Source organism: Rhipicephalus microplus, chromosome 6 (genome assembly GCF_043290135.1).
Source record: "Rhipicephalus microplus isolate Deutch F79 chromosome 6, USDA_Rmic, whole genome shotgun sequence".
Lineage (NCBI taxonomy): Eukaryota > Metazoa > Arthropoda > Arachnida > Ixodida > Ixodidae > Rhipicephalus > Rhipicephalus microplus.
In genome coordinates, this window is record NC_134705.1 from 42,255,142 (window position 1) to 42,327,230 (window position 72,089).

At 43.9% G+C, this 72,089-nt stretch overlaps 1 protein-coding gene across 1 annotated transcript; it reads right to left on the reverse strand.

Moving 5' to 3' along the window:
• Positions 1-8,408: 8,408 nt before the first annotated feature.
• Positions 8,409-57,687, reverse strand: LOC119167659 (uncharacterized). Its single transcript, XM_037419171.2, has 5 exons — positions 57,530-57,687; positions 41,230-41,381; positions 20,251-20,318; positions 19,663-19,749; positions 8,409-8,558 (listed from the first exon to the last, which is right to left on the reverse strand). The coding sequence occupies exons 1-5, from the start codon at positions 57,623-57,625 to the stop codon at positions 8,434-8,436; spliced, it is 528 nt and encodes a 175-aa protein (XP_037275068.2). The 5' UTR covers positions 57,626-57,687; the 3' UTR covers positions 8,409-8,433.
• Positions 57,688-72,089: the final 14,402 nt, after the last annotated feature.

Consider the following 72,089-nt stretch of genomic DNA (forward strand, 5'->3'; position numbering starts at 1 on the left):
AAGGTCGTTTGTCTACCCAAGCAATTCATATATTCAAGCGCTGAAGCACTGCTGTGCTGTTCACCTGCATGACATGGGTGCCTGGGTACGAAGGGCTGGAGGGAAACGAGGCGAGTCATGACGCGGCCTGCGATCACGGCTACAGGGCTACCCCTTCCCGCTTTTAGACGCCAGGGCTGTGTCCGCGGAGGCGAGTCTGTACCTGAGACTTACTCTGCAATACTGCGACACCATACGCTGACGCGTAGCGGGTATCCACCACCACACTCGAAGCTCAACTAAGACGACAGCACCATACTGAGAAGACTGCAGAGCAACACGTACACACACGGCATACTAATGCACTGATTGTACCCAACATTACACGAATATGTTTGCCCGATATGCGCCATACCTGACACGTTGGCTCACCTGATACTCAAGGATCCGCGCAATGCAAATTCAGACCTATTGCCTCCTCCGAATACCTGTGACGCTGTTCAAGAAAACGAACACCTTCTCGAAACGTGGGAGACTAAGATCGCCTTGGAAGGACCTGGACTAACAAAGACGTGTGGTCACCAGAGCCAAGGAGGCAGCGAAAGCCAGAGGGTTCCTGGAATGGAGAGGCCTCCTACCTAAGGTGAACGCGCAACCTACACCGCTACACCATTTCGAAAAATAAACGTTTATTTTTCCTTCCTTCTCATTAGACCAGACGGCCTATTTGAACTTCAAGTCATGCCATTTGGACTTCGTTCTGCACCCGCCACATTTCAACGGGATATGGACACAGTTTTGGCAGAACTCAAGTGACAAACCTTCCTCGTTTATTTCGACGACATCATTGTTTTTGTAGCAAACTTTGAAGAACACCTCCTAAGGCTACAGGCGGTACTAGAGGCAATCAAATCGTCGGGTCTAACGTTAAATCAGGGAAGTGCCGCTTCACCCATGAAAAACTTCTGTTTTCAGGCAATGTAGGTAATTGTGATGGCGTACAACCTGACCCCCAGAAAACAGCCGCCATCGGAAACTTTCCACCACCAGTTGACAAGAAAGCGGTGCAGAGGTTTCTGGGACTTGGCACCTATCACAGGCGTTTCCACCGGAACTTCTCACAAATCGCCGAGTCCCTTACTCGCCTCACGAAATCCAACGTGAAGTATGAGTGGCAGAAGCCACAAGAACACTACTTCCAGGAACTTCAGCCACGGCTACAGTCGCCGCCACTACTTGGTCATTTCGATGAGGACGCCGACACCGAGGTTCACTCAGACGCAAGTGGCTTAGGGCTTGGCACTGTATTGGTCCATACAAAGGACGGGTAGGAACAGGTCACCGCGTACGCCAGCAGGTCTCTTTCGAAGGCTGAATCCAACTACTCGACAACCGAAAAGGAGTGTCTAGCTATCATCTGGACAGTCACAAAGTTTTGACCATACTTTTACGGCAGGCATTTAAAGTAGTCAGTGACCACCATTCCTTGTGCTGGCTCGCTAACCTGAAGGACCCGTCCGGTCGCTTAGCTCAATGGAGCTTACGGTTGCAGGAGTTTCATGTAACAATGGTCTACAAGTCGGGAAGAAAACATTCAAACGCAGACTGCCTGTCAAGAGCACCCGTTGAACCAGCTCCACCTAACGGCGTTGACGACGACGGTTTTCTCGGGCTAGTAAGTGCTAGCGACTTCGCAGACAAACAACGCGCAGATCGCGACCTACGCAGCGTCATTGACTTCTTGGAGAGCCAGACCGATTCACCACCCAGGATGTACAGGCGTGTCATCTCGTCACTGTGCTTCCGAAATGGTGTACTCTGGAAGAAAAAGTTTGCACCAAATTGGTCGACATAGCTTTTTGTCATTCCACACAATCTGCGGCAAGAGGTTTGGAGGCGTCTCACGACGAGCGGACTGCCGCACATCTTCAATTCGCTCGTACGTTATCAAGATAGAGAGATAAAGATGCAAGGAAAGGCAGGGAGGTTAACCAGACCCACATCCGGTTTGTTACCCTGCACTGGGGAAGGGATAAAGGGGAGAAAAGAGGTTGCAGAAAGATGAGAAGGTTCACACAATCACGAGCACACTCGGGGAGCACACACAGTCTACAGGCGGTCGCTCAGGTTTGTTGACTTAAGGTAAAGTAGCAGTGCTTTAGTTGCTTTCTGCGCAACTGAGGCAGATGCCCAAGGTCCTAGTATTTTCTGCACACAAAATGGTCCGGGGTCAAGTCGATTCAAAACCATCCGGAGCTGGCATCGCTGTGTGTCGTAGCAAGCGCAGCTGCACAGGACGTGTTCGATGGTCTCTTCAGCTCCGCAGTAGTCGCATGTAGGAGTGTCTGCCATACCAATGCGAAAGGAGTACACCTTTGTAAAAGCAACACCCAACAAAAGGCGGCATAACAGTGTCGCATGGAAGCGGGAAAGTTGTGATGGTAGCTTTAGCTTGAGCGAAGGATCCAGTTCATAAAATTGACACCTTTGGAAGCTGGTAGACGACCAGAACGTGCGTGTGAGATCTCGAGCCAGCAGGTAAAGTCGTCTTGCTGCATCATTCCTTGTACGTTATCAAGAATTTGGGGTAAATACTATTGGCTGCGTCTATATGCCGACGTTGCACCAGCAAGACTGAAAGTTGGGCTAGTTGGTAATACATTATGGGCAGAAACAGCGCACAAACTCACAAACTCGCTTGTTTGTGTCTCTTCTCTTCGTCCCGTGAGTTTGTGCGCTGTTTCTGCCCATGACGTTGCTCAATAGGTAAGCGACTCGAGTGTCAAACTTCCGCGACTGTCAACGGCTCAAGACCCCACCTGTTAGGCCGGCTGGACTCCTGTCGCCAACTGACTCTCCAATGAAACTCTTTCAGCAAGTCGGTATGGACCTACTTGGCCCATTCCCGACGTCGTCCAACGCGAACAAATGGGTAGTGGTGGCTACGAACTACCTGACGCGGTACGTCGAAACGAAAGCGTTACCGTCAGGCAGTGCACTAGAGGTCGCAAGATTCTTTATGAGGAACATCGTTATCCGTCATGGCGCACCTGATGTCCTTATTAACCGACAGGGGAATGGCGTTCACTGCAGAGCTCACAGAACAGATATTGTGTTTCAACCACACATGTCTTCGCCGTGCGACAGCCTAACACCCCCAGACAAACGGCCTGACGGAACGTTTTAACAAGACGCTTTACAATACGCTCGCTGTGTATGCGGACGTCGAGCACAAGTCGTGGGACTAAGTTCTACCCCACGTTACGTTCGCGTATAATACGGCGCAGCAGGAGACAACGCATGTGACGCCTTTCTGTTGAGGCCCGACCACTACCGGGAACCTCTACAGGACAGCGTCTATACGACTGGGTGCCCATGGGGAGAAAGCCTTCTCACAGACAGGCTCACGCACAATTGCGTCTTCTGAGGCAACTGTTGGGCCAAACGTAACAACCTGTGATACCTCTGTACTTCCACTGTACTTGAAACAGAGTTACCGTGCGCAACCCAGTGCTTATATTTAGAAACTCTTTAAAGAGCCCAGACGTTGAAAATTATTTCAGATGGCATATCTTATGTATAATGTCGTATAGTTTTACTGAATCTTTCTGCTTTCTTACATTGTTTTCAGTGTTTGTGGGGCATTGTAAGTGACCGACGGAAAGCAGCGGTAATTTTTTGTCTGAAAAAAAAAATGCTTGTCCGATTAACCAGGCCTGAACTTGTACCATTGTCAGGCACGTAATCCATCGATGAAAGCTTTCTGCTGAACTCTTATACAAATTTTTATTGATGCAAGAGCATGTGCGTACATGGGGTAAACGCAATCTAGCGTAAAGCGCCATCGGCTCTTAAGCTTTCCTGACTAGACTTATCGACTGTCCCACATTTATTGGTTGACAGAATGGCAAAAAAAAAAGATTATATGCGTATAAGGTGCCAATGGTGGTACTGAAGGAATCGCACAGATGTGCGGAATTTCTAGAATCTTTCTTTCTCTCTTTTTTGTAGTATGTAGATGACAAAGATGTAAATGAATAGTTCAGTCACGCTACAGCAGTGCGTAACAGGCCAAACACAAGCTAACAACGTACACACAACAGAGCAAAGGCGTGATTTAGTGCGAAAGCGTGGAGAAAGTCTAAAAGGGCGAGCATCTCTATAAAATGGCGAAGGCGCTTTACTCGTGGGTAATGCTATTGTTGCATAGGCGCCGTGGATCGATTCAATATAAAAGAGCATAGATATTTACAGTAAACGGTAGTCAACACATTTTATCCGCCGACAATCAGCTCAGACCACACGCAACAAAGCGCCGCTGTGTGTATTTGTATGCGCGCCGACCGCCTATCCACACTTGTGGGGGACGGTGCTGCAACCTATAGGCCGATCTCACCGCGAATAGGTACCGTTACTTTCGTAAAACGCTGATGAACTAAGCTGTTTACGAATAACCTTACAGCATGCATTGTAACTGGAGGACTTCACGCCAGTCGCTTTATCATAGATTAGCAGGACATCGTTGCTGTGCCAAGTACACAGTTTCAAGCAATAATGGTTCGAGACGATGCCATCTCTCAAGTATGCAAATACACCCGCAGTGGTTGACCACTGGGTGTGAAAAAGATCAACTATCAGAATATTATTAAAAGTGGTATACGAGCTGGCGGTGGAAAATGACCTGCTTTACTGGGGTCATCCATTGCGTGGCGATGCCTTTATATGTATACTGCCGTCCGCAAGAAGTTTCTCATGCTACTGCATGATTCCGATCAGGGAGTGGCATAAATGAAGGCTTGAAAAAAATCAATATTTTGGCGGTCAGGGCTGGACTAAGACATCCAACACGTAGCCATCAGCTACAGGCTTCCAATCGTGTTATTAGCTGCAATCATGTCTCCGGTGGCGTCTCTGCTGTCAACGTAACATGCTCATTAGATACACGTGGTTGGCTCCGGCTTCTGGTTCAATTATTTTCCGTCTGCTGGATCACTCTTTGTGTATCGGTATCACTCTCGTTGTTCGTGGCAACCGAAAGCATGTAGTCGAATTCGTACCGCACGTTAGCATGGTCGCACGTACGACTGATCACGAACGAGAAGCTCGGACCATCATTGTCAAATAATATTTTCATTTGATGTGGCAAGCGACTGACATTACGGGCTGCGACTGTGATCACGGGCTATCACAATTGCGTTTCATTTATTTTTTGAAATAATAAGTGACCTGGCCTTCGGGTCACGTCTTTTAACAAATTTCACCCTTAGAGATTAACACAGCTAGGTCACTTACTAACGTGCGTATTTTTACGTGTTTCCTTCTTTGGAGACGCTACGCTGTTTTTGCATTCATAGTTGCACTGCTTTGTCGCCGTCTCAGATTGTTGGGTATGAAGTACCTTGTATCAACGTTTACAGTGTGCAAGGTTAATTTGTTACTAATACTATGTTATGTCTGTTATGTAAACTGTGTTACCAAAGCTATGCGTTCAGCGGCGATGGCATGACAAAATACAAAAACTGTTCGTTCGTGAATAACCTCGAAGAGAATGCACGGCTAAAAAAGCTTTGAAAGCGAAATCTGTCGCGGCAAATTTTTTTAGTGAAGTCGAGCTGGTTTGGCAGTTATGTACAGCGTCGCCTTGGTAAACAGGCTGGCCTTGACGACGCTCACCTCATGGTAGGGCACCGTGTTTGTGATGCGTAGTTACCTGTTCTTCTAGCTTGTGCACCAGACTACTTCGAAAGAAATGTTTAAGCAGCACTTGAAATTACCAGTAACACAGTGTACACCTGTTCTATAAGTACAATAGTACTGGGTCGCTTTTTTTTCTCTTCGTAGCGTTACTGACACGTCATTTTCTCCAACTGGTGTGAAGGCATCGCATCCAGAGCCATTGACTGAATGTGTAAGCTCACTGTAGTTAATTTCATTACCACATACTGTGTCTACATCGCGGAGTCAAAACTGGCCTGATGTCAGAAGGCTGTTGGCTGCTGCGTAACGCTATTTTCTGCACTATCATCAGAGCCGGCTGCCCGCTGCGCGGTGGCCGTGCGTTTCGGCGTAACCGCAATACGCTTGTGGTAGCTGCGTAGATAGTAATTGTGGTTGTGCTAATAAACAGCTACACATCCAAACGCCTTCGTGCTTCCGTCTTGATGCCTCAATTCTTCTTTCGTGTGGCCGAAATGTCGACGGCACATAGTCAACGTGCCGTTACATAATCATTGGCCAGTACGTAAATACTGAATGGGTCAGACAAACGAAACCATCCATGCAGCATTTCGGACAAATATCACCCAACACACCACACGGAAAGCATCCAAAGGCTATACCAATAACCCCGGATCTCCTTATTGCTACGCCTTTCAATTTTATATTTTCATTTTAAGTAAATCTTATTACCTTTTTCCATTTGGTGCCTGAACTCGAGAAACCGAGAGCTGCACAACCAGCCATGAATTTGCGAGCGATAAGACTGCAACACAATCGAAAGAAAAGATATGCCTACAGCTTCGATAATGTGGTCAGTGACATTGCGTGCCACGCATATCTTGAACCGAAAACCAATGCAGACGGCGCATAGCATGAGCATTTGTGCATTTACCCCTCACCTATAGAAGCTTGCTGACCAAGCTTCAATAGACATACTACGCTCATAGCGTGATCATGGCCGTTTCGATAGCTACACATATACCAAATTCGGTATTATGTGACGCGAATAGGTGACACAGGTTAGTGACACGTGTAAGCACGATAGTAATGACGGCAAAGTCATGCACATAATAATTTTTGTCTACACTGTAACCGTTGTGCTGATGTTAAAGTGACGCATCAATGTTCTTTATTCGTGCTTTGCGTATCATCAATCCTCACTGTACATGTTATGAGGCAATTTTTTTTCTGTCCTCTCCGCTTATCCATGCGTTTTTTTCATCATTTAAGCTTTGGTGTCTTTCCCTGTGTCCTCTGCTTCCAGCCCTTTTTTGATATTTCTATCTGTATTTTTATCATCTCTCGCTTTATTTCACTGACACTGTTTCTTGCTTGCTTCTTCCTTCTTTCTATCTTTTTGTCGCTGTTTTCTTCATTACGTTCCTTTTCTCTCTTTCTTTTATTATCTCTCTTACTCTTTTTGCACTTGTTTGTTATGTACTTCTCATTCCCCATATACAGAGCTTGACTCCCTTCTATCCTACTTGTCTCCTCAACATCATATCTTTCGTCCTTGAAATTATTCCTTTTGCCTACTTCTTCATTTCTCTTTACTGTATTATGCTAAGCGTAAGGATAACCGAGTGGTTATAACAGACGTCTTGGTATCAAAAATACGTTGGTTTAAACCCTGTCATATTAAGAATGTTTTTCGCCAAGAATGTATTTATTTCACCCATCCATAACGCTTATTATTGCAGGCCACACTGGCGAAATCAGTGGACGTGTTCTGAGAGCAGAGAATAGAAGGACGTTATATCAGGCAGATCCAGAGAGCGCGAGCCGGTTCTTAATGATCAGCATTTCGGTTTTCCAAGCACACGTTCCGGACAGTCTAAACAACCTCGTGGTTTACTAAACAAGGTCCTGAGGCCTGCATATTTTCGTACAAGATGACTTGTGTTACTCATACAGAACTGTAATCGCCACAATGCATTGCTGTTAAGTTGTCAAGTCGATTTCAAGAATATAGACGTAAGCAGGCTTTTTGGAGGCTGGCTTTTCAATATTTTGTGTTGCAGTGAAGTTTATAATCACAAATAAAGTCGTCGTTATTAGTGAAAGACAATGCAAAGATTGCCAGGCGCATTCGGCCGCCCAGACAAGACGAAGCATGCCGTGCAACGAGGAATGCAGAAAATTGCAGAACTGTCCGCAGTTAATATGAGAATGACGGCCACAGTAAATAAATCAACAAAATTTGCCAAAGAGATATAACTGGCGTGAAGTTCATGATGGTTTTCTCGTTATCCTTACTTTCCTCGGTAATCTCGAAGACAATCTAGCTATTCCAAGTTTGCTAAGCGGCGAGGCTCGAGCTGTTTAGTGTGAGCGCACAAAAAGCCAAGCAGTTCAAAAGTGTCAATTCTACGTCATCGACACAGTGAAGTGAGTCCTATTATTCAGCCAGTGGCTTCATGTCGTTACGGTTTGCATCTACAACATTTTCCAAGTTGTGGGTTCAAAACTAGGCCATAGCTTCAAAGAATAATGAGGATCACTGCTTGAAGCTTTTGTTTATGGGAGGGGTTGTTTTTAAAATATACTTCATTCGAGTGGGGGCAATTGCACGGAAAATATATGGATGGTCACCAGTGACCCCATTTTTTCGTTTCCACAAGCATATCATTCTTGAAGGCATTCTTAATTGAGTCCTTTAGGTGTATACACGTAAAATCTGAGCGTAATGCACTTGCAAGAGTACACATACGTTGCTTCGACAACATGCTGCTTTTATTAGTTTTCCTTACACAGTTCACTATCGTACGTAGGATATCTAACGCTGCACTTTCGCTTGTAGTTTTTACGGCAGTGCCGAGGAATATCATCGACGAAGGCGGGCTTCACCCACAGCATGCATTCTGAAAAAAAAAAAAACGGAAAAAAGATCACAAACTGGTCCCAAAGTATTTGGGAAAGAAAAAAAACAGAAGAGACAGGCCTATCAGTTATACATAAACATTATGATATCATGCATACGGGAAACAAATGGCAGAGATTGAAAGAAGAGAGGAAGAGTAAGAGAAAGAGAAGACACACACAACGTCACATTTAGGCAGTCTTGTGTGGTACGTGGCATCACTGTATCGGTCTATAGCCACTCGTGCAAGTCTGTAGTCCTTAGAAAGGTTAAATATACATTCGTTGCTTAAATTCTCGAAGGCTGGTAATAATGAATTAGCACGTCTAAAACGCGATTCTTCAGCTAGCGAAATAGTTGATTGATCACTTCAAAAAACAGTAAAGCATGAACGTTTTTATAACGTTAATCATACGGAACGTGCAGGATATCGTCACAAATAAAATGTCATTCTGAACAATCGTCTCTTTAAAACTCCTCGCTAGAAATGCCAAAATTTAATTTTGATTGTTTTTCTTGCTACATGGATAGCTCGTGAAGCTGCTGAATATTTTGAACAATGGTAGTTTGAAGTTAAATGAGTGTCTCGGTGGCTTGTTCGCTAATGGTCCTATTCTTGGGCACGAAATGCTTGACATTGTGTTTGCATAACGCCTGCGCTGTGCTTTTTTGAACTGTCACTGCTGGTCATGCGTATGCCTTGACGAATACACTCGAAAACTTCCGTGTGTGTGTATTATTCAAGATATGGCTAGCATGTTGCTCACGAACATTGCTTCTGCTGCTCTTGGGCCAAATATTTCATCAGGTGTTTCCGAATGTTTTTATATTGTTCCAATACACGAGCTGTCTTAACTTTGTCTCCCCTGTTTCGTGTACTCCCCCTCCAGTTTGATTTCGCACGTAAATGGTTCAAGGACATCACTGTATGCTGGAGAATTTTGTGTGAGGGCACCTTCATCGCACCTTCATCATCATCATAGCACCTTCAACCGAAAAACAAGCTAAATACCAGGGGAATATTGAGTACCGTGTAGAAATACATCCGCAGTCAGGCCAGATTTTGTGCTTTGAGGAGGCAACCAACGACACCGCTGAAGCTCGCTGAGATGCCAGAAATAAATGCCATAACAAATTTGGGCATATATATATATATATATATATATATATATATATATATATATATATATATATATATATATATAGGGGAAAGAAGTGTATACCTAAGGGCTCGTTTTTCCGTGTTTTAACACAATATTATTGAGATCTAACAGACAGTAATGCCAAGGAATGTACAGGGGAAGTTATTAGAACCAATGGAATGTAAATAAGAAGAAAGAAGAAAGAAAAGTGGATGAAAAAATAACCAGCCGTGAGCAGGAATCGAACCTACGACCTTCGAATAACGCGTTCAATGCTCTATCCACTGAGCTATCACACACACACACACACACACATATATATATATATATATATATATATATATATATATATATATATATATATATATATATGTGTGTGTGTGTGTGTGTGTGTGTGTGTGTGTGTGTGTGTGTGTGTGTGTGTGTGATAGCTCAGTGGATAGAGCATTGAACGCGTTATTCGAAGGTCGTAGGTTCGATTCCTGCTCACGGCTGGTTATTTTTTCATCCACTTTTCTTTCTTCTTTCTTCTTATTTACATTCCATTGGTTCTAATAACTTCCCCTGTACATTCCTTGGCATTACTGTCTGTTAGATCTCAATAATATTGTGTTAAAACACGGAAAAACAAGCCCTTAGGTATACACCTCTTTCCCTTTTTTCATTGAACGAGGGTCTCGTAATGGCAGACTTGGTGTGTTTAGGTTGTATAAGAGGGACAATTATTCAGCTGCCCGCTCATAATAAGTTCACGTGCTACGTGACGCCGAACATACGCATAAGAGTGTTTTCACACTCGTTGTTTGGCTTATAGATGGCGCTGCCTGTCGCTCCTACTTCTAAATTCACATATAAGCCCAAAAAAGTGGATGGAGGGAAGGCCGCTGTGGTAGCTCAGTGGATAGAGCATCGAACGCGTTATTCGAAGGTCGTAGGTTCGATTCCTGCCCACGGTTGGTTATTTTTTCATCCACTTTTCTTTCTTCTCATTTACATTACATTGGTTTTAATACCTTCCCCTGTACATTCCTTGGCATTACTGTCTGTTGGATCTCATTATATTGTGTTAAAACACGGAAAAAAGAGCCCTTAGGTATACACCTCTTTCCCTTATTTCATTGAATGAGGGTCTCGTAATGGCAGACTTGGTGTGTTTAGGTTGCATAAGAGGGACAATTAATCAGCTGCCCGCTCATATTAAGTTCACGTGCTACGTGACGCCGAACATACGCATAAGAGTGTTTTCACACTCGTTGTTTGGCTTATAGATGGCGCTGCCTGTCGCTCCTACTTCTAAATTCATATATAAGCACAAAAAAGTGGATGGAGGGAAGGCCGCTGTGGTAGCTCAGTGGATAGAGCATCGAACGCGTTATTCGAAGGTCGTAGGTTCGATTCCTGCCCACGGTTGGTTATTTCTTCATCCACTTTTCTTTCTTCTCGTTTACTTTACATTGGTTCTAATAACTTCCCCTGTACATTCCTTGGCATTACTGTCTGTTGGATCTCATTAATATTGTGTTAAAACACGGAAAAACGAGCCCTTAGGTATACACCTTTTTCCCTTATTTTATTGAACGAGGGTCTCGTAATGGCAGACTTGGTGTGTTTAGGTTGTAAAAGAGGGCCAATTAATCAGCTGCCCGCTCATAATAAGTTCACGTGCTACGTGACGCCGAACATACGCATAAGAGTGTTTTCACACTCGTTGTTTGGCTTATAGATGGCGCTGCCTGTCGCTCCTACTTCTAAATTCTTATATAAGCACAAAAAAGTGGATGGAGGGAAGGCCGCTGTGGTAGCTCAGTGGATAGAGCATCGAACGCGTTATTCGAAGGTCGTAGGTTCGATTCCTGCCCACGGTTGGTTATTTCTTCATCCACTTTTCTTTCTTCTCGTTTACTTTACATTGGTTCTAATAACTTCCCCTGTACATTCCTTGGCATTACTGTCTGTTGGATCTCAGTAATATTGTGTTAAAACACGGAAAAACGAGCCCTTAGGTATACACCTCTTTCCCATATATATATATATATATATATATATATATATATATATATATATATATATACACTAAAGAGTGGAGGACGGGCAAAAACAAAACGAAAACTTTTCATTTTTCCTACGTTTCAGCTGGGGACCGGCCTTCCGGCTGAAACGTAGGAAAAATGAGGCTTCGTTTTGCCCGTCTTCCACTTTTTGGTATTTTTCCACTGGATCCAATGATACCTTTTTTCATATATAAATAAATAAATAAATAAATAAATAAATAAATAAATAAATAAATAAATAAATAAATATATATATATATATATATATATATATATATATATATATATATATATATATGTGTGTGTGTGTGTGTGTGTGCGTGTGTGTGTATGTTCTTATCGTGTTTTGTCAATTGTATAAGTTCTGCTTTAGCATTACCACTAGGACCAGCCAGTCTTGAATTGCCATTGTTAAAGAATGACTAAAATTCAGTAAAGCAATAGTTACATTAAATCGACGAGGTACGTTGGTGTGGTTGCCGGAGCAGCTCTTGTATGCTGTTCAGAAAAGCTCTACTTTTAAAGGCATGGCACGGAAACAAGAGCAGTCAGTCGTACTGCTCCTTCTTTGGTAATGCAGTATGCATGAGAATTACAGGATAGCAGAAAATCACAGGGTAGCAGTGGTAGGTTTTAGCAAAATTATAACTGTGCCAAAGTTGAGATACAAGAAAAAAAAAGCACAGGACAATCGCAGACTAACAACTGGTTTATTGGAAAACTACACCGGGCTGTTTTAAACAAATTAAACGCATGCACATTGACCAGTATCACCAAGTGACAAGTTCCAAGACTTCTATCTTCTCAAAATGAAATCGCGCTCTTTGCTGGCGAGATATATGAACGAGTCGCTGACGCACTTCTCAGGCCTGTGTCTAGCTATCCAAAATGCTCCTAAAATCTCGTTTTCTTTTAAAGACGATAGCCTTTCTTGGGGAGCTTCGACGCGAAAAGAAATTGGCGTGCCCGTCTGTTTGTATGTTTGTCCACCTTAACGAACCCTAAAAGGCACGGGAGTGACCGGCCGATTCTCAAACGGGCGACCCGATCCGCAGCGCTCACCAATATTGCTCAAGGTTCAGCGTTGATACCTGTGCGATTGTCAAATAAAAAGCAATTATTGGGCATACCTGAGGCACCTTAACTACACGTCAATATTTTGTATGTATATCTTTTACTAGACAACGCATACATAGGCAAGTCTAAGGACCATAGCGTTTATCACGCTGCGCTGACCATGCAACGCTTGCACGAAAGGCAAGTGTTTCCAACGCTTTGGTAAGACAAGACGGTCGTGACACCTACCCATCGCTTTGCGTTCTACACCTTATCATCTCCGACACAGGCGCGCACGCCACGCACGGGCTTCGTTTTCCAAGATAACTGCCAGGTGGCGCTCATGTCTCACGTGTGACAGGGAGCCTTCATGTGCGCGCATCTCCGTGTTTTAGGGTGGTGTCGGTCTTTGACCCACCATTGCTGCCACCCGCTAAAACACAATGTTGCCAGTCCCGGTTTCCGTGGCAACAGGTGCCATGTTGGTTCATGCGGCCAGGCGTTCCTGCTCCGTCGCACTGCACCAGCTGCATGTTGGTGCGGGTGTGCAAGCTGTGGTATGACCGGCGTTTGATTACCCCATAGACGTAGCTTCCACTACGACACCATCCTCGTGCTAACCACATATAAAAGAACTTTGAAGTCTATATGCCGGGGTGCTGCGTGCCACAACGCAAAACCATCTGGAGACCTTCCCGCTTCCCGACTTGCTCTAGCCTACGGAAACGCTGGGCTACACAAGTGAAGTGAGACTGCTTGGAGGCGACTACTTCTCGCCGTGTTTGTGAGGTGAGTTCGCGTTGTATTGCGAGTGGGTCGAGTATATCACTGCACAATTCGGGAAATGGCTGACTTACCCATGCAACGAAAAGCAGTTTGAGCAAAGTAAGCACGACAACGTGCACAGTATAATAATGAATTGTTTCGTTTGGCTACGCTGTGCGAGCGGAAGATGGTTGAGTATGCTTGTTTGTCCTTGTAGTCGAAGCGCAGTTCCTCAATCGAATGATATGACCAGTCGAATGTGTGGTCCTGCATGCATTCACTATATGCACTTTGTCGGTTTCCGAAGCCGTCGCTGCATTCGTCGCTAAAAACGCCAGGCCCATAAACCACCTATAGACGCTCCCGTTCGCTTCTTCCTTTTCTAGAAAAGGCAGATGTTCGCATTTCTGCAATTTTACCTCGGTTGCTGAGGAAGGGCATTTGGAGAGGTAGACAGACGAGCCGATGAACCCGTTCCCTGTAGGCACTTGTCTTGCACAGTTGCAACGCAACTAACTTTTTGGGTGGCTTGTCATGGGTATTCGTTCTTCGCTTCAATTACACGCGCAACCACACTGAAACTCGCTCAATATTTGCAAACAGGACTTCTCTTTAATGACATAGAATGCGACAGATTTACTGTTCGTGTCCGTCCATCCTTCTGTATATCTGTCAGTCCTGTACGGAGCAGTATATGTGCACTAAGCAAATCGGGTTGTCAGCCCATAACTCAAATATGCCCTATGTGGTGCATCGTTATTTGTGTCCTCTTTTTGCTTCATAACCTGACACACAGATGATTTGATATCGTAAACTCTGCTTTTATTTAGTGCTTGTAGAGAAAATGTGTGTGAACTCTGTATATGTGGTCGGAGCGGTGTATGATTTTTTGTCTTATTGCTTTACTCTAGGCTCACTGCGAGGACACAAGCTTCCAGCAAAGGAGGCCGGATGGTTTGAAGACACAAGGCCAGATGCCGTTTGGATGCTGTTTGCAATAAAATCTGACCTGGAAAAACTTGATTTGTCCCTCGTTGCTTCCCTTTGCTTTTCGTCTAGCCTAATATACAGGCTTGTGGGCATATGGGGAGGGCGGTGTTATGTTATTGAATGCCCTACTTTTTCGGGCAATGCTTACAGCTTATAAGGTTTTTAAGCAGTCATTGTACAGATTCGTTCGGAGGAACTAAACTTGTGGTACGAAATTATATTACGGAGAAACGCAATGTTTAGGGTACGAGAAGCAGGCTTGCTGAGCTATTCGGTTTACAGAGAACATCGTGAGCTACCCGGCTGTTTGTTCTGCCTTCCCTGTCCTTATTACTTCCATCATATAAACAGCACGGTTTCGAGCCTTGCACTAAGAGGCCTTTGAGGTATTTGCAGTTCTAAGGTGAATATGCTTCATGAATGGCGCGCAGACAATGAAGTCCATTCATAGTGACATCGAGGTTCTCCCCCTCGCAAATATAGGCTCCCTAAATAACCTCACTCTGCAAATGCGGTGGGTCTACTAAGTGGGAGAAACGAACTGTTTTAACAGTATTTTATACAAACTCGAGTAACTAACATGTCTTTTCTGTTTTACCAAACCACAGCTAACTTCAGAAAACAACCCTTCAGCCTTCAGCACTTGCTATACGAAAAAAAAAACCTCCTCTCGTTGAAACCCACGCTGCCGTCCATGTAAATGAGCGACCACTCAGAACCAACATGGCAGCCCGTCAAGTATGGGGGCCTTTTTAGCCAGTTGTAAGCAACCATGATCGGAGTTGTCACCCCCCTAAAACACGGAGACGGGCGCACATGAAGGCTCCCTAACGTGTGACGTGACTTGATGCACTCGTTCGGCTCCACAGCATGCTCGAGGCACTGTAACGCAGAACCTCCAAAATACCATTCACCGATTTTCTTGCGCAGAACATCAAATAAATGTTTTGTTCACTCTCTCCAGACGCAAGGCTATCGTCTTTCGACGACATTCGCAGTGTACCATGCAAGTACGGGGCAAATTGTTTTGGTTTTTGGATCGCCCTACCACCTCTCTGCTTCTGAAGGTAGGCTTGCATCCCTGCATGCATGCGCCACAACAAACTAGCAGATGCCTCTCACTTCCACCTCCTAATGCATTAGCATGCTCCATCAAACCCGAGTTAACACACTGTCCAGTCTGCCGCAGTGGTGTCCCGGTAAGGGGATTACTTGAACTGCTGGAGTCTTACCTCTACGATTGTGAGTTTGCAGGAGAACGTTTACGTGCGAAAATGAGACACATGCATAAGGTCTCATCTAAGATTTATTAAGCAGATGTAGATTATTCGTTCTCTTAAGTGCTTACAGATGATTACATTGTTCTTGCCTGTAGATATATAGTTGACTTTTTAAAACTTCAGAAAACGGACTCTAACAACAACGTCAAAGAGATAGCGAAGTGTATTCTTCAGCGCTTTAACGTGAAAGCTTCTAAGCAGAATTTCATTTTTGAAATGCCTGGCAATGTTTTTCTGCAGTATTTAAATTTAAAGTTGGTTTTCAATGACAGAAAACGCGTATGCTGGTCGTACTCGCGCGCACGAACAGGGCTCTATTGTCTTTGGATGCCTCTCACGCGAAGCTTGTGACTAGGGGCATAGCAATTGTCATGTTTAAGGTCTTCTTTGATCAAGTCATGTCACCACAAAGCCAAAGATAGTTTTTGTTCACTTGTGAGTCGTCTCCGAAGGGCAGGTTTCTCTCAGGCGCCGCTCCAGGATGCAGCAGAATCACTTTTGAGGGTCGTATGCCATCATAACACGGCCGCTGACAATAAATCAATGGCCAGTGAAGGAAAATAATCGCAGAAGTGTGAAAGGCGGAAGCTTCAAATGATGCCGCACCTACACAAGTTATCGCGTGGCATTGAAAAGTTGGTGGGAAGAAACGCGGTTCATTTAGTTTTTTCAGCGGATTGCAAGTTATCGCTTTCGTGCGGTGTGTCCAAGGCGAGCAAAGTAAACAATGGAAGATCTCGTGTCTAGCACAGACGTGCGTATGTTTCCTGTACAACGGGTGGTGTACGAGTTCCCCTTACTTGTGGAATGGTTTGTATGAGGTAGATTGCAAAGTGTATTAAAGAGGTCGTGAAACGCTCGCCCTAAAGCGACAATGCGAAACCACCGGTGTCCAAATGCTCTAACTAGTTGACGTGATCATAAGTGATGCTCTGCCTATGAAGGGACGCAGAGCTCTTCGGTACTTGCAAGTGCGTGCTACTGGGACACCCATCAGCGTCTTTGCCATACGCAATCGGCGCTAACTTTAACTCTGACGTCATATTAAGCAGCGTTCTTACGGGACGTGGATCGTGTATGGCAGACGCCGATGAGCGCCTCTTGCGGGCGCTCGGTACTCAGTAGAGTTCCGCGTTCCTCGACAGGCAAAGCGTCTATGCAGGTCCATTCGGGCCGATAATATAGTTAGACCATGTGGCTGCCTATGGTGCCGCATGGTCGCTGTAAAGCGACCGTTTCTTGACCCCTTTATTACGTGTTTGATGGGCATGGTAATTCATTGAGAGACAAGAGTGGGAGACATCTACCAGCTCATTGGGGCACATACGAGCAGGGATACAAGCCTATCTTCAGCAGTACCAAGGCGTTAGGGCGATCCAAGTGTCAAAAAGCAATAGAGATTTTGGAGGCATCATGGATAACTATACACGGGCCTGATAAGTGCGTCACTGACTCATCCGTGTTTCTCTTCAGCAAAAAGCGTGATTTAATTTTTAGTAGATTGAAGTCTTCGGGCTTGTCACGTGGTCATTTTTGTCATTACGCATTCATTTAGTTCGTTTCAAAAAGACTGTTGTACTTTTGCTATAAAGCAGCTGTTAGTCGGCGATTGTCCTGTGCACTTCGTTCTCGTGTTTCATCTTTAGCGCCGTTTTTAACAAGAAATTAATGAAGGGTAATTGTTCATACAAACATACGGTCAGCAGCAGGTAAAGATGACAGATGTAGGGTAGCGTGGTATACTTGGTGTCCCTAGGACACACAAACAACCTTGGTATACAAGAGCTTATCAACGTGTAGCAAAGCATGAAAGTGACATGGCGATGTTGGCACGCCTTACGCTATAGTTACGTCTTATTACAAATCTTTCAACTGGTCTCATGTCGCTGGAGCGATAATTTCGGCAAGTGTTTGTGCCAGTTTCAAGAAACTTCAAGCTCCAGTGAACCCTCCTCTCTCTCCGTTCAAAGTTTTTACATTTCCTCCATCCTCCATTCTCTCCCGAACGTGTGCTTTGTGTTCGGTTTGGTGAGTCTTATGGAAGCAGGGTCCCTCAGAATACGCTTCAATAACTAATGAACCCATTAGTATCAAGTACTGTGCCGAACCGCACATGCTGAAAAACAATGAATAGAAAAATAAATACAAATAGGACAGCTTTGCACTAGTGATGATCAGCATGATCGAAGTGTACAAGGTAGAGGCGCCTGTGTTTCTTTTGATTTTTCTTTCTGTTGTAACATCTACGTTTCTATTTTTGTACCCTGTTCTCTCTCTTTCTCTCTGCACACACACACACACACACACACACACACACACACACACACACACACACACACACACACACACACACATATATATATATATATATATATATATATTTATATATATATATATATATATATATATATATATATATATATATATATATATATATATATATGCGTGTGTATGTGTTGGTGTGTGTGGAGCGAAATAGAAATTAATGTATTCGTATTCATTTCATTCATTCTGTCGCTGTCTTTATACATATTGCTGTTTTTCTTTTTTCATACTTCTCTTTTTCTATTTCTATCTATGCAGTACTGTGCTTTACTGTCTTCTATCCTCGTTTTCTTCTTCCTTCTCACAATCACTTCTACCTCCCACGCCTTCCTATATTAGAATATAGAACACTGTGCTATATCATAGCATACTATACTTCACCACACTGCACTATAATATACTATTAGGTGTGTACAAATATTTCAAAAATTTGAATAAGAAGTTATGTAGCATACTATTCGATTCATTAGCACACTCTAATCAATCGGTGTAATCGAAAATACAGGTTATATTCTAATAGTTTTCGAGTAATCAGCACTGACGTAAGAACACCTAAAGAACGAAACTTAGTAATAGCGGGAGCTGATTTTTTAAAAATATATTCTAAATTGTCAATGTGTGCTCTGCTTAAGCGTTTACGAGACTACAGACGTTACAGTGATTACCAAATGCAGGCATTTGTTTTCCTGAAAATTCAGTCCTTACAATTCTGCTGTTGCATCGTACTAACTAATCAGTTCCCATATTTTAATAACTGAAGGTGGAGGCTATAACTGTAGCCGTATCGATGTGTATTCAATTAAGTTCCGAAATTCACTAATCGCGCCCTTCTGTATGCTATATATTGTTCTGATAGCATGGCTGAATACGAGTAGTCACGATGCTAGGCTTCAAATTGTGAACGCAAGGGTTCAAATCTTGCCTTGCCAGGAAACCTACTTCAAGAATTTTCTCGTTCTCTTTTTCTTTCTCTCTCCCTGTACTTGATCTCTTGCCCATCCGAGTTATCACATCCCACGCTATACCAATCGGTGCTGCGGAAGCGCGTGGCCAGGCAACGCCTTTTCTAGAAAACTGCTGCCCTTCATTTTCCTTCTTCGTCATTTTTAATAAGGGCTGGAGCTGATAATCTTAGCGGTGGTCTTTTGCAACAAACGTTCGCATGCGCCCACTATCACCCAAGCCCCTTGAGAAAGCAAGATAGGAGAACCTCGCGCCATCCCTCGGCAAGCGATGCAAACTCAAGGCAGCGCTTATAGTGACGCCACGGCATCTTTCTAGAAGAGACATTTATGCAGTGTGCTCCCACAGGTTGAAAAATGAATGAGGAGTTGCATGCCGAAAGAGCTATTGCGCTTAAGGCGCTAAAAGGACGAGGCCATAGGGGATGATGATAGGCGGTGCGAACACGTAATGTCATGATTTTAAAAACATGATAGCTCCAATTTAAAAAAAAAAGATGATGCTAATGGCTCTGTATGGAAAACTGAGCTTACGTTCGTGACCTAAGAAAGACATTTGAAGGACAACACATGCGTTGTAGTCGCTGTAGATGACGTGGGCACTGTAAGGGTGCGTCCGATCTGAAACATAAGAGGACTGGCTGTTTATTCGGTAAAACGAAAAATAATCCGTCTCTCAATCATTCAGTTACAGAGTACTGTACATTTAGACATACATGGGCAGGGTGGAAATAAACACAATGCACTGCCTGATAAAAGACCGTTACTTTTCCAAGCCATTAAAACACCTGAGTCCTTTAACGTGCACATGACTTCACAAAAATACCAACAGAGAAAGAGCCGTTGTTGGCCAAGTTCTTGCAATAATAATGAAAATATTGCTCAAACAACATCTATGCATTCAGCCTGAAAGACTCTGCTCATTACAGTAGTGCATATTAACACAACTTTCAAAGACACAAAACAATTACATTATACCTACGGAGCTCAGATTTTGACTTCATTAGTCACATATAAAAGAGAATGTTTAAAGAAGGCGAATTTTCCTTAGTTGTAGCAAATGTTTCTCGTAGTGTGACAGGGAAACTTTGGTGATAGCCAAGCAGCCCACCAACAACCCACCATTGTTGATGAAGTAGTTAAGCTTGTCAATGGCATCTCCTTCTTCCAAATCAAACGTAGCGTTTCTTCTGAAAGATAAAGAGATGTATTTCGATGCAGCACTATGAAATCCACATTTATGAATGAAATCCACACTGGTCTAGTAAGTACGCCTGCTACTCATAATGTCTCATCAAATTTCTCGTGAGTATGACGTGCATATGACTGAAGGCAATAATGATTTTGCTAACTGGGAGGTTTACTTGAAAAATGGTCTTCGTATTTAGAAAACCTGACAAACATTTCAGTGTAGATATATCGGTACTTGGTCATCAAAACCTATACACCATAAAGGTAGATGTTTCAGAAGGCCTCAGCCATCTTACTTGCACTGAATGCGAAACCATGCTGTGTTTACGTTCAGCAACTTATCCGACGTATACATGCGTTATTGTGACTGGGTTATGATAATGATGAATGGAAAAGACGGACTGGTAAAGACTTATTGGCGTATTTGGCAGATGTTTTCACTAAGAAAGAAGTAGCACTGCCAATTGAATGGTAGCTGTGAGCAGTCTTCACTAATCTGATTTGTGAATATGTGCGCCTTTCCCTCCCTCTCCCCACACTCAGACACATCACAGCAGCGTTGCGCTAGATGAGGCAACATCTATCTTGTATCCATGAAACTTTCAATTTGACTTCAGGGTCTTCGGAAACGGTTATTTATTTTCATGACAAGAGGCGCGCTTAGGCATCTACTGTACTTGATCAGGACGTCTTGAGGGGCTAGTTGGTTCATTACTTCAAAGGAAAAAAAAAAGCGCAATCGGCAAGTACTCTACTTGACTTCTTGAGCCCTCAATTGATTCGTCACTCAGGGAGAGCTCGAATGTCTCAAACAAAAGGTACAGCAAGTTGCTTTGGCATGTGTTCTCTCCTCTTCTGTTGTCAAAATGCGAACGACAACACCTGCCGGAATATAGAGAGAATGGGAGCGCGCATCGCCCTTCTCATAAGCACGCTGAATTTCAGTGTGACATTTATGTCCCATTGTGCGCTAAAGATGGGCAAATTATTAAGTGGACCTTGAAAGACGTGGCACGAAGAACGAAGATGGCACAGAACGAGCATTCTTTGTGTCTCAATTCCGTTCTTCTCGTTTTCAAGCTTGCACCACATCTTTCATGAACGATGCACTAACTGGCCCAAAATAAGGTACTGTTAAGTGCATTCCTTCTTAGCCAAGTAAGGGCTCTGCTTGCTAATAAATTCATTCACGTTAGTTTGTAAACAATGTCGCTTGTAGCATTCTACTGTGGTACTTATGACGTGCAGTACCCCATAGGAAGAAAGGAGCAAAAACAAAATCTCCCCATTCACTCGGAATGAATTCACAAGCATATATATTACATGCATACTGGCCACCATGCACCCAGTTAACACTAGCCTGTTGGTTTCCACTGTCTGGTGATTATGGGCTTCCGCAGTAATGTTCCCGGTGCTTGAAAATATTACGACACTATGTGATATTTCCTATTTTACGTCTCACATAATTTTTTCCTCGCACTCACTACTCGGGTGAACTAGTTTCACAGAGTACTTTCGACTACATTACGAAAGTTTTCGCACTTTGTTTGTGTGTCGTCACACAATCTGACACTCTACAACACCTCATATTTATTTTTTTATCTTTATCAGACCTTCATGTATCGACTGCACAGGAAAACGTAGTTTTTTCATGTATTTAAATGTAGTGCACGTGTTAAGGTCAGTCGAGATGACAATAAAAAAGGGGAATGGGAGCATGTTAGATAGTAAGTTCACATGATTCTTTTGTAGGCTTTTCAGACATGCTTCGCGATGTTCTGAGGAATACGATCTTTCATTTGCTTCAGTTGTAAGTCCTGCATCGTCCTGCGTGTCTGCTTTTTTTTAGGGGCGCAGCTTTTTATAGCGGCACCCATTCGTCCCTCGTAGCCATTTTAGTATGTAACAAGTATAACATTTTGACCTCCAAGGTGGTGCCAGTGAAAGATTTTTTCTGTGCGTTGTAGAACAATAAAAAGTTGTGTTCAATGTACATGCCAATGGCTGCTAATGGGCAAATAGAGGCAGGAGAATTAAGCTTTTAGTTAAAGCGCACGCTGCGATCCCCATTAGCAGCTGTTGGCATGTACATTGAGCAATATCTGACAAGAAAGGGTTGCTACGTTATACCCGCTGGGTGTAACCTCCTTAGTTTTAGAAAGGTTTAGCGAGGGTTGAGCCGCAGTGCCCTGAATATACAATGAACTAGTATATACAATGAATGAAATCGAGGTGGTTAAAGGTGGGAAGTAGATACGAAGCGCAAACCATAAGAAATAAAAAGCCGAATTCTCCTGTCTCTCATTTCCCATTAGCAGCCTTTGGCATGTACATTGAGAACTATCTGACAGGAAAACGTTGCTACGTTGTACTCGCTGGGCGTAACGTCCTTGGTTTTAGAAAGGTTTAGCGAGCGTTGGGCCGCAGTGCCATGAATACAGTGAACTAGTATATACCATGAACTCGAGGTGGTTAAAAGTGGGAAGTAAACCCGAAGCGCAAGCCGTAAGAAAGTGTGCGTGTGCCACTTCTCGTTTAGTTCATGGATTGTCTGCTGGATGGTGGTGCTTCTATATGAAGAATATACGATGAAAACATTCGAGATGGTGGTACTTGGAGTGTTGAATATATGGACGATTGGACGCACAGACAGATGCATGGATGGACACATGAACGGATGCAGGGGCGGATGCATGGACGAACGCAGAGACGGACGCACGAAAAAACTCACGCACGAACGGGCGGACGGACGCATGGGTGGTCACACAGACGGACGCATGGATGGACGAAAGCAAGAACGAATGGACGGACGAATGCTTCACCCCACTCTCCATCATTCACTCCGTCGATAAGCTGCCAATTTTTTAAGGGGCGAAGCTCCTTAAGACCTCACGATGCCCGCCGTCTCCCGTCTGTCCGTAACACGTCTTCATCTGTCTGACATTTCTGAACCATTTTCCATATAACCTTCAACTTATAAGCAACAGAGGGCGTTGGTGGTAACCGTTTTGCATGTAACCTTGAATTTTTAAGCAACAGAGGGCGCTGTGGTTAATTGTAGATGGGACGACGCTGCTGTCAACGCTCTCTCTCTCTCTGTCTCTCTCTCTCTCTCTCTCTCTCTCTCTCTCTCTCTCTCTATATATATATATATATATATATATATATATATATATATATATATTTATATATATAACCACGTTCCATACCACACATTGTCTTCTCTCATATGAACGAAGACGAACGCCGGATAGCGCGACGTGCTGATCATCAGCGTCGCCGTCGACGGGAAGCTACGGCGGAGACAAAAGAGAAGGAAGCGGATGCAAAGCGGCGACGTCGACAACAAAGTTCTACACCACGGACTACGGCTAAGGAAGCAAAGGCTAAGCGGGAAAAACGCCAAGCTGACGCGCAGTTGAGACAAAGTGAAACGGGTGCAAGGCAGCAATACCGACAAAAAAATTTTACACCAGAGACGATAGCTAATGAAGCTGTGATTATGAAGTCAAAACGTAACCCGGAACTTGGAACCTCATATCAGCTATAAACAAAAATCACCGCTTTATAACAATCGGTCTCAGCACTGTCTCTTTGAATAAAAAAATATGTATCACAACCACAATCAGTCTCAGTACTATCTCAACTTTAATCACAATAATCACCTCCGAAAGCTTCCCCCCATAATTATCTTCAAGCAGCTTGAAATGCAGTGATTTTTTCTTGCGCTCGCGGTCGAAGCGTGGTGGCAACCTTCCCTTGCCATTGTGTCGAAACTGTCCCGGAAAATCACACTGATAAGTATGCAATTCTGTTCTTCATTTTAGAGTAAGAGGTTAGAGCTCAAAAGGTTGGACTGACCTGCACGTTCTTCTATACTTTATCTGTACTACAGTGCATCTAAACAGTCACATTTGTTTTACCTGGTTCTACTAGAAGATGATAAAGACACTGAATGCACGAAAGGCAGACATGTTAAGTAGACTATCATATCCAGCTTTACGGGATGGATGGACGGATGGATAGATGAATGTATGGATGGATGTATCCGGCTATGCCCTTTATATCGCGCATTGGCACACGCCACCTAGGATGTATAGATGGATTGATATGGCTGTACCCTTTAGACCGGGTGGTGGCTAACGCCACCAAACCATAATACTTAGTGAACCAAAAACAAGATTTTTTTCCTTTAATTAGTGAAGTTGAGGACTCGTACTTTGCCGTGAAGGGTAATTCTACCCGCTTAAAGTCTATTTTGCCTGCCTTCCCCTAAACCCCAGTGCTTTGAAAAACTTTGCGCCATCATCCTGAACTATAGGGTGAAGCCCTTTACAGAACATTATCAAGTGTTCAGCAGTTTTCCCATCCTCTCCACACACACTGCATACCGTGTCTACCCTTTTGTATTCGGCCCGATATGTCTTGGTTAGCAATACTGCCGTCCTGGCCTCAAACAGTAGAAAACTACCCCAAGTATCATAATAGATCCTTTCCTTGGCGATTTCCTGTTTAAAAGCAGGAAATTGCCTAGGTTTCCTGCCTAAAAGCAGGAAACCTAGCCAATGACTGATCAGCGCTCTTAGCGGCCACGGCTGGAAGCTCGCGCTTTTTTAATGTGATAAGGTAGTTTTTTGATGATAACAAATCGTAGAGACGGAACTCCAAAACATTTCTAAACGGAAAAGTTCTAGCAACTGTACTACACTTCACAATTGCAGCTTCGTTAACGTCGGAGCTCTCGATTCTGTTCCCACGACGAATAAATTTTACACAATTGAACCCTATGGTAGCGACCAAAATCACACCTAGTTTTTCGAGAAAAAAAAAAGGCTCGTCTAAAAAAACAAGGCAGAAATCTGCAAATTTCATGGAGATCTAAGTAGTACGAAGAATGAGCTTTGATTTAAGCCCGCAATCATGTTTATTCATGACGAATTGTGCGTTTTAAAATGCTGTTTTCCACAACACAGTCGCGTTGCAGGCTCGAATCTTGGACTAAAGTATGTTGATGAGACAAATTTAATAGCAGCGCAATCGACTGGCGTTGGGGCTTTAAAGTGCACACTTCCATGCTGCCAGTGAAAACGTGGCTGAATGAAAAATCAATATACGTACCCTGGACAATGAATTGTAGACTCTGCAACCTACCTGAGACTATAGAGCATTGTTTTATTCATTGTCGTGATGCTTTTAATTTTTGGGACATTCTAAAAAGAACGTTAAGAAAAGAACTTCCAATCACAGCCCATGGTATTAGGTTCCTTCCGTTCAAAAAGAGTCTGACTGATAGTACTCCTTACGACCTGTTTATGTTGTTAGAACTTTATTCATTATGCAAAAGTCGCATGATCGATAGACACGCCGAGCCACCACGGTCGACGAGATCTGTCTTCCGAGAAGCAGCTGCTAAAGTGCGCAGTGTTGTCGAGACTTTTGACCCCGTTCCGGAGTGGCTTCCCATTCTTGACACTTGTGTGTGTTTGCCTTTTGCCTGATTTCTGATGAAGTATGTTCTGTGTACTTTACTGGTGATAATGTCATTCATTAAAGAAAAAAAAAACTGGCGTTGTGGCCGCGTTGTTTGAGCGACCGCGCTGGTTGCTCACGCGCGGCCAATTCGGTGCGGCATGCGTTCGAATCCTACCCAAAATATGCGCACTCTTTTTAAACTTCATTTCTTTTTTTAAAGGCGATAGTCTTTCTTGGAGACCAACGACGGAAAAATTTTGGTCTGACTGTCTGTCTGTAAATTTGTCTGTTTGTTTGCCCTAATGATACTTTAAGTGGCACCAAACGGCCAACCCCATCCGCGGCGCCCACCAATATTGCTCAAGGTTTAGCCTTCATAGTTGTGCGATTGTCAAGTAAAAAGCAAATACTGCGCATATCAGAGGCGTCGTAACAACATGTCTATGTTTTGCATGTCTGCCTTTATATTAGAAGAGGCACACACAAGTAACTATAACCCCCATATTCTAGTACGCCCCTTCACACAACGCTCAACCTTCACTTGATGGATGGCTGGCTGGATGGATGGATGGATGGATGGATGGATGGATGGATGGATGGATGGATGGATGGATGGATATGGCTGTAACCTTTAGATCGGGCGGTGGCTAGCGCCACCAAGCCGTAATACTTAATGAACCATAAACTAGATTTACTTTTTTTTTCCTTTTAAAAAGTGAGGTTGAGGATTCGTACTTTGCAGTGAAGCGTTTAATTTTCACTCGTGCTTTGACTTTAGCCACCAATCATATAACCTCCTTCTAGTTAATTCTACCCGCTTAAAGTCTATTTTGCCCTCCCAGTCTCTAAACCCAACTGCTTTGAAAAACTCCGCGCCATCATCCTCAACTATAGGATGAAGCCCTTTACTGATCATTATCCAGTGATCAGCAGTTTCTTCTTCCTCTCCACACGCACTGCATACCGTGTCTACCCGTTCGTATTTTGCCCGATATGTCTTGGTTCGCAATACTCCCGTCCTGGCCTCAAACAGTAGAGAACTATATCCCGAGTATTATCATAGATCCTTTTCTTGGCCATTTCCTGCCTAAAAGTTCGATAGACCTCTAGTGCGGACTTCTTAATTCTTAACTTGAGAAAGCCGATGGGAGCGCCATCTCTAGGCAGGGAAAGTCACGGCATATCAATGATAATTTGATGTTATTCTTTAGTAGCGCAGCGTCATTTTCAGTCGAGCAGTGGTGCAGTGCGGAACTCTGTCAAGTGAAAGGTGAAAGTCGAGTCAAGGAGCGTTTGTGAATACGGGGGTAAGTACTGTAGCATTTAATCGCGCTGCGCTGACAGTGCAACGCGACGATAAAAAAGGTGTTTCCAACGTTTTGTTAGGACGTCACGGTGGTTTCACCTGCCCATCGCTTTTCGTTCTCCACCTTATCACATCCGACACTGATGCGCATCTTTGTCCACGGGCTGCCCGCCTTCGTTTTCGAAGATAACTGCCAGATGGCACATGTGTCTAACGTGCCCTGATGCGCTCGTTTGCCTCCGCCACATGCTCTAGGCACTCTAACTCAGCGCCTGCAGAATACGATTCACCAATTTTCTTGCACAGAACATCAAATGAACGTTTTGTTCACTCTCTCCAGAAGCAAGACTATCGTCTTTGACGACATTTACAGTGTAACATGTAGATTCGGGCGATTTTTTTTTACAGAATTGCTGTCAGTGGTTACTGTGCTCGTCTGCCGATCTGAGGGAAACGGCTTCGATCGTTATCGCAGCTATATCAATTCGAAGTAGGCACGCATTTTAGAATGCTTAGATTTAGATGCGTATCCGCAGTGGCGTAACTAGGGTGGGGCAAGTGGGGCAAACGTGCCCCGGGCACCACTTAGACGGGGGCGCCGAGCCCAGTGCCCAATATGCGCTCGGGGGCTTCCTGAGGACCCAAGCGGAGCACTATTGCGCCCCGCGTCCCGTGGAAAAGCCACCCCTACAGGTTCAAAAGCAGTGGAGGCATGCCATCACACTTTTTCAAAGCCCCCTTTCTCACTTTCTTCTCCCTTGCTACCATCCGTGAAGCTAGAGACTTTTTTTATTTGTTAACTATTGCTCCTTTTTTTCAGCAAACTAAACACAATCTTTTGAGAGCTTGGGGCGCCTAAGAACCTGCCGCTCATATAAGCAAGAAACTCGTGTCTTTTTTTGCTGGTATTCAAGGCTATGAAAATCAATGTGATAAATAGGTCGATATAAGCCTGTTTCAATCTAAGCACGATTTCGATCACGAACGTATACGTGTTTATGGTCGTAGACAGACCCTTCCTTTAGGGGTTCTGTCTTCGCTTTATTTGTGGTCTGGCCTCTGTTTTTGTGTGTGCGCATATATACACATGGAAAATGTAATGATATCGGCGCGGTGCGAGGTTTAACCCCCAAAACCTTTTTCTAGCTTCGCCACTGAATTCATTGCTCGAAATGTTTCTTCTAGTTCTTCTAGTTCGATCGAAGCAACTTTGTTGCTCCAACACGTATATAACGCTGGCGAAAATCAGAAAGAAAAAGCGCTGTACACGGTCTTGTTGCTAAGAGTTGCGATCGAGAAGCTCATCAGCCACGTCAGGGTCTATGCTTACGGCGAGCTTTCGTGGGCCGATGTGTAAAAAAAAAGACGAAATGAAAAAGCTAAGCATATGCTTTTCTGCATTATTTCATTCTTATCTTTTCTGAAATTCGAAACTTCTTTACATACTAATGATATTAACTGGTGTTTAACATCCCGAAATTGCGTTATGAATATGAGAGACGCCATAGTGGAGGACTCTGAAAATTTCGACAACCTGGAGTTCTTTAACGAACACCTAAATCGAAGTTCACGGGTCTCAAACGTTTTCGTTTCCTTCAACTTCAAAATGCGACCGCGGCAGTCAGGATTTGATGCCTCAACCTTCGGGTGAGCAGTAGAGTGCCATATTCAGTAGACCACTGCAGCTGGGTGTTCGCATACTGCTTTCTTTCTTCAAACTGTGTCACCTCTCTTCATTTTTCCCTGTCTACTGGTACTTTCCCCACAGCACTTTTCCGGGTCAGCTAGGATGGGTTTGCTATGAGAAATTATGTACCCAAGTAATTTTCGAGAAGGCTTCGAGGTGTTTGCGTCTTCACGTAGAGAAGGAGGTGTAACGTGTAAACTCACGGTCACTCACCAAAATAATATTTGCGCTGCTAGTCAGCCAAGAAAGTCGCCTTCTCGAAAATGCTCGCATCACGTGATCATTTTGTCGAAGCATACGTCGACAGCAGCGCCCATGTCTCCACTGGTGTATGGGCCTCGCGCATAATAGCACTAAAGAGATACAGGAAGTGGAACTGCAATGGCAAATTATTCTGTTGTGATCACATCCATGCCATTATTGCTGTGAACTTGGCTTTAATGAGAGAGGAAATTGCAATAAACTGAATTATATAAAATACTGGTGTCAAAATAAGTGTGTAGAGCGGTAAGTATTATTATTTGTATACTTCGCACTCTCCAGTCACCAACAATGATAGGTTCGCATCAGTCCTATTTTGCATCACTGCACATCTCCACGGCCATGACTGCACAACTGCACTGCACAGGCACGCTGTACAGCACGCGGGTGCTGTAGCCTGCGGGGCACAGTCCAGTTTCCCTCTATTATGCACCTCATTGACATATTGTAGTTTCGGGGACGTAATTCTCCAGCAATGATTCTCACTATCGTGCGTCATATACTGCGCAACTGTTATTGCGCACACAATTCCACGCATATAAAAAGGAGCTTTTTTTTTCAAATGAACTGTAAACTGTAAAATTTTTGTAAATGAACTGCAACTGTGAACTTGCGCTCTATTATATCTCTATTCTTTTTTTTAGTATATGTGAATTGCATCCGTAATGCTTTTTCTGTACTGAAGAATTAGTGTCTTGTTCTTTGGCTAAAGCGGTGCACCCAGCATCTTTGCTGCATCGCCGGTTTCTTTTTTGGAAATGGCGCAACGAATCGTCAGATGTTTTATTATTTATTATTACAAAACTCTCTATTTTAACAATAGAAGGAGAATCAGGGGTCTATTCTTGGATACTGCGGCACCAGAAAGGCAATATAAGTTGAATTCAAGGAAAGCATCAAGCAAGCTAATAATAGTATAATTTAGCGTATCAAATACACACAATAATAATGCACTCTGACGAGCAATCGCACAACCAGCACAAATTTGTATTGCCAACTCGACGTTTTGTTTTGTTTTGTTTTTCTACATGAGCAATGTTGTCTGCTTCAGAAAGTAGGGGTGCTTTTGGTCGTTACAATAGGTAGTTTTAAGATAACGTGTGCAAAGCTTTGTGTTAGCGCTGCTCGCCACTGCGAATGCGTCGTACGATAACCTCTAGTGAGTTCCCGCTGAGTGACCGAAATAGCGGGTGATCACAAGGAACACAAAGAGAAGACTATTCTAAGACCCCCTACTTACTTCTCTTCGGAAATAGAGAAATCCTGGGGAATCGCGGCCAGAACACCACGGTACAGTGATAGTATGAGTTTAGCAGTTCCTTATGCGCAATCTTATGCCGCTACATTGTTCAATAATACAATGATAGAAAGCTGAAGTGGCTGGACGACCAGAGCTAGCTCAAGGAGCCACAAAACTCAACTGAAATCAAATCAAATCAAATTTTATTTTTACCATGTACAATCTACAGATGGAGCACAACAGAAACAAGAAACTTGCAAGAGGCGGCTTGACTAGTCCGTAGCACAGTGCAAGCTATGGCATGTGGATTACGGCAGAGGAAAACAGTTTACAAACGAAAACATGAAAACGTGTGAAAACTCCATCAAGATCATACAACGCTAAAAAGCTTCGAAACATCCAGATGGTGCGTTTGAAGCTGCTAGCGGCTGTGGCGTGAGATTGGGCTCTCTGGCGACCTTCTTTAATGCTTAGCAGCTGGGGAAACTGCCGTCGACTTACTCGCATAAGCGTGGAAAGGATGTATTAGGCGTTATGTTCCAGAGGCCTCGAGTCCTTATAGGTAAAAGACGGGAAAGTCTAGTCCTGGTCTGCTAAGTGGTGCTTTGGGCGTATACGTCATGAATGAAATGACACGGCTCCAGTCTTAGTAATTAGAAGTGACGTACATTGCAGCAAATTGCCTGATGCTCGATTAAACATTTCTGTGAAACCATTCGTTTCATGATGTTAAAATGTGGTGGTCTGGTGAAAACCTTGAATTTCTCTGGGTTTTCTTTACGCCATACGACAGAAATACATATCCTTCAGTCGATGAGCACCTCACGCAGTGCGCCAAACTGTAGTGTCACGTCGTGTCAAATGAGAGGCAAAATAATGATCATAATAATTGTATAAGTCTAACGTCCCAAAACAACCACATGATTATGAGATGCACCTTGATGGAGTGCTTTGATTATTTAGACCACCTGAGGTCCTTTAACGCGCGCCTAAAGCTAAGCACACGGGCCTCAAGAACTTTCGTCTTCATCGAAAATGCGACTGCCCTGCCGCAGTGGTCTAGTGGCTAAGGTACTCGGCTGCTGAACCGCAGGTTGCGGGATCGAATCCCGGCTGCCGCGGCTGCATTCTCTATTGAGGCCTGTGTGCTCAAATTTGGGTGCACGTTAAAGAACCCCAGGTGGTAAAAACTTCCGGAGCCCTCCACTACGGCATTTCTCATATTCATATGGTGATTTTGGGACGTTAAACCCCGCATATCAATCAATCAATCGAAAATGCGACTGCCACAGCCATACATTCTACATTGAGCCATATGTTAGGTAGCACCATGTCAGTTCGCGGTACTGATTCTAAGACGTAACAGCCACGTTTCGACTTATGCATTCTGCTAGAATCCCGTGTGCTCAGATTTAGAAGCACTACAGCATTTCTTACATTCATATAGTTTTTGGGGGGGGGGGAGGGGACAAAAAACCATGAATAATTATTGTAAAAAGCATAACCGCTGTCTGTGCAGCCAGAGAAGGCCAAGTAATAGAAAAAATATCTCGAAAATCATGAGGATGACAAGTAACCTACGCCACAAGTTAAACGTAAGATTTTAAAATTGTGAAAATGCTATCATTGAACTGTTCAGTCAATAAATGTATGCCAATCCCTTCAAGATCGGCGATCACATTGCGATTCACGAGGATTGGCTGGGTATCAAATGAGTTCAATTAAGAATCACTTCAGGATTGCAGCACCAAGTACCTCATTTTGTAAATAAGCGATTGGTCTAATTTTTATATCGACTTTGTCTCGATTAGGTTTCATCCCATATCAATCTAAATAAATAATTAACCATGTTAGCGCTAGTTAGACTCAGTCTTAGTTAGTGTTAGACTACGCTTAACACATTTTACCTTATTTTCTCAGCATGATTATTGGAATACAAAAATTTCAGCTTTGAATATTTAGGGTTTTTTGTAGTGTGATTTGAATATCTTAGTTATGTGTAGGCAATTAGGTTTTACAACGACGCGGCCTTACAAGGCTCGCCTATGGTAACATTGCTTTAGATGGGTATAGCTGTTCTTAATTTTGCCTGACGCCATCGCCGTGCCAACATCATCACGGTTTTTTCTCTACGTTGCGAGCTGGACAAACGGCCGGCAATCACAAGAACGAAAAAGAAAGAATACGCTTGACTTCCTTTTGGAAGTGTCCGGTGCAGTCCGGCAGCATTTTTTTCCAATGCGTTGAACTATTCGTTTCCATGGAATAGAGGAACGACTAGTCTCTTTACCGTTACAAGTCGTCGGTCCTTGTCGCCGTTTACGACGCAAGGCGGCAGACCGCACCTAGTCTTGAACTTTTTCTCTTTTTTTCCTGAGCAGATAAGGTCAAGTGGCACGTAGTGGCAGACAGGTGAATTAAACAACAATGTCTGTGAAAGCTGGATCTATGAATACGCTGAAATACTTCAATAGAGACCATTCATATTTGACTGTATATCAATCCTAACGCTTCTAGTAATATACGCAAGTGATGACTTGCAATCTATGCAAGAATAATTTACAAGGTTGTTGTCACTGATGGAAGCTCAGTCCTTTCGAGTGGTGATTCCCGATCTCTCAACAATGGGGTGTATCAACGTTCCAAGTGATACCTTGCTGTACTGCTGAACCACTTGTCAGTATATCACGGTAATCTTACGCCTAGGAAACTCCTCCTCACAGATGGTTGCAAAAACTGTCGCTGCCTGTCATCTACGAATTTCTGGTACCTCTTCGATCGGGATGATTCACGGGGCAGTTTTTTCTTGAAAGGTTCTGTCGATGCAATGGCTTTTGCTGTATCTTCACATAGCTATTTTTCTATTGAAGAGTGGGTATGAAGGGTAGACATGCCAGCACTAAAGAAATCATTTCTGCTCCAGCCTTGAGGAAGTCTCGACAGAACCCCAATTTACGGATTGTGCATTGCAAGCTACTATCTTGCCCTTCGTATCGTTTTTTTGTATTCTTAATATAGTTGTTCAGTACTTGGCATTGTGCATCCCACCGGACGCTTCATTCGAAATATCCAAGAGAACTATCAGCCAAATGCCGTAGAATCACAGTGAAACGATGGTGAAGTTTGTATTAGTCAAAAGGGTTAACCGATGACGTAGCCGTGCCCCGCCATGGTGGTCTAGTGGCTAAGGTACTCGGCTGCTTACCCGCAGATCGCAGGATCGAATTCCAGCTGTGTCGGCTGCATTTCCGATAGAGACGGAAATGTTGTAGGCCTGTGTGCTCAGATTTGGGTGCACGTTAAAACACCCTAGGTGGTCGAAATTTCCGGAGCCCTCCACTACGGCGTCTCTCATAATCATATGGTGGTTTCGGGACATTAAACCCCACATAATAATTAAATTATTATGGCGTAGCCGTGTTGCGGCACCACACCAGGTCCTCCCCCCCCCTCCTTCTCCATTTCTTTTGTTACGGCATACTCATCGAGAAAGGCCCATATCAAAAACGTGACCCCCCCCCCCCCCTAAAAATCTGCATATGCCGTTGTGTCTAACGTGCCAATGACCGATTAGATCATGCTAATTTGATAAAATCAGAACAAAGTCATAATGGTCGTTAAGAAAATGAGGGGACCCTAAAGCTTCGCCTTTAGTTCAACGCGATAAAGGTCTTGGGCTCCTAGTAAGTACTTCATACACTAAATCGTAGGATAAAACTTCTTACCAGCTGTGCATGCTTTACATCGCCTTATGGAAACAAGCGTAGCATGTGTGCATTTTGTAGTGGGTTACCGGCTTCAAACCATGAATTAATTGGGATAATCACATATTCTAGCGCCCGATTGCTATGGACGCTTGTGCCACGCAATAATAATGCAATATGTAATATTGCATTGTGAGGCATGTATACAAGACGTGTGTGTTTCTTTCTAAAGCATGTCACTTTCACTGTATTTCCAAGCAGAGGAAGTTATTCTTAATGTATTCCAGCAGACGCTTGGCCGTAATAAAGAGAAAAAAAGCAGGCGCTTCGCCGTGTGGTAGGTCATCTGCTTGCCACGCAAACAAGGTGGCTTTGATCCCCATTGGACCCGTACAACCCACGCTCGATCTCGAGTCTAGAATTTTTCTGTTAATTTTTATTTGCGTCGCTCTCAATTTTTCGGTGCCGCATAAGTTGATAATTTTTCGCTCACAACCAACGAAGCCGAAGCCGAGACTGACGCAGGAATTTTAGCGAAACGCGCTGTTTGACGCTACCGCTTCAAAATGGGAGTTGATGGATAAAACAGCATGGCGAAACATTTTACAGGCGATTGCTTAACAATTTCTTTTCTTATTTATCCGAACCGACGGAGCCCTAATTATAAAACAGGACACATTCAGGAATAATGCTGCTGCTGTCCTCAGTATTACAGCCCAAAGGCGCACGACGAAAAAATCACTTTTCATAAAGATCTATTCCGCACTTCTCTGTTGTGTGATTGGTTATGGGATCGCGACAGTGTCAACATATCTAATGCCACCGTGGCAGAAGCGGGACGAAAAACGGGTGCCACTGAAGTATTGCCGAAATTCATCGCCCCTCCGATCACTCTAAAAGAAGTTCCACTAATATTTTTATTTACCTGTATACACACCTATGGCGGAATGAAAAAGGTTACCTCCAGGTATAACAGCATCATTTCTGTAAAGTAGAGCCTAGTTACCAACAATTCGCTACAATAAGGGATCTGACACGGGGGTACTTCATAGGTTCACTGTGATACCTGGCAGCTGCCTGGGTGAACAGGCTCACTTCGCTTCCACTTTTCCTGTACACTGCCCCGCCGTGGTGGTCTAGTGGCTAAGGTACTCAGCTGCTGACCCGCAGGTCGCGGGTTCGATTTCCGGCTTCGGCGGCTGCATTTCCGATGGAGGCGGAAATGTTGTAGGCCCGTGTATTCAGATTTGGGTGCACGTTAAAGAACCCCAGGTGATCAAAATTTCCGGAGCCCTCCACTACGGCGTCTCTCATAATCAAATGGTGTCTTTGGGACGTTAAACCCCACAAATCAATCAATTTTCCTGTACACCACATAAGTATCAAGAAAGAAAATTGCATTTGTGAATGTAGGACGGAGAACACACGATAAGTTTAATGACATAAACTAACGACCTACGGCGACGTCAGCTGCTAGAAAACAGTGTCAGTAAAGATGTACACAATTGTAGATTAGCCGCTTTGAGGCATCAGAGATGATGCGCTGCTGCGATGTACTCCTCACTAGCCAGCATCCGCGTAGGTGCCGGAGGGAGTGTTTACTCTTTTCTAAATTTTCAAAATTTTGTATGTACATACACGCACATGTACAAATGAACACAATAGCATACAATGTATGAATACCTTCGCCATTTCGCTCGGTGACTGCGGCGAAGGTCCGCCGCAACGGCGGCGCGGATGGATGTGCGCGGAACAAACAGCGAAACGGTATAGTCAAGCAGACTCGGAAACGCGACAAAACGCGGCTGCACTTAGTTGCCATAGCAACAGCAGATATTTTCCATCGTCTGTTTTGGTGCTGGCTTACATTTAGTTCCTTGAATTCTCGGCTCACGCAACTTTGCTATGAAATAAACAAAAAAGGAGGTGTAGGCTCATAAGATGCTTGTCATTCCTGAGTTGAATTGACGGGAGCGCGTCCATAATACAATCGAGAGGCATGTAAGATTTCAGGACTATTTTTGTGAGGTGAAACTACACTGATTGAACACGTTCTTTCTTTAGTATACTCTGCGTTCGTGATTTACGGTCTAAAACCATGAGGTAGTTATTAAGGATGCCGTAGTGAACGTCTCCGGAAGTTTTTACCATCTGGTGTTCATTGCGTGCACTGACACTGGACAGTTCACGACACGCTAGAATTTCACCTACATCGAAATACGACTGCCCCGGCTGGGATCGAGCCCGCGACCTTTGGGTAAGCAGCAGAGCTCCATAACCACTGCTCGACGGCGGTGATCTGCTGATTAGCATATCTTGCATCGGGAATATTCATTGATGACACACTATTTTCGTTACCGCAATCCCACTTCCACCGAAAAGCTACAAAGGCCTTACTGAAGTTTTTGCGATCGACCCGCCTCGTCGAACGTTTGTGATGCTTTGATGTGTTTGTGTGTTTTCACTTCTGTCCCGCTTTTTTTCTCTCATTCCCTTTTCCTTACTTTATTGTCTCCTATTCTCCCTTCCCTAGTGCAGGGTAGCAAACCAGACATTTACTCTCCGGTTAACCTCCCTGCCTTTCTTCATACCATATCTCTCTCTCTCTTTCTTTCTACGCCGTCCAAAGAGTAATCCCTAAGAGGCTAAGTTCAGGCATGGACACATGCATGTTGTCTTTGCTGCTGACTTACCTGGAATAGGTACCCATATGGCAGCACTAATATACAACAGAGTGAATGAAAAAAAAACGAGAAATAAAATCCAATGTTAAAAAGCGCTTTTGCAATAAAGTTCTGCCTATAGACTTAATGAGCCCGCTGTTGAAGGCTCACTATTTATCATGTTCTCCGTGCAGTCTTCGTGAGCCGAACCCTATGATGGCTTATCACACTAATGAACAGATCAAGCACGCGTCGCTTGTTTGCCTCAAGTTTGCAACCAATGTTTCGCTGCTCACTGATCACTGGAAAGAAAAAAAATGCCGGCGCTGCGTCAAATTCTACTTGTGGTTTCACATCACATTCGCACATAGCGGCTGCTTTGTTGTCAATGTTTATTTTGCATAAAAACTATTTTGAATTTGCTTAACATTCCTAGAAGTCATCGATAGTCTGTTCAAGTGACCTTATTTCGTGAACAGTCTTTCATAATTCCTTGAACCCGTCTTTGTAGACACTAAAGCGCAGCGCCGTTTGGAGGCAGTGATGTATGTGATAATGTTTCAATTACGCGAAACAAAACCAAGACTGACATAAATTAAGCAGTGCAGTAGTCTTATGTCAGAATTAAAATTTTATTATTTCTGTTTAGGCGCTACGAATTTTAAATTGAAGATTTTTCTCTAGAGTCACTATTACAATGTTCATTAGTCTGTTCTTGTGAATCGTTTAGGTTTGGCGACTGGAAAAATATTCTAACATGCTCTATATGACTCAGAAACATGATGCGCTAATCGAAGACGTGTAGTGCTCATGTATAATTTTTTTATTTACTCGGTGGTTTTAGCTAAAACACCCTGTAGAGGTAGAAAAATGTAAACTATAGGGCGCAGCACAGCACAACCGGTGTCTATGCGCATCGGAAACTTATTCTTTTAGACAAAAACTGCGCCTCTGTGCAATGAGTTACTTTGAGACATATTTATAACACTAATCAGATTTATCGGCACCGTGCAAACGTACATAGCAAAGAATCTCTTCGAACAAAATAATACAAAAACTACAACAAAAAAGGACACATTTCTGACCAAATGATTGTCCACACAAAGATAGGTAGTCTGTGGGAGCAAGGAACTGTGCATGTATTGTATTCTATAGTCATATTCTAGGAAGCGTTGCTATAATATGCAAGCACGCTGAAAAATTCACCTGTGTTTTCGTTTAGGCTCCTACAACTTTCAACTTGCGAACTATAAACTAGTCGCACAGTTCGTATTAAATTGTGCTTATATTGTGAAGTGAATCCCACTTTCAATATCATCGTGTTAAATGATTAGATGGTATGCCCGGTGGTGGGAATGTGTCTAGATATCGGACAATAAAGCATAGAGCGCCTATTCGTGTGGTGATTATTGAACTGGTACCAAACGCATTGTTGGTTAGAGCAATATAAAGCAACTTGCAAATGGAGCACACAAGCATATGAACTACATTATCTGTCTCACAAGAAAAATCACTACAAATTTTCAGGCTGAAATCATTGGCAGTGCTATTCATCTGATTGCATGCCTTGTGTTAAAGCTTGCAACATTATTGGCTACCAGTGGGTGGGATATAATCAATATTATGAACTTTGGAGGAACCGGAAATGGCTTGCAAAGTCCTACAACGCCGATACGTGGCACGGAGTGGCTCTGGAAAAAAATTGTTTGGGTGCTCGCTTTGCGTTCACATGTAATGTATCTTCGGAATTGATGAAATTGGGCTCGGACGCCTTATGTGTAAGTACTAGGCCTCTTGTCTAACGCGATCACCATCTTATTGCTATTGTGATTCGCCGTGGAGTGTTCTGTCCACTATATGCTGATAATTCATTCTCGAAGCGTATACATTCTAATTGCGGTGCAGCACGCTTAGTGTACGTCTACTTTCCCATATATAGAGGCGGTGACATATAGTACATTCATGCTAACGCAGGCTTGCGCCCAGCCGAAATATTTTCATAAGCACTTGAGTGCGTGCATCCTTCTCTTCAATCATTTGTGTGTGTGTGTGTGTGTGCGTGTGCGTGCGCGTGTGCGTGCGCGTGCGTGTGCATGTGTGTGTGTGTGTGTGTGTGTGTGTGAGTGTAAGAGAGAGAGATGGAGAGACAGATCTGAATAAAACAAGGTAGATATACAATGACACATGAGTCGATTGACACTGTTTGGCGCTGCGGCTCTCCTTACAGCAATAATATTACTTGGGGCGTAACACCTCGAAGTCACGGCACGGTTATTACGGATGCTGTATAGCCGAGGGCTTTGTAAACTTTCAACGGACAGGGGTTCTTGAACGTGTATATAAATGTGACGCTAACAAGATTATCTTGTAGAAGAAGGGAAAGAAGAACGAGTTGGTTTGAGGGCATTCTTGGTAACGTTCCGGCAGTGAACACAGTGAACAATGTGAGCGCCGAAATGTTAATATTAAAAGAGTATGCAGTCTCGATCCGTACCAGCCTTGAGTACCAAATCGATCTGTACTGGTCTTGATTGCGAGCAAAAATGTCCGTGCGACACCGAGATTAGGGTGTGGTGGGAATGCAAGCCTGACTGCGTGCGTAAGTTTGGGCCACAATCTCTTCGATAGCGCCAAGCTGGAGGTGGCAGACACATTTCGATCTTTACCTTCCTTTTATTACTCTCATTTTTAGAGTTCTCCAAGTTATTGAATTTTATATTGACGTAACTCAAGGAGCAAGCGAGAATCACGTAAGTAGAACCCACACTCAAAAATTGGTTATTATACAACCGCAATGCCCTGTTCGTAGAGCAATGTCCTGTTCCTGCTGACCCGCAGGTCGTGGGATGAAATCTTGGCTGTGGCGGCTGCATTTGCGATGGATGCGAAAAGGCTGTAGGCCCGTGTGCTCAGATTTGGGTGCACGTTAAAGAACCCCAGGTGGTCTGAATTTCCGGAGCCCTCCACTACGGCTTCTCTCATAATCATGTGGTGGTTTGGGGACGTTAAACCTCAAGTATCAATCAATACCCAGGCATAATGCTTGCCGCTTGTAGAAATTGGAACCCTGAAAGCAGCATGATTCTATCACATGCACACGAATACGGGCAGCGCAGGAACTGAGTACAAACAAAAAATTGGCCCGAATATACATGTCACACTATAAATGTTGTCGAAAGTCGATAGTCTTGCGCCTGGAGAGAGTAAACAAAACGTTTATTTGATGTTCTGTGCAACAACATCGGTGAATGATATTCTGAAGGCAAGGCGTTAGAGTGCCTCGAGTGTGCAACGGAGGTGAACAAGCGCATCTAGGCACGTTAGGCACGAGCGCCATCTGGCAGTTATCTTGGAAAACGAATGCGTGAGCGACCACGGAGAAAGATGCGAGCCAGTCTCGGAGGTGATAAGGTGTAGAATGCAATGCGACGGGCAGGTGCCAACACCGTGTCACCGTAGTAAAGCGTTGGAAAAATATTCTTGAGCATCGCGTTGCACTGGCAGCGCAGCACAATAAAGGCTACAGTTTTTTCAGACTTACTTGTGTCTGCCTCTTCTAGTATAAAGGCAGACGTACAAAACATACACGTGTTGTTATGGCGCCTCAGATGTGCTCAATATTTGATTTTTATTTGACAATAGCACAACTATGAATGCTAAACCTTGAGCAATATTGGCGGGCGCTGTGGATTGGGCTGGCCGTTTGGTGCCGTTTGAGGTTGCGTTAAGGCGGACAAACAGACAGACCAAAATTTTCCGTCGAAGGTGCCCGAGAAAACTATAGTCTTTAATAAAAATTGAACACGCTTCTTTTGATACACCAAGACTGTCTCTACGACAGCTAGACATTTCGTGCGAAATGCGGTGAGCTGTCTGGCACGGTATGTCTAGAAAAACTGTCAATCCATTGGCAGTCGTCGCTGTCATTGGCACCGACACACCGCGCTCTTATCTGCGCACTGCGGTGAAGCAATTGTTTTAGGGTTTGTGTACAGTTTATTTTGAATATATTTTATGTAGTGCTACGTCACGGCATACGTCATGGCGGGACTTTGAGCTTTTTAAGGTTGATACGCAACGTGGTGTCGTACAGGCGAACTAAACCGCTCGGGTCCAGGAAAGGTGGATCTGACCAGTTTGGAGTTTCACACATCTATGCTACTCGACACCTGAGGAGCGAAAGAAGAGTGTGAAAGAAAAGGAGAGACTAAAAATATGGCGTAAGAGCCAAGTTCTTATTCCAGAAGATTCGCCCTTCTATGTAACACTTCTCTGCATCACTATATGGAACCCTGTAGTTCATAAGTGGTGGTCTGGGGCCAATGCTAGAAAATGATGACCAGATAAATTCGTACAAAACGTAACGAGTTCAAGAGACCACGATTGTCAATTCGCCTTATAACTTACTATGCGGGCTGTTTATAAAAAGCATTAGTGGGCTACAGTGACTCTTCTTTTAGGACGGTTGCGTAAAAAAAGAGATGGAAAGGAAGGCCGGGAGGTTAACCACTTATTAGGATCAGTATTGTGACTCAGCTAGATACTGCACTCATAATAGACATTGACGAGGAGCTCACTTGGCAGAACCACCATGTCCTTTCAGTTCCCAGACGTAGGTGCACTTCTTCAGTTCAAGATCCAAGTATTTCCGAAAGGCAGTCGCACACTTCATATCGGTGTCGTTGATGGAAGTGTAAATGCTCACTGCTCGATCGAACACGTCCATCACCTGGTCGTAAGAAGAAAAAGAATAGACGCGTATCGTATTAGAAGCAAAATTTGCATAATTCATTGTAGCGCTAATTCTATGTAGTCAATCTGTATTTTAGCGTTTAATGCAATGTAGTCACACAATTCATTTTTATCCTTTCATTTTCTTGGGTGAAAAGCTGTTTATTGGGAGACTACGATAGCTGCCAGCATAGGCACATTTTATCCCCGTTAATGGAATTCCTGCCAAAAAAGCTGAAATGAGCCTGACAGACCAAACAGAGTAAAGAAACGACGGTGTCGCTTCCCGTGGACGCAGTAAAGTGAGCGTACTTGAACGTTGTTAGACGAGCAAAAGCTCTCACATCTGATACCACATAATATGACGAGTTTATTTGCACCGTGGCGTGTAACCGGAAACCAGAACGAAGCTGATTATATTTGTGTCGTCCCTACCGTCCGCTGATCGCAGCATCCCCTCATCACCGACTCTGTCTGATTGAATTGTTATTGGTGAATTGTTTCAATGGTTTCTATGGATTCCGAATCGCGAGTCATTCGTTCACTGCGACAGTTACGTTATTGTAAAATTGAAAAGTCTGGATTTATTACTGACACAGTACTGTTGACACTTCAGCTACGTGCCGCTTCAAGTGAGGAAGCATCGTGCAGTACCCAGCTATACTCGTAGCATCGTTTTTTTATTTACGCTGGTAAATTAAAAAAAATAGGTTCCAATATTTGTTCTATTAGCAACAGATAAACCTACTCATGCCCCTCCTCTCCATGCCCCGCGTCGAATCGAAAACTGCATCTATGCTACCGCATCACTGTGGTCATGCGATGAATCATGCTGCTATTTCAAGGCGTAAATTTAAACTACCATGTTCTCAATCGCAACGCCTCCCTAGAAACCTCATCGTTATTTCCCGCACGCACATTGACGTCACAACTTTGGGTTTATAAAGTAATGTTTTGCTGATGACTATCACGCAAAGACAAGAAAGGCAAACACACTTAGTTGCTTTCATTTCATATTTTCTTTATTTAGTTTTACGCCTTCAGTTACCAGTGAAAATTTATTATTATAGCAATTCTGTAGGCAGGGTATCACCACATTTTGGTGTTTACACACTTTTAAATCGCCCCTTGCCGCAAACAAACAGTACTGTCTGTGCGTGCGTGTCTATGTGTGCGCGTGTATGTGTTTGCGTGTTTAATCGCGGAGCTTTTAGTCAAACTATTAACACAGCTGTCTTTCCAGGGCAAAACCCACTCTGCCATTATCATAGCAACTACAACAGCTGTACACCAGTGCCACCAAGCCGGCGAGGGAGCCACCGACTCTAAATACCGCAACAGCTGAGGTAACGTCACATCCAGTCGCCTATGAGCTCCACAGCAACTGTGTAATGACTGCGCCACATTTGAGATTGTGTTCGCTTAGCATTCTTTTACGTCATGAAGCACGTCATGAAAAGAACCTATGCGCGTGTGCGCGTCTTTGAAATCGCCATAAGGAATCCGCTCAGCGGCTCGGCAAATGTTCATACACTCGAAGAGGCTGCTCAAAAGTTGTCTTCAGGAGAATAACGGAGGAAGATAACTTTGGACAATGACAAGGTCATGTAATTTGGCAATATAGAGCGTTCTCATACATGTATCTCATTGGACTAATTGCTTGTCTGTGGAGTTGTGAATGCAGAAACAAACAGTTTTCCTGTCAAAGTGAAAATATGGGGTTTAAGGATTAGTCCACAGAGGTATAATTCTGCGGAATAAATGTTTTTGGAGGGTTGATCATTGTGGACTGAGTGTTCAAACTCATAGCTCCTTGAATATATTCGTGGTTTCAAGCTTCTTTAGTGTCCCAAGAAATTAACCGCGCAGCTTTTTGACTCCATACTGAAGCTTCAGAGCACATACACGAGAACAAAGACGAAAGGAACACAAGAACCAGGAAAGAAAGTTCTACTGAGTACAATATTTTGAGCGAAGTTGAGAGACTTGTCATTTCTGATCTGCATAACAAGGTTTCAAAATATCCAAATATGTTGATGATTATTTAATTTCGGGCTCAAACTCGGTTTGGGATGCGTTCACCTCCGGTGTGGTGAAATCAATCAGAAGAAGAGGAAAGTGCCTAATTTTCACATCTGGACAACTCACCGTTAACTGCTTTTAGTTCTTAGACACGAAGCTCATTAGAAGCGAAGCAGCCCTTTGACTATCCCATGTAACCCTGTCCCTTCGTAAGAACGCGCCACGCGTCACAGTTGTTGGCGCGGTTCCAATAAGTCACGCCGGTGTTGCGCGTTGACGACACGCTCCCCTCGCTGTGCGCCCGGACCACGGCCGGGCTTGACTGCACCTGCGCACGCTTCTTTCCTTACGGCCTTCTCACCTGTCGCGAATGCAATGGGAGAGTTTCTGAGTATGTTTCGCCACCCGTCGGCGGTATGGCCGCAGCGACCCTGACCTCGCATCTTCTGCGCCGCGCACACGGCACAAGGGAGTTTGTCGATGTAAAACCGTGGAATAAGGGTTCTCGACGAAGTGGGGAAGGGGGATTATTAAAGAAATCAAGGATAGAGGAAGGCTCGTTGACTAAAAGAAAACTAATTTACCAGACGTCTTGTCGCCTAATGTAGGTATGTATGTGCTCGCAGATAATACAAGCTGACACTAAGTGAAAATGCGGAAAAATTGCCTAATGAAAGCCGTAATTCATAAGGTATAAAGCACTGGCAACGATCAGAAAGATAGATAAACAGTGCTGCACCTGTTCTCCAATCAGACAGCACTAGACACCTTTAGCCCTTGGTCTCGTCAGACAACGACGTCGCAATTTAGAGAGGTTGCTCACGCAAAGACGAAGCGCCCCTTCCCTTTTCTACCTATTTTATATTTTTCTTCATTTTCCCTAATACATTTGGAGTGTTTTCAGGGGTAATAGCTGCTGTCTGCAGCCTGTCAACTTTTTAAAACACGTACCTGTTTTGTATATGAAATGCCTAAAAAACTGCGTATAAGGAGAAAGAAAGTAAAAAAAAAGAGAGAGGACCGTTGCTGCTGAATAACGTTTTTGGACGGCACGCACGGAGAGTGACAGTGTGCCTTGTCAAGGTTTTAACACCTGCCCCGCTGCGGTGGTCTAGTGGCTAAGGTACTCGGCTGCTGACCCGCAGGTCGCGGGTTCGAATCCCGGCTGCGGCGGCTGCATTTTTGATGGAGGCGGAAATGTTGTAAGCCCGTGTGCTCAGATTTGGGTGCACGTTAAACAACTCCATGTGTGCGAAATTTCCGGAGCCCTCCACTACGGCGTCTCTCATAATCATATGGTGGTTTTGGGGCGTTAATCCCCACATAGTGAGTAGTGAAGATGTTAAAACAACCTGAAAACATTGATTTCGGGGACCCCAAACCCTTTTGCATTCCTTTGTACTGTAAGCCACGTTCATGAAGAATGCAAATGAAGTACGCAGCTGCGTACGCTCGCAAGCCGCTTGCCCCGGAGCTAAAACTGCAGTGCTATTGAGTTCTGCGCTATCTTTCCAGCTCGTAGAACAACATGTTTAGAAATAGAAATTCACAACACTACAGATCTCCGGCAAGTAAGCAGCTGTTTTTCTGAAAAAATTGTATTATTTCTCTTGTGGCTTATTGCTACAAGCAAGTTGTTGTGAAGAACGGAGCCTTGCGGACGTACGCTTTTTGTGGCGGTTTCTTTTTTTTACCAGGGACGCCACCACCGTCGTTTTTCCGAAGGGCCTATATACAAGCAGGTTGTTGTCAATTTCCTTTTAGGTCTAGTGCGGCTCGCTTTATTCTGGCATTTACACACCACGGCTGCATTTCATTCAGCCCTTTGTCAGAGTTCCGTCAACAGTAATTTCTTTAGTCGAGAAGGCAGTCGCACAACCTTCAGTTCGCGCATTACGCACATGGATATATATTAGCTGCGTTAAGGTGTATTGCTGCGTTACGTCACGGCCGCCCGACCACCATGGTTCCGTATTGCAAGTTCCGTTCAGGGAATTCACCTTGTGTTCCTTCTCACCAATTCCCAAACAATGCTGAGCCATGCGGCAAGTGACAAAAGAATATTGCGAGAGACAACCTCATCATCAACGACAAGTCTGCATTGACAGTCGTATGAAGCAGCCACTTGCGCAAAGAATATGTGCCTGCATTACGCATCAAAAAACTTATTTCTGGCTGCGCGCGCCTATTCTTCTCGAGAAATATCTTTCCTACATGATTTCAAGTGCATAGAAGCCTCGCAAAGATCCTGCTTCACGAGTTTGGCCCCTACGTCGAACATCAAAGAAACGAAAAGCGGAGACCAACGAAAGAGATCTGTATGTTGCAACTTCACGAGACGCCTTCACTGAACAAGAAGCGGCAAGTTTTTGCACACGAACAATAAACAGCGACGTTCATCGGGAGGGTCGATACAGGACTATGATAGGACGATTGCGCTCCCAAGTGTCACACCATCGTTCAAAATGCGAGAAGGTGCGGCGATTGCTAAAAGAAGAAAAAAATGGGTCCCAACATTATCGCGAAAGCAAGCACCACAAATGTGTTAAGAAAATCCACAGAAGATGCACAGAAAGGAGAAAAAAAGGCCGTGTTTCTTTTGCATCAAATAAAATGTGACGGAAGAAAGCCTTCAGCGAAATATATATACATATATTAGCATAAATGACTGATATACATGGCTACTCTGCAACTTGTTCTGACTTTGTGTTGTGAAATGAAATGATACTACCATATAATAGAGCCTGGGCCCCTTAAGTGCTCCGTAGTTGGAAGGCAACATGTACGCAGGAGCAAATACCCTAATGCAATATACTTTACAGATCACCGTGCTTAGACTGGAAAATAAACGCGTTTTCAAGAAGGCAGCCAAGGCCAGACTGTTCCGGAAGGAGGAGACCTCCCACCTATAGGGTGGAAGCAGCTTTCACAGTGCGATACTTTTTCGTAATATAAACGTTCGTCCCTTATTAAGGGTGACCAAGTTTCTGCAGTCGTGGTTTTCGTCTAAAATGGGTGGCTGCGAAAAAAGCAGACCTAACAAAAAAAGAGTTGGTTGAAGTCGGAAGGTGATTTTTGACATTGAAAAATAAAATCGTAATGTTTAGAGTCCACATATGTGAAGAATATAAAGCACGAAAAGCCTATGAAGACAGTTGGTATCCTGAATGCAGTTTTGAAAGGAGAAAAAAAGTTTTAGAGCGCATTAAAAAAACCTCAAAATTGTCTTTTGTCAAGACCGCAGTGTGGTCAAACCCTAAAAAATAGGGAAATGAGCAAAGCTTTTCTCCGAGGAAATTACCTAAGGTAGTTCGATAATTAGGCTTCTTTCTAAAAGAAGGTCACATGTGGGTCAAGTTTAAGGACTACAGTTTCCATTATTTTGTTTCTTTTTATTTTATGTCAGTGCGTCAGTAGCATCTTTAATTATAGTACCTTTTTTTTTCTCTGCAAAGGTAGGTATGGTAGTTTAGGAACTGCCTCAACTCCTCGTCTCAAGACATTTGCTAGAAAGTTTTATTTCTTGTGATTTTCACCCATTTTTCCTAGTCCCCTGCTATGAACAACTTGAGGCCCGTGTACTCAGATTTAGGTGCACGTTAAAGAGCCCCAAATGGTCGAATTATCTGTGTATCGTATCTTGGAAGCCAAGCGCTCCACGTGTGCCACGAAAGCGTATCGTATCTGTTTATCGCTTAACTAAAAGAGGCATCTGTTAATGACTTAAAGCACGCCCCTTCTAAATCCTATATATGTACACGTATTCAATAACGCTTGTCCTGCTTTCCACCAGTACCCAGTGCAGCATGTTATGCTACCTGAACGAGGCGATGCAACCTGGAGCCCTCCGGTATGGCGTCTGTCGTAATCACAGGGTAGTGTTAGGACGTTATACCCTAAATATTACTAACATGCTATGAACAATGCTTCGAACCGCTGTTTTAAATAACGTATTTGTTGCCAAGACTGACAACGATAGCGTCACAGATTTACAAGACGAAATTTGTAACCTTGGAATAAAAAAGTGAAAAGGCCCATTGAGCTTGCATATATGTGTTGGAAACGAGGAATAGCACACTGATATATATGTTGCCATTTTTATCCGAAGTGTTGTCGTTTGAAAGATATAGATATAGAAATTGTAAGAACATATAAAAAGGCCAGAGTATTACCAAGCCTATCATTTTGCGATATACACAATCGTTTTGCTCATCAAACAATCTTTTTTCTTCAGGGATATAGACGACAAGCTTCATATCAAGCATATAAAATTGGGGTAGCTGGGCACTGGTGCTGCGAAGAATAGAAAAAAGTGGTAATGCTAGGGGCGTTTGCCTCCTCTTTCTCCTGTTTTTAACCCTCACTGCTCTTTTGGACCAATTGATACACTGCAGTAAGCAAAAAGGTGCTAATATTTATTCTCGCACATCACTTCTTTGCCTTCCTCGACATTACTTTTCTTTCGTACGTCTTGCAATACCACAATATACATGACTACGCTATGCGTCACCCTCTCACCTTTCCCTTTGTCTTGTCGGCAGGCTTACTTTACTTTCGTATCGCTTGCTATACTATAATATGAAATACAAAATTTTAATATCGATTTGGATATTACACTTACTAAACATAGATATGCTTGCTGTCTCTCTTTTGTCTATATCTTTTAATAAATGTTTCTTAGTATCTATAGATCTTTCTTGTTCCTTTTTTTCCTTTTTAATCCTTTACTTCCAATCACTGCTTCTATGTCACTCTAACTTTTTATCTCTCTGTTATAATTATTTCGCCTTCTATCTGTACTCTGTTTGTTAACTATCCTTCTCTCTGCTTCTTTTCCCGTCCTTCTTTCTCCCAATTTCTAGCTCTTCCCTTTTTTCCATGCACTTATTTATTCCTTTCTACTCGTTCTCTTGCCCATAAGAGTTACAGCATTTTGAATCGGGTCACGTGTTCTAGGGCAGAAGCAGAATATGAAGAAAAAGTGGCCGAAAAACCACGTGCCGGTTCATGACGATGATAGTTTTGGATCAGTCACACGCTGCGCCCGGAGACGACATTCTATGGTACGAAGTGTATCGAACCTGCGAGCACTGCGTTCGTAAGAGAGTCAGTTGGGACACGAGCTAAAACTTATATTGCCCGGCAATTATTTCCCGATAGTGTTACGGGCGCACTTATCTAAATATATAGACAATATCAATGAAAGTAGTGACACTCAAAATAGTCTTGAAAATATTTTGTTTGTGGAAGATATCTTCACAGTAACCAAACATCAAATGGCAGTGCCTCGTTTATGCTCAAGGCATAATTGGCTTGAGCTAGTTGGAAACGGGTAGGCCCCAAACCTTTTGGTCCCGACTTGGGTACGACTCATATTTAGAAACACCTGGCCGGGCACAGCCGGGCTGAAGCATGACCTTTAAGGGCCAGGCCGTGCCCGGAAAGTAAAAATTGGCACTTACAGTGCTGTACTTCATGGACAAGCTGCCAACTTTTCTTTCAAGAATGGGCTAACAGCTTCATTAAAGCTTGTGTTTTTTCAGGATAAATAGTACTATGTTGCTTTCGAAAAAAAGTGCAAATGTTACTTACTGCACGGTGCTCCCTTTGCGCACAGATTTGAACCCCTGGCAGTTCAATGTGATTCGCAGCTTAGTTCAGCAACGATTTCATGTATTTTTTATTCACTGTTGCATCCATAACTAAGTCGAGGATTTCGTTTATAGCTTCTATAACCTATCTTTAAGAGCATTCTATGACGAGTGCTTGGCATTATAAGCCTGGGTTATTCATGCGGAAGTACCGATTTTGCATTTTGCATTTTGAAACCGAAACGAAAATCACCCGCAAACGGTCTACTTTATGTAGCGTAGTAACACGCGTAGCTTTGGCTGCGCTGCCACTGAAAGTGGTCGCCTAGTATATACGAGGCTCCTAAAGAGCTCGCCCCGTCGTGGTGGTCTAGTGGCTATGGTACTCGGCTGCTCACCCGCAGGTCGCGGGTTGAAATCCCGGCTGCGTGGGCTGCATTTCCGGTGGAGGCGGAAATGTTGTGAGCCCGTGTGCTCAGATTTGGGTGCACGTTAAAGAACCGCAGGTGGTCGAAATTTCCGGAGCCCTCTACTACGGCGTCTCTCAAAATTATGTGGTGGTTTTGGGGCGTTAAACCCCACATATCAATCGTTCCTAAAGAGCTTAAAAGTAGTTTTTAGAAGAGGACTTGCCAGGCCTCAAAGAATGACTATTTTTCAAAATTTATTCCGAGGCTGCATGATAGTTGCTCCCACCAACAATCTTCATGAGCACAAAAGACAAAAAAAAACTATGCAAAAAAGTATTTACGAGAAACTCAGTAGTTTATTTTGTGTCTGGTCGTCAACCTCACACAAGAAAAGGTGTTACAGTGGGCCAGGAAACGCTATCGCTAAGGGCTCGAGCCAGAGATAAGGTAGTCAGCTAGACTATCATGCTGAGCCAAGCACAGCACGTGTCGGGTTTCAGCGGCTGTCGGCTTTTACCTGCTCTGCAGAAAAGATATCGGAAGGGCAAGCTTGGATGGCAGCGCTATCGTTGCTGATAGGTCTCTGGTGTTGTTACGAGAGTTTCGGTCAACCTACAAAGCAGTCTTAATTAAAAGGGTTCATACATGAGGAATCATGTGAAACTAATTTGTGCCTAATAGCAAAACTTAATCCGATTCAATGACTATGAAGCCTTTCATTGTCTCCCATGTCCATTTCTTGACGGAACAACGGCACTCAATGCTTGTACGCTTTCCCCTCACGTGCAGATTTAAAGAAACCTACATTAGAGCAGAACGTGCAATTAGATTGAAAAGTAGTGACCGATTTCCACATTCTTTTTGCGTAGTCACTAGAATTTATATTTTAAATCACGCTCATGATTATCAAGAACTGCCTTGTTGCGCAGCCTAGCAGAAGAGCCTTGAAGGTTGACTATGAAATATGAAGTCTACCACTTTGATGAACATGCTCGCGTAGGCTGATGCTGTTGTGCGTGTAAGTGTTCAAAATTAAAGTAATTATATGATTATGTTGTCCCCCTTTATTATGTGCTGCTTACGACGCAAAATGTAGTAGCGCCGTGAAATGCTGTGCTGCTGTCGCGGCCGCCACCGGACGAAGTCGTGGCGCATGCGCGCGGAATGCAAGCACGCCCAGTCAACAACCGCGCTTGAACACGAACCTCCCGCACTTTCACGGTTTGCACACGCTGCAGTTGGAAAAACTCTGATCACAACTGTTTTGCAGAGCGTTCTATTTTACCCATCCGAGATCAGGCTTACTGACGAGTAAGTCTTCTTTCGCGCTAAGAAAAATCGCCACCATTAAAACTGGTTTATGGTTCCTTTAGGCAGACTCAGACACTTTTCTAGAGGAGCGAAAAATTCTGCACTAATTTGAGTGATGAGCAATTGAAAAAATGGATTTTAAATCTTTTATTAATTTTATGAAGCATTTTGTTATGCTACAGCTTGCTTGACAGATTGTAAGACCGACTTGACAAGGACGCAAGGGTAAACACGCAGTGTTGCCTCCTTATCTGTTTTCTTTCAACGCCCTGACAACTGCCGCTTACGCACTCATTTCTAGAACTCTTTATTGTTTTTGTTTGAATCGTTGGACGCATATGCATACATAATGCAGTCATCTTGCATGTGTCATCATGTTTTTTGCGGATAGTCTTATCACTACGTGGATTTTTTCTTTATTTTCACTTTTGTTTTATTCGGCCTTAACCCACAAAGCCTCCCAGGAATGCTCAGCGCAAACTGCGCCTGATTGTTCGAGAAGGTTCGTGATTATTTTGGATTGTTCTGTTAAGAATGCACGGAAGACACATACACTTGAGATTATTCTAGAGTTTACTTGACTACCAATGATAAGGCTGATATATTCGACGGCACATGCCTAAATGCCGATGGTTATTCTAGAGTTTACTTGACTATACCAATAATACGGCTGACATAATACACGGCGCACGCCTAAATGTCGATGGCCTCACCGCGGTGTTCTAGTGGCTAAGGCACTCTGCTGCTGACCCGCAGGTCACGGGATTGAATCCCGGTTGCGGCTACCGCATTTTCGATGGAGCTGGAAATGTTGTAGGCCCGTGTGCTCATATTTGGGTGCACATTAAAGAACCCCAGGTGGTCAAAATTTCCGCAGCCTTCCACAACGGCGTCTCTTATAATCATATGGTGGTTTTGGGACGTTAAACCCCTCTTATCAATCAATCAATCAATCAATCAATCAATCAATCAATCAATCAATCAATCAATCAATAAATCAATCAAGTGCCGACGCGTTTCTTCGCTTTTCAGTTGATTGACGGCATATGCTCTGCTCGCCGCTATTAGAATTCAGCGACACACACCCGCCCTGATCAAACAATGAGGCACATTTTCTCAAACAATCAGCCGCAGTTTGCGTATTCTCGACAAGTTTTGTGAATGAAAGCCGAATGAAAATAGGCCCCGTATCTGCACGTCATTTGTAAATGTCGTCAAAAGATGTTAGTCTTGCGTCTGGAGAGAGTGAACAAAATGCTTATTTGAGGTTCTGCGCAAGAAAATCGGTGAATGGTATTCTGGAGGCACTGCGTTAGAGTGCCTCGAGCGTGTTGCGGAGCTGAACGAGAGCATAAAGTCACGTCACACGTGAGACATGAACACCATCAGGCAGTTTTCTTGGAAAACGGAGCGCGTGGCTCTGAGACAGGTGTGCACGACCGTCTCAGAGGTGATAAGGTGTAGAACGCAAGGCGACGGGTAGGTGCCACCACCGTCTCCTTTTAGCAAAGCGTTGGAAACACTCACCTGTTTGTGCAAGCGCAGCGTGATAAGCGCTACGGTCCTTCAAATTACCTATGTATGCTTTTTCTAGTAAAATACGCACTTGCAGAATACATACGTGTGGTTGTGGTGCTCCAGACATGCACAATAATCGCTTTTACATCGACAATCGCACAGGTATGAACGCTAAACCTTGAGCAACATTGCTGGGCGCTGTGGATGGGGTGAGCCATTTCAATTACGCTATGCTGTTAAGAGTGGACAAACAGGCAAATGTACAGACAGACAGACAGACAGACGGACAGACAGACAGACAGACAGGCAGACAGACAGACAGACAGACAGACAGGTTAAAATTTTTGCGTCGAAGGTTCCCAAGAAAGACTATCGGCTTTAATAAAAGTGAACGTGAGAAACGCATGTGGCAATATCGCTGCACGTGGGCTCTGCACAATCGAACGATCTGTAGCTATAGGAATCACAGCTTTGAAGGCTTCACAACTGCCCACACATAAAATTAGATACCTCCACTGATGGAAAGGTTGCCCATTGCATCGATTCAAACAAACCCCTTCTTTCTGCTTTCTTGAGAGGTGAATCTGTATTTATGGTTCGTCATTGAGAGTAGCGATTATTAACTCGAGGCGCCTGTGGTGGCGAAAACATGAACGATTAGTTGTCCATGGCAGCGTGACAATTCACTTCTGTGCGTGGTCGACGATTTTAAAGCGAAGCATTTCTCAGCGAAATTTGGCGACTTTGAGCGTATCTATCTATCTATCTATCTATCTATCTATCTATCTATCTATCTATCTATCTATCTATCTATCTATCTATCTATCTATCTATCTATCTATCTATCTATCTATCTATCTATCTATCTATCTATCTATCTATCTATCTATCTATCTATCTATCTATCTATCTATCTATCTATCTATCTATCTATCTATCTATCTATCTATCTATCTATCTATCTATCTATCTATCTATCTATCTATCTATCTATCTATCTATCTATCTAGCCGCTTACGTTTGGGTGCTCCCATGGTCACCCCCTTAGCTTGACATGAACGAAAATTAGCATGGGAGAGTATAATGGTTTGACGGAAATGACGCGGTGGTCAAGGCATGAATAATTTCACAATCCTGTCACGTACTTCGTCAAACGTTTCCAGCCGGACAGTGGCACATACCCACTGGCGGGTATGTCAGATAATAAATGTCAGGGTCCCAGTTGGAATTAAAGCCAAGCATTCTGCGTAGCGAAGAACCTTTTGGCACACAGCTACGCCAGGTCTCTAAGCTACTTTTCAAATAGACGCCAATCTTCATGACACATCAATGGTGGTAGCAGTGCTGCCTACCAAATTTATGTACTCAGCGGTCACGTCGGGTTAACGTCAATTGTGGTTAGTTGCCCTGCGCGGAAGTTGATTTATGTAACAGTGTCCAGGGCCAACATGCTCTCGAGCATCAGCGCTCCTTATTAGCTTTTGGTGTTGCTAATACGCATGTTGCAGTCGCCATTGTTGCACAAGTGCAAACAACTGGTCATATAAACATCTGCAACCCTTCAACATATGTATGTGCGTGCAACATTTGTACATACATTTAGCGTCATTTCATGACTTGTCGCTCGATAGAGAAAATGCAACACGGTGACATTCCCTACGCATGCTTCGTATAATGTGGATTCTCAGGTACGTGGGATCTGCCGAATTTCTTTTTCAATGAGTATAGCCCTTTTGTTGGTTTAATTATAATTAATGACATTACTGTATAGAATGAACACATGTATAGGCGCGCATGAGTAGTATGCTATAATGTGTTGTTGCTTAGGCGTTACGTAGTTACCCCCTGATCGTCAGTGGGACTTTTTAGCTTGCCTATAAAACCGTGCATACAGTTTCCAACTCAACACAATTAACATCGCGCAAAACTAGAAAACATGACACAGACAGGGCATAAAAGCTCTGAGAGCGAACTCTTTTATTCTGCTGACGATACCAGCTGCAAATGAATACGCAGAGCTAACGGGTGAAGCAAAAAAAGCTAACGGGAAAAAATTAATCAGCAAGGAATGCATTGACTGATACCAACAAGTCTAAACAAAAATGTTTCGGAATCTATAGCTCATTTTAGACCATGCTAGCTCTGGCAGGCTTACCCATTGCTCTCTCCTATCCCCCGTGCTTTCCAGTTTTTCACGCTGTTACACGTATAGGAAAATGAAAGAACTAGCCTAGCAAGCAACCATTTTTTTCATGTCGTTAAGATTTTGGAGAGGCGCAGTTTTTATAGGTACGTATCCCCTCAGATGTGACGTGTACTCTACTCGGCATGGCTATGCATACGCGTAGTAACGTTTTGGTGACGTGGATTCAGTCGTGTATCGACAGAGTAACGTCACCGGAATAAGCCGCTCATGAGTCAGGCGCAAACAACCTTGGGCACAGGTGAATATAAGAAGTATAGAAAAATTGTGTAATACAGCATGACCTCGTTCTAACAGCTTGTTGTATTGAAAAAGTAGATGAAAAGCTCAAAATAAGGCTGGTTAAGCACTGTTACAGGAACTCCTGCGAAAGCTGAATGACGACAGCTTTCTCAAATCGCAGGAAGGACTGGCAGCATCGCTATCCATTCTCTTCGTTGCTCGAGGAAAGTAACATCTGTGTTTATAGCCTTTGAAGCCGAACAATACTGCTTTAAAAAATAACTACATGTTTTTGGGATTACATACCACAGCTGAGAACATTACGATTGGTGATCTTTCGGTCACGTTAAAGAAACTGTTTCGAAAAAAATGAGTTGCTGGTCCCTTTAAATTGATTCAGTTTGATTTATTTCCTACTTACGGGAATAATACCTACGCAATCACAGTCACGTGTTGAAGCGGAAAGGGTGACATTTCGAACAGCCAAGTCAGGTGTTCTGTGTTGCAGATGTTTCTTCGCAAAAACACCAACGGTCTTTGGCCAGGGAAGTGTTGGAAGTATACATTTGATCCGTGTGAAAAAACAAAACATATTGTGTAACCTTCGCCAGGTAGCTTCTTTTCTAACGCACCTGGCTTAGTGATCGGGTAGGAAAACCCCACGAAAGACAGAAGTGTTAGCTGGACTAACGCAGCCGATGGCTTACAAACATGCCGAAGCATATGTAGCCATTATTTTAAGCTGAGCTCGTTTTGTTCATTTTTTTTTGCTGAAAATAGCTGTACGCAGTCACCCCTTCAAAGGCCGTAACATGAGCTTCATCAGGAAAGCTTTGTGTCGTTGTGTGGGTGCAGCGTCGCGTGAGACTCTAAAGTGAACAATTTGCACAAGACCATTCATCCCGAATATGCAAATAGCAAAACTTAGAAGTAGTTATGCTGTAACTACAGAAGCAAAAAAAAAAGAGGACAGAAAAGAGTGCTGACTTTCAACAATGATTTGATAGTAAAGTGGTGTACGTATATAAGCGAAAAAAGAAGAGAAATGTCACGCGTAGAAGGGTGCAGTTTACAAGCACTGCGAAACAGTGTCAGCAAAATTCTTGTTTCTTGCTGATTGAAAAAATACATTGCCTAAAAATGATCGAGATACGCAATCTCTTTCTGCAATAGCGCAACTGATAGGGAACTTACACATGTACCTTCAAACTTGCTGAAGTGATATGCTTCAATTATCTCACGCATGGCCTGCGAGTTGTGCCTGCCTTATACCTCGCAACGCTCAAAGACGGGCACGCAGCCGCAGTCTCGGCAGTGGATTCCGAAATGTCCTTGTACTGCACTGTGCACATTATTATTGTGCTCTCTTAAATGATCATTCAAGCACCATTCAGTTTTCCCAATGTATATCATACCCCAGGATAGCGGAATAAGGTATACGATGCCAATAACACAAGACACGAAGCGTATTTTGTGTTTCACAGAGCATGATTGATTGATATGTGGTGTTTAACGTTTCAGAACCACCATATGATTATGAGAGACGCCGTAGTGGACGGCTCCGAAAATTTCGACCACCTGGGGTTCTTTAACGTGCACCCATATCTAAGCACACGGGCCTACACCATTTCCGCCTCCATCGGAAATGCAGCCGCCGCAGCCGGGATACGAACCCGCGACCTGCGGGTCAGCAGCCGAGTACCTTAGCCACTAGACCACCACGGCGGGGCATTTTTTCACAGAGCATTGTACTCGATATTTAGCCGGATGATTTACTAACCTACAAAGCTTTGATAGCTTTTCTGGGGTGCTAAATGAAACAGTGATATCAGCTCGTTTCCCAATTTTGTTCGCCCTATGCGAAACGGTGAGCACATAAGGATTGTTTCGCAGTGGTTGTAAACTGCACCATTCCACGCATGCCCATTCTCTTGTTTTTTCGCCTCTATATGAACACCACTCCACTATTAAATCCTTGTTGAAAGTCAGCGCTCTTTTCTGTCCTCTTTTCTTTGCTTTTGTAGTTGCAGTGTAATTACTTCTAAGTTTTGCTATTCGCATATTCAGTTATGTCCTACCAATTTGCCTAAGTTTCCAGGCTTCACCATTCATCCTTAGTGAGGTTATTCAAGCTATGCCTTAAAGCCTGAGGAGCAAATGCCCAAAAAGCGCCAGAGCAGCAGCGTAGCATTCGAACATCAGTTAGTGCTTTTCAAGCATTCTGTAAAAATGAGCGTGAATATCACTAAGCACGAGAATAGAAAGACACAGTACGAGCACTCTGAAACAAATGAAGCTTTATGGAACAAACATGAACACATGGTGTTTATCTACATTATTTTCAATTTCGTTTATTAAAAATTCAGTGATTTGTCACCTCTCGTGCTGGACCCTATTCTCGCGATCTAACCTATTTGGTGTGATTTGTACATATAGAGCTAAATGAGCCCACGACTTTACGTTATTGCTCGGAAGCAAACCTTAGTGAGGAGCTCGAATTTAACAACTGTATTCTCTTTTCAAAGTGGTTTCGTTAAACTTTTTCTGTTCGTATTGACCTTGCGGTGCCTCACGTTCAGACGTAAAAGCTTCAGTAAGGACTGTTATCTAAGCGCGCCAATGAGATATTTTTGCTTGGCATAGCAGGAAAGAGAAAGTCGTGGTTCACAAGTAAAAGAAAGCAAAAATGCTTAGCATTCATTAGCTAGGACCACCAGACACAAGACCATGTTGATTGGCGAATCATGAAAGAGGCGTTTGCCCTGCAGTGTGTGTAGTCAGTTTCATGGTAATAATGACCACCAGATAGCTGTCGTCATTGCTTAGCTTCGCACAAAGCTATTTTTAAGCAAAGACGCGTGAAACACACCCGAAAGGCGTCTGGAGGTCCTCGTTGATTCGAGAGTACGCTGCCAGCCACCAAAGTTGCAAGTACCAAGCATGCTACGACGTTCATTGAAGCCATTTCTATGTACCAAGTTTCTTCGATGCTTACTCTTTCGCAGAAAACGTCAATCTGGTTTCGTGAAAGGTGTGCGACGTCTTTTAAGTATGACAGTGGGAGATAAATGTGTCGAGAGGTTCAAGCACACCGTTTCTGCATATCGGCAAGAACAAGCCCATAGAGCCTCTCCACGTCAAAAAGTGACACAAGCAGCCACTTTAAGTGTCGTTGCTCAAGCAACCGTTTATCTACTCGTCGTTAACATCGGCATGTTTGGAACATATCGCGCTTGGGCTATCTTGTGTTTTCAATACCTGGATATTCGATGAATTTTAAGCGACATCAAAGCACCCTTCTGTAAACAAGGCACTACAGATGTCGTATTTCCTTCTATTTGCCTGGCCCGACGTATTATGAAAATAATTTATTTTATGAATATCTTTAACTCCCAAAATGTCATGAAACCGTGAGTAACCAGGACAAAAATGTTGCCAGAGAAGCGCCGAACACGTAAAACAGTCACGAAAAAAGCTGCCAGATCCTATAGCTTCTAAACTCTCTTGAGAAAACTCATACAAGTACAGTTGCGAGAGCCTACTACACCATAAATGATAATTATTTTGGGAGCTAGGAAAGCAGCAACACTGACGAAAACATTTATATGCAGAACAAAAAACGAGATGTTCGACGGATACTAATCTGTTACACATATTTAAAGCATTATATAAACATTTTGTGATGGCTGACGACGGTTAAATTTGGCACACCCTTTTGTATTTAGTTGAAAGCATCAAATGGTTGACTCACTGCGCAAGTCGCGTCCTGTGGCACCTATTTGTTATTTTACTTCCCTACTACGCTATATTACATATTGTATCTTGATTCCGTCCCCGTCACAACACATGTACAATGTATTTTTGTGAAATAATTCAGAGCACCTGTGCAGCTGGGCGGTAGCATCATGACTTGTCACACAGAGAGTCCAAGTTCAAAGCCCTTCAAACACAGGGTGATTTTCTCTCATTTATTTTTTCTTGAATTCGCGCTGCAGTAGTTACGGAAAACGACGTTGGCGGACAACGTTGCCAGAATCAGCTCCTGCTGCGATTCCAAAACAGCTTTTACACAAAAATTGTTATTTTAACAGCATTGCTCAATAATATACAAAAACTTTCTTACTGCATGAATGGCTGCTGCTTAAGTATGTGCAAGATAGGTGTGAATAAATAGTGAATCAGTAAAATAATATCGAAATTAATAGTGACATTCCTCAACATCGTCAATTTACTGTAGTATTTCAGCAGCCCCACTACGACACATTAGAATAGATTCGCACATCGAATAGGTGATGTATTATATGGCTCAACGTATTCAAATGACATGGCCAGTTTTGGTGTGCTTAGATGATCAGAATAAGAGCTACATTTTTCTGCTTATTCTAAGCCCAGTGAAGGCAGTAGTGAAGGCATGGTGTGATGAGTCTTACTTCTTTGCATTTTCAGTTTTGGGCCTTGAAAAACTAAAACCTCACTCCAATTCACGTCACCTGACACAAACTTAGAGTGTATATTTTGAGAGAAGTTGATATTTCGACCACATAGTAAAACATTTATCGAAAATTCACCATAACTTTCCTAGAGTGGATAAGCGTTAACTAGCCAAAAAAGGTTGCACCAACACCCAATGAGAGGCGAGATGACATATAGTTTATTTATTTGTTTATGCATGTTTCCCAACTGTACAGCTAATTTTCAGGGCTATAGTCATAGAATCTCGGAAACCATTACCTAGAGGGGAATTTGGCGCCAGTAAACTGGCGGATGCAAAAGAATGCCGGGACATGCGAGCTTCAAGCTAGACTCGGACTACTTTGAAGACACGTCTGGCTTCACGTTAAAATAGTTGATTTCTCACTACCAAGGAGGTTCTATACTATGTCTTCTGAAGTGGAGGTGTGCCCCGATAACGGACGCCGGTCGCCGTCTTATTGGAAAAGGAACGACTCGGAAGCAGATGACAGAGTGCGCTTCGTATTTGTGCCCTCACAGTCGCCTTTGGCTGTGACATGCTTTTGTAAAACAGTTAAAGATTTTAAAAGGCCATGGTGACTTCGTGCGTCGCTTATGGCTGCAGAAATCGCATCAAGAAGACGCCTGGGGTCAATTTTCACGTGTAAGTATACTCACTTTGTTCGCTGACGATCGCCTGTTTTTTCGCGTGTGCTGTTAAATTAAAAACAATATGAAAGTGCGCATGCGTGTTATACATGCGTATAGCTGTATGGAAGGTAACGTGAAGCTTCAAATGCTCGCTGACACGACGTTGTGCCTGAGTTGGAGGTTTATGGACGAAGGACTTGCGGTCTGTGGCTGCACGAATCAAACAATGGAACGGGTAGGACGTCTCAATGCCCTTTGAATTCCAAGTTGTTTTAGTGTTGTCTTACAAGGCAAGACTGACGGCGTGCATGCATATTTTTTGACGAGTGAATATCAAATTTGGTGCATATTTATTGAGAAATTCGCGAATGTAGAGAACAATTTCATGCCGTAATTATCCGCGTTACAAGTTTCTGAAAGGCAGTCCACTGCGTTCTGCCTGGGAACGTGCTGTTCGAAAAAATAGTTGGGGGGCTGCGGACGGTGACCATTACTATTCCATGCAATTCTATGAATGCTGCTTCAACAGAACGAGGCAGACAACCAGGCTGTGGCCTGGCAGTACAACTTAGATTTTTCCTACTTTCCGAGTGCATCTGCAAATACCTGTTCATTTCGATGTCCTCGACGTAGCTTCAATGAAATTTAGTCACAAAAATAAGCAATTGCGTCTAAAGCAAGATGAGACACCTTTGAAATCCGTTCTATCTTGGTGACGAAACCAAAACCGAAACACCGATAGACGAAGTCGCCAAATTGAGTGAATGGCGTTAAATCAAACATCAAGCTACATCGTTTCTTGTCTCTGAAGGGTGCGCTTGCCATGAAAACACACGTTGCTAAACGGAAGTTGATAAATATTATGCATAAGTAACACCACTGCAATCGTTCTAATGAACGGTTAATTTGGGGTACGTCTCCTGGAGTTTGTCGGTTGCACGCGACATCGGTGCTTCGGTTTCGGTTCCGCCTGTAAATTGGTTAGAATTCTATAGCTGTAGAAAAATTACTGGTAACTCCCAGTTTACTTAGTTACTTCTCTTTTCTCACTTTAGCTTTAATTAGTTAAATTTCCTTATATACATTCACTGGTCATCTGTCGACACGCACACAAGGAACATATATATGAAAGAGGCGAGCAAATGTCCCGTTCCTCTTTATCTTGAGTATCTGCAGGCACATTTTTTAAAACACCCAATATATACTACAACCATTTTTTACCGCAATAGTGCGCATCTCTCGACAACAGATTGATCCGAAAGCGTGCAGCTGAACAATGGGTGCATGAATTAATTTGTTTCATAAACAAAAAGAGGCATTTTTGTTGGTGTAACCTAAAAGTGGTCTTCATTTCATTTTTTATCGTAGAACTGCAAACCGACGCGCACAACGCACGTATCCCATTGCGGTCTACAGCGATTCCGCCCTGTTTTTCCTCAAGCAATATGGCCACCGGCGGCTTAACTTGCTCCCGTTGGCGGTGGCTGGGACTGCCACTCCAGAACTTCTATAGAACTTCCTTGCTTACTACAAGAGCACGTATTGTAGTAAGCACGTATTGTCTTGTCATTGCATAGAAACGTGTTTCATTTAACACTCAAACCATGTGCGTTGGTGTACAGTTTTACGAAGCGTAAAAAGTAACCAACGGCCACTAAACTTGACAGGAAAAACACAAAGGAGCATTCTCTCTGCTAATTTATGTCGTCTGTTTCATACTCTCACCGTTTGGTTGTGGCCTTAAGGTAAGTGCACTTTTATTCAAGAATATAATATGCGTGAAATAGATCAGGTTATAGCTGCTTTAGTTTAGAGAAGCTTTTTCTACGCAACCTTATCCGCTTCTGAGCCGAAGCCTCACTCAACATAAGCCAACAAAAGCCTCCAGACACACATATCGTATCATATACAGAACTTTACATTTCCTTTTAGGTACTTTTTTGAAAACTCTATAAATACAGTGGAAGGTGGCAAAATGGTAAAAAACGACAACTGCCAGTAAGCATGTGTGGCGCAATCAGCTTAATTCAACGAGACGTTAAGAATGAAAATATAAAAGAAACATATATTAACGATCAAAACCAGATAGCATATACAAACTCAGCACAAGCTTACAGAGTGTAGCCACATGAATACTTCAAAAACATGTCTCTTGTAAGTTGTTAATGAACGGGAGTAGCCTGATATGTTCCTTCAAATTTCTGTGGCGCAGGGGCAAAATCATCTTTCAGAAAGTGTCTGAGAATGAAACACAGATATGGTAAGTAAATAAGTGCTTTATTTCATTCTAAATCTGGTGTTTGTTTGGGCGCTGTTGCATGCTTACTTAAAAAATAATTAAGTACGTTACTTGTTACGCGAACAAAAAAAAAAAGGGATGCGTTATGAGTCTGCTTCACCTACAAAAAGGTAACGTGCTAACGTTAAAATTATCCAAAACAGGTCCACAATTTGAATGAATGCACGCTTTACACAGTAAAGAAGTACTAATATTGAAATGAAATATTCGTATTTAACATAATACCTGAAACCAACAATATTTTAACTGAAATACCGGTATAGCTAGAGAGTTTTGAAAAAGTGCGCTAGACTTTCGCAATATCATAGCGGCCAAATGTTTGCTGTAGATTTAACTAGGGTGGGTAATTTTGTGGCTCATTATATACTTCTTCTTCAATCACAATAAACGAAAGACGAGATTTAATCACCAATGTTCTCAAGTAAAAAAAAAACATAGCTGATCATTGCGGAGGAACAGATCAGGTGACGGGATGAAGAATAGGCCCAAGACAGCGCTGACTATCGACTGATTTCTTTGTTTTAAGTGCAAAGTGTATATAGAACGGCGAGAAAATAATGAAAAATGACACAAAGGTTACTGAGTGGATTGGCTGGCAGAATTCCTGTTCATTTTGATCAGTGTGTACAGGTGCTTATGGTTGGCTGAGTCTCTCGATAGCGTTAGTACCATGTTTATTGTCTATTTGCCTTCCTATGCATTCTCTGCCTTTCCTATGAAGATTTTAATTAATAGTCAGTGTTGTGTTCTGCATAGTTTTGGTCCCGTAATCTGCGCTGATTCACTATGATGATCATTAACCAAACAGCCCGCATAATAGCCCTAGTACATGACTAATTTTCCCGCAAATTGACAGGAAATATGTTGGCATGATTCTACTAACAAAACATACGCGCAAGGTTTGCAAGAATAATCCGATCTTTAACTTGCATAGCCCCAGAAAAAGCGAAGATTTCAATTAGCCACACAAATACTTGGCGAAGTGAAACCAGCGAATATGACGACTAATCTGGTTGCTGATGGGTTTAAGGACAGCCACACTCGCTCAGATATTCAACTCTAAGAAAATATAATCGTAACTCAACAGCAGACAGAAGCCAGCTTTAATTTCAAAACCGGTATGATAAACAGAGCTCTAGTATAGCAGGGAGTACCTCAATAAAACTATAACTTCTAACCTTAAAGCAGCGAGTCTACTTCTAAACGTCCATGAAATAGCCTGTCTCGTTGTGTAGTAAAAATCCCATTGTAACCTCTAAACTGTGTACGTGCAAATCGATCAAGGAACGACCGACAACACTACAACAAAAGTTGTGGGGTTATGGCATAGTTGCGAGATTGATGGTTTTTACTCCGGAGACTGCCGTCGAGGTTGTCCAGCGCTCTGCGCAGCTGAGACATCAGCGTCGAAATGAGGGAAGTTCAGCAAGCTTGCAAGACGGCGTTGAGGCAAGGCCTGGACGTTTCCTCGTTGGAAACGCAGGCCCGGGTAGCGTTAAATCTTGCCAGACGTTCAATGAAGTTGTATCCATCCATGCATTCAGCGAGAGCCTGTAGCCATTTGACTAAATATTCCACGCTTTTTTGTGCATGTACACTGATAGTCATAGGATATTGTATCGGTGTTAATCGCATTCTTGGGGTGCTTCTCCGAACCGCTTGCTGTGGCGTCACTTTCAGGGATTCCTACCTTTCTCATGGGAAAGACCGTCACGCTACGGACGGACAGACAAAGATTTTTATTGGGTCCTGAGAAACGCTACTCCTTTAGAACTACGTCGCAGGCCGCTTCCACAAAGGAACGGGGAGGCCTAGCCTCAAGGCCGCACCGTAGGCTCTCTGGACAGCCCGTAATGGTGGTAGCAACTCTGAACTTCGTAAGACAGGGCCCAATTCTTCTTCTGTGAGCCGACTTGGGCACCGTAACAAGGGGAACTGCCAGAGCATATGTGCTAAGTCACTAACTTCACCACAATCAGGACAAGTAGAGTCAAAAGCCTCTGAGGGGACTATGCTAAGTAAAAATAGGTTTGGATAGGACCTGGTCTAGAGCATTCTCTGAGCATTACCTGGTCTCGGAGGTCCCGCCTGCGGTTCTTACCTTGGGACCTCCCAGTGAATCTGTACCCATGCACTTTTCCATGTTCACGCTTGATGAATAAAATTCAATTCAATTCTGAACGGGATGGCCAGAGCTCTAGACAACTTGTTGTGCGGAAGAGCAAATGACCACCTACCTAACTGGTAGTGTTCACCCACTTCACGAAATGTAAGTAAAGCGTCCCTGAACATCTCACTTCCAACCTGCGGACCTACGTCCTCTCTAGCGCGGAGGGTTAGTGCGCGCACCCAGGAGTGAGCAGTGTCATTCAAGTTTACTAGAGAGTCCTGTAGAGGTTCTAGATGTGCAGGAAACCAGACAATGGTATGTGAAGAAAGTGTCACATTTTGAAGTGTTTTAAATTCTTCAGTACAGACGGAACCATAGGTGAAAGCATTGTCCACTGACCCTGAGTCGGTGAAGATTTGAGATCTACTGTCATCCAAAAGGACAAGGGCTACAGCAAACTGTGCGGCTCGAGGGAGGGGAATCCCTAACTGACGCAACATTGATATAACACCCATATTATAGACGAAAATAACAGAAAACCTAGCTAAGCGACTGTACTGAGCGGCATGAACAAAACACACAGAATGAGGATCGTTCCTGATGTTCTTCAGAAGTGTGATGGCCCTAGCCCGGCGACTTTTTACGTTCTGCTTAGGATGGATGTTTCGTAGAAATGAAGAGACCTGGATGGCAGTACGTTGTTCATCCGGCAGTTGAAGACGGTGATCCTCTACGAGCGCCGGACGGAGGCCTAGGACGGACAGAATCTTCCTACCAGCCGGCGTAGATGACAGGCGCATTAGCTGTGCAGTCTCTTGGGCTCCAGTGAGCTCATCTAGGGTGTTATGAACTCCTAGCTGCATAAGCCTTTCAGTGCTTGTTTGCACGGGGATGCCCAACACCCTCTTTACGCTTTTTCTGATCAGATTTTCCAGCTTTTTTCTTTTGAAATCCATATGAAAAGTGCATGGCAGCAATGGACGTTATATGACTCATGAGGAATGCGTGAAAGAGCCTCAGTGGATTGTCTTCTCTGGGTCCCCACCTTCGGTGTCTTCTCTGGGTCTTGGTTGAAATCTCTCGCTCCGCCGCGGTGGTCTAGTGGCTAGGGTACTCGGCTGCTGACCCGCATGTCGCGGGTTCACATCCCGGCTGCGGCGGCTGCATTTCCGATCGAGGCGAAAATGTTGTAGGCCCGTGTGCTCAGATTTGGGCGCACGGTAAAGAACCCCAGGTGGTCGAAATTTCTGGAGCCCTCCACTACGGCGCCTCTCATAACCATATGGTGGTTTTGGGACGTGAAATCCCACGTATCAATCAATTCGTTGAAATTTTAGCGGTGGTTTGTGCATTGTACCCGTGCGACTGTATAATCATGCCCAGCACTCTCATAGCGCCCACTCTCGGAATGGGAGCGCCACTTCCGGTGTGAAGTACAATGTCTACCTCTGATAAAGGCTTCCAGTTTTTTTTGGCCTAGCTCCTTTTCTACTGGGCCTGTACAACAGCAGCTCCGACTTACTAGAGGAGCACCTCAGCCGTGTGCCAGGAAGGAAGAGCTCTGTCTGATCGATGGCTTCCTGGAGTGCAGTCTCTACTTCCCCTTCGCTACCTCCGGGACACCAGGTGGTAATATCATCAGCGTAAAGCGTATGGCTAATACCCTTCATGTTAGATAGCAGTGTGGACAACTTGCATATAGCGATGTTAAAGAGAAGCGGGGATAGCACCGCTCCTCGCGGCGTGCCTTTAGGGCGCAGTGCTATGGGTAGGACTTGAGCTCTGCGATATTGATTGTGGCTTTCCTGGATTCGAGAAAGGAGCTGGCGTATCTGTGGAAGGCTTCGCCCAGTCTAAGCTCCAAAATGGAGTTTTAGATATGCGCGTGAGAGATGTTGTCAAACGCTTTTTTCAAGTCAAGACCCAGGATACCCTTTACGTTTCTTGTGTTCACGTCTATGATCTGATGTTTGAGCAGCTTCATTGTATCCTGTGCGGACAGAGACGGACAAAACGCAACCATGTTGTAAAGAAAACGACCTTTCTTCTCGATGTACTTCGAGACTTGGTTGTGATTGAAGTGTTCCACCACCTTGCAGATACAAGAAATCAGCGATATGGGCCCAAGATTACCTAAACTTCCAGGTCGCCCCGGCTTCAGAATGAAGACAACCGACGCCATTTTCCAAGAGTCTAGGACAGAACCTTCTCTCCATACGCGATTGATCTCATCAGTAATAAAATAAGTAAACTAGTCTTCCAGGTTCCTGAGGACCTTGTTAGAGATGCATTCCGGACCCGGAAACGATCGTCCATTAAGGTTTATAAGAACTTACCAAACGTCGCTGTTCGTAAAGAGCTCTCCGAGCTCCGTGTAAGGGGGTCCAGTGTAAGACGAATAGTCGGAACAGCTCGAGGAGCCAATAAGTGAGCCAAATCATCTAGTATAGCATCTTCAGAATCAGACTGTGTGGCAGTATGTATGAGTTCAAAATGACTTGCCTTTGATGGTATGAGTTCAAATGACTTGCGTTCAGATGGTGCTTTAGCAAATTTAATTTCTCTCCTATTCTTATTTGGCCATCAACAGAATTGTACACGTCATCCCACTGCTGCCTAGAGAGGGTCTGGCAGTGGACCCCGATGATTCGGTTAAGTTCTGCAGTTTTCTTGCGGAGCCGACGATTGAGCCTTTGCCTTTTCTATCTATTGAGTAATAATTTCTTGGCCTCTAGGAGGTGAGCAAGGTGGCTGTCCATTCTATCCGTTTGCAAATTCTTCTGTATCTTTTTTGTCACCTCACTAACATCTCCCTTGAGCTGTTTGGCTCATTGATCCAGGCTGGGGTTTCAGTCTTCAGCTTGCGCGCGTTCTTTTCTAATATGTCGGAAGTAATCCCAATCTGTGAAACTAAATCTAGCCCTGAAACAGACCACATTACTCTTCCTGCAAGAGAAGCACAACGGACGCTTTCACATTTACACGGATGGCTTGGTGTCATCAGTAAGCTTCGCAGGGGTGGTGGTTATTCCCGCGAGGCACATCACAATTAAATTCATGACATCGTATTTGACGTCGTCGACAGCTGCAGAACTCGCCGCCATACGTGCAGCTCTGGATTTTATAGTAGAAGAACCTTCGAGAATTTGGTCTATCTTCTCGGACTCGAAGACAGCTTTTCAATGTCTTATGTCACTCTTTCGCCATGGCCCTAATGAACATTTAGTAGCTGAAATAAGGCTTCTTCATCACCAAGCAATCGAGAAACAGCTCAGCATAGTGTATCAGTGGATACCAGGTCATCGCGGTACATATGGCAATGACCGCGCAGATGAGGCCGCTAGATATGCACACGATGGTACCCAATACACAGCCATCCCGTTCTCAAGAACCGACGCAGCTACAAGACTTCGTTCGCTTGCACGTCACCTCACACTGGTACAGTGCAACTCAACAGACTTCACAAACGCGCGCCTGCATAATTTGGATCCTGATCTTCAACTTCGTCATCCCCCAAGGATATCTCGAGCTGAGGAGACTCTTCTATGCCGCCTGTGGCTTGGAGTGGCCTTCACGAACGCATACTCTTATGACATTGGATTGACCAGCTCTCCTACATGCACTTACTGCAGCTGCGAAGAAACCATCGCGCACCTTCTGTGTGAGCGCACCCATTTCAACGCGCTAAGACAAGAACTCACTGCAGCTCTGGATAGACAGGACGATGGGCCTTTGTCGAAACAAAGGATTCTGGGTCATTGGCTGAGCCCATCCTCAGCCCAGAAGGCTTTGAAAGCTTTGCTGCGCTTTTTGTGGATAACTGGCCTCAGAGAGAGACTTTAGTGTCTTTTACTCTTTGATGTTGCCTTTTCTCTGTCGCAATATTTCTTTTGTAATTTCTCTCTCTCTTCGCAACATTTATTTTTAACATCTTTCATTCCCCTCCCCCTTTCCCCAGCACAGGGCAGCCAGCCGGTCTAAGATCTGGCTAACCTCCCTGTTTTTCCGCTTAAACTTTCTTCCTTTAAACTCTCTTACGGGCTTGCCCTTTACACTGATATGGGTAGCTAGGACATTATGGTCACTACCCAGATCCACGTGCAAGTTGTGCCAAGTAGCAGATTCAACATTTTTAACAAAGGTCGGGTCTGGTGTGGTGTCTCTCGTGCAGGAGTCCCCCATCCGAATCGGAAATGCTGGGTTCGTGACCAAGGTAACGTTCAAGTTCACCGCTGCTTGCCAGAAATCCTCGTCCTTACGGGATGACCGCAGATAACCCCAAGCCTGATGAGAATCGTTGAAATCACCCGCAACCACAAGCGGGGAGATACTGGTCTTTGCGGCAACCCAACTCAAGAGTGCCGCAAACCTTTGTCTCGAGTCATTTGGCGAACTATAAATATGCAGGTTGAAAACAAGACTGTTGAAATGACTACCCAGAATAATTTCGACCAATGAGTGTTCCACCTTATTACTGTTCATGAAAAGATCATACGAGATATAGGTGTATCCCTTAGATACGAGCGTGCGAATTTCCTTCGTCCGTCTGCATAAAGAGCGTGAGATGTGTAACCCGGCAAAATGACAGAATCCGAAAGCGTTTCCTGAAGCAAAATAACGTGTGGCTTTTCAGAGTGAGAACTAATGAGATGCTAAAGAACTGCCTTCTTGCGGGAATATTCCCAGCAGTTTCACTGCCAAATCCTGAACTCTTTAGGCGGACGAGCCATGGTTGGGCTCGAAAGATATGTGCCTGCGTTCTAGCGCGTTGACCTTAGCGTCCAACTCACAGAAGTTAGCGTCCAACGTATCGGCTTTAGCATCCAGAGCGCTGAACTTGTCCGCCAAGGTATCGACCTTAACATGAACCTATGCGACTGTTTGGCTAGGCGACTGAGACATGTCTCTTATCTCCGTTTTAAAACTATGCAGTTCCTCACAAAGTGCGTGCCTCGTGAAAGCACTTTTTTGAATAGACGAACAGTTTAGTGCATTTTCATGGGGGTTTCAACGGGCGTCTCCGTGCAGTTTTCCACGGGCGTTTCCATGGGCGTTTCAACGGGCGTTTCAAGTGTAGTGACCTGAGGTGGTTGTAAAGCCTCACTCTTAGCGTTGTTAGCATTCTTAAGTGCGACTAACTTGACTCTAAGTTGCGCAATCTCCTCCTTCAGTGCAGCGTTTACCCTTTCCAGCTGAATACATCAATCATTGTTCTGCTTTGGTAGCATGCCCCCTGTTACCTGTTTTTGGGATCCTTTGACGCGGTCAGTCCACTCGGTCGCTGTGGCAGCAGGCACACGAATGCTGATGGCTGGGCCCCGTGATCGTGAACAGCTTCGTGACTGGGAACGCCTTTTGGATCGAGGAGCACTCCTGTATCGGGAGCGCCCCCCTGGAGCTCCTGGACTGGGACCTGGACTTGTTGACCAGTTAGGACAGCTGATGTATCTGTGGAAAGTCCTTGTCAAGGTCACGTCTTCTCTTCTGCACTTTCTGACGATGTAAGGTATCTCGAATCTTTGTGCACAGGTTGTGTCGGCCGTTACATGAGGCCCTCCACAGAAGGCGCACTTCGGTGAGCAAACGTGCTGGTCGCCAGGGAAGGTCATTCCGCAACCTCAACAGATAACATTTTCTGAAGTGGGGCACACGTCGGCTCTGTGGCCGAGTATACTACAGGTATAGCAGACATCCGTCTGCTGTCGGTAGAGGGTGAACTTGACTATGCTGGGACCGCACATGACGTAATTTGAGACTCGAAGTCCTTTGAAGAGGATAACGACTGTGGTAGAATTCTTGATTCGCCACACTTCGAGAACAGTGGGGTTCCTCAGCTGAATAAGAAGTCTTCTAAGCTCTTCGTCGTCAATTTCCATAATGATGTTTCTGATGATGCCCTTGCATGTGTTATCGGGTGCAGCAATGTAAAAGCTAACCTTGTGTTGGCCTCTGGACTTGCGTAGGCCTTGGCGGGTGCTTGCGATGGCATACTTCCGCAACTTATCACAACAATGAGGCAGCCTTGATGATTTGGTGAGGCATTTCTTCACATTGGTGGTAGATCGGGTGCCAGCGTTCTTACAGTATGGTAGGCCTTGAAATTCAGCGCCCGCCACGGGTGCTTTAGTTGACTTACGATTAGAAAGCGTCGTTGTCCATCCAGAATACTGGAACTTTTCGGGAGATATGTCCTCCCCTTGCACAGTGACTTGCATAGCAATCTTGATAGCTCGTACGCGCTAAGCCTAGCTTTGGGCTTAGGTAAGCCTAACCTTAGGTTCAGGTAGTCACGATGTGGTCGAGTGAGAAAATCTTTCAAAAGTCGGTAAGAGATCCACCCGTCAACCCAAAATTATTTGTACGTGGTCCTCAAGGCTTCAAGCACTGACAGGAGCAAAGGGATCAAACACATAGCTAACATTTCTCAGCAAAAAGGTGAACAAGCAGGAGCCATGTTTAGTCGCTGGAGGGATGAATAGATGGATGGATTGATATGGCTGTACCCTTTAGATCGGTTGGTGAGTAACGCCACCAAGCCAAAGTACTTAGTGAACAAAACTACATATAATTTTTCCCTTAAATAGTGAGGTTGAGGACTCGTACTTTGCACTGAAGAGTTTAATTTTCACTTGTGCCTTGTTTAGTCACCAAGCAGATAACTTCCTTCTAGTTATTTCTACCCGCTTAGAGTCTGTTTTGCCTTCCCTGTCCCTAAGCCCCAGTGCCTTAAAATCTCTGCGCCATCGTCCTGAACTCTGGGGTGAAGCCGTTTACAGAACATTATCAAGTGTTTGGCAGTTCCATCTTCCTCTCCACATGCACTGCATACTGTGTCTACCCCTTCGTATTTGGCCCGATTTGTCTTGTTTCGCAATACTCCCGTCTTTGCCTCAAATAGCAGAGAACTACCTAGAGTATTATCATAGATCCTTTCCTTGGAGATTTCCTGCTTAAAAGTTCAATAAATCTCTAGTGCGGACTACTTCATCATGCCAATTCTCCACATATCGGTCTCAGCTTTCTTCACCTTCTTCTTAACCAGTAATTCTTTTTGAATTAGCCCCTGCTGTTTTCAAGTATTTCCAGTCAATTTTCTGGTGGTTCACTTTCTCCATTTTGTATCGACATTCTTCATGTACAAGTACCTGAATACCTTGCTAACCCAACGCTCCTCACCATTTCTTTCAATCGATTCTCAAGTTTTATCTTGCTGCTAGCTTTCTTGCCCTCAAGTGATGTCTATCCCATATCACATTGTACTCCCTCATTCGGAGAATTCCCGTGATATCCTAAGGCAAGCCTACCCATTCCACGTTGCTTAATTTTTAATCTTGCTTGAACTTCTGATCTCATGCATAACACCGCATTGCCGAACGTCGGACCAGGAACCATGACACTTTTCCATATTCCTCTCACAACATCATACCTATTGTAATTCCACAGTGTCATGTTTTTCCTCACCACTGCATTCCTGTTACCTTTAGTCGTCACATATATTTCGTGTTCTCTCAGGTATTCGGCCCCATTGCTATCCATACGCTCAGATACTTGTATTTATCTGTTATCTCTAGCGTGACCTCCTGTATTCTAAGCTCACTACCTTCATTATCATTAAAAATCATGACTGCTGATTTTTCCTTACGGAATCTGGGATCTAACCTATCTCCCTCATTACCATAGATGTCCATCAATCTCTGCAAATCTTCCTTGTTGTCTGCTATTAGCACTATATCACCTGTGTACATCAATGCTGGTAGTGCCTGTTCAATGAGTTTTCCTTTTTGGACGAAGGAGAGGTTGAGGCCCAGTCCACTTCCCTCTAAATTGGCCTTTGATCCTTGTAGGTACATCATGAATAACAATGGTGACAGAGGACACCCCTGCCTAAGCCCCTGTTTTACTTTTGAGGGCTTGGAT

Excerpts from the sequence above, each read along its gene's own strand:
- LOC119167659 (XM_037419171.2), bottom strand. The coding sequence starts at position 57,625 with ATGGCTTCAATGAACGTCGTAGCATGCTTGGTACTTGCAACTTTGGTG. Across the intron at positions 19,750-20,250 it reads TAACTACTTCATCAACAATG|ATCGGACGCACCCTTACAGT; the intron begins GTGGGTTGTTGG and ends CTTATGTTTCAG. Across the intron at positions 8,559-19,662 it reads GTCTTTCTTAGGTCACGAAC|AATGCATGCTGTGGGTGAAG; the intron begins GTAAGCTCAGTT and ends TTTTTTTTTCAG.